At 36.1% G+C, this 72089-nt stretch overlaps 4 protein-coding genes across 6 annotated transcripts in view; 1 reads left to right on the top strand and 3 right to left on the bottom strand.

Annotated features, from left to right (window-relative positions):
• Positions 1–2540: 2540 nt before the first annotated feature.
• On the bottom strand, positions 2541–3888 carry LOC140857779 (homeobox protein knotted-1-like 1). The gene is made up of 3 exons (XM_073256968.1): positions 3298–3888; positions 3104–3214; positions 2541–2961 (listed from the first exon to the last, which is right to left on the bottom strand). The coding sequence occupies exons 1-3, from the start codon at positions 3541–3543 to the stop codon at positions 2731–2733; spliced, it is 588 nt and encodes a 195-aa protein (XP_073113069.1). The 5' UTR covers positions 3544–3888; the 3' UTR covers positions 2541–2730.
• Positions 3889–32507: 28619 nt separating this feature from the next.
• Positions 32508–39114, bottom strand: LOC140858104 (cytochrome c oxidase subunit 5C). 3 transcript variants are annotated; one of them, XM_073257650.1, is made up of 3 exons: positions 38958–39048; positions 33277–33320; positions 32508–33041 (listed from the first exon to the last, which is right to left on the bottom strand). In XM_073257650.1, the coding sequence occupies exon 3, from the start codon at positions 33010–33012 to the stop codon at positions 32821–32823; it is 192 nt and encodes a 63-aa protein (XP_073113751.1). In that variant the 5' UTR covers positions 33013–33041; positions 33277–33320; positions 38958–39048; the 3' UTR covers positions 32508–32820. The 3 variants fall into 3 exon arrangements, with proteins under 3 accessions (XP_073113751.1, XP_073113752.1, XP_073113750.1); XM_073257651.1 differs by lacking the exon at positions 38958–39048 and adding an exon at positions 33452–33564; XM_073257649.1 differs by lacking the exon at positions 33277–33320 and having other exon boundaries at positions 38958–39114.
• Positions 39115–40149: 1035 nt separating this feature from the next.
• On the top strand, positions 40150–43581 carry LOC140857778 (protein trichome birefringence-like 6). Its single transcript, XM_073256967.1, has 5 exons — positions 40150–41108; positions 41227–41419; positions 41494–41684; positions 42779–42937; positions 43039–43581. Exons 1-5 carry the CDS (start codon positions 40246–40248, stop codon positions 43373–43375), a joined length of 1743 nt encoding a protein of 580 aa, XP_073113068.1. The 5' UTR covers positions 40150–40245; the 3' UTR covers positions 43376–43581.
• Positions 43582–65699: 22118 nt separating this feature from the next.
• LOC105045117 (ATP-dependent Clp protease proteolytic subunit 5, chloroplastic) overlaps positions 65700–72089 on the bottom strand; it is a 9267-nt gene continuing 2877 nt past the window's right edge. The window contains exons 5-9 of the mRNA XM_073257648.1: positions 70444–70489; positions 70277–70349; positions 66700–66734; positions 66506–66594; positions 65700–66132 (exon numbers count right to left, since the gene is read on the bottom strand). Coding sequence (XP_073113749.1) covers positions 65932–66132; positions 66506–66594; positions 66700–66734; positions 70277–70349; positions 70444–70489 — 444 coding nt within the window. The 3' untranslated portion in view covers positions 65700–65931. The remainder of the gene's footprint in view (positions 66133–66505; positions 66595–66699; positions 66735–70276; positions 70350–70443; positions 70490–72089) is intronic.

Raw genomic sequence — 72089 nt, 5'->3', positions numbered from 1 at the left:
GTAAGTTCAACATATTAACACAAACTGCACATGATACATTAATAGGAGAATTCAATAAATGGAGAAGCTCCAACAGGAGATAATCCCTTTTAGAATTGGAGAGTAGAACTCTCAACCTTGCATGGAAAAAAATGTTCTAAACAAGTGTAGTACGCAAAATGGCATTATCATATGACTCACGAAAACAAAACATGTGCAATAACAGAAAGTAGAGTAGCATTCTAAAACATTGCTAATGACATCTCCAAGAAAATCATATAACAACGAGCTCCTGCATCGCAACTTACTATGACTCTTCAAAGCTTTTCATCCCTTAACATGTATCTAACTGAGTTATCTTATCTTTCTCCTTTCCTTAACAATGTAGCTTCAACATTTAGTTGAGAAAAAAAAATACTTGAAAATATTTATGTACCCTGAATCCAATATCAATCCACATGGGGTTGCTTCATCCAACCATTGCATACATGCAAGACTTAGAACATCTCCGAACAGGGAGTTTGACTAACTTCTTGGCTTACACTTAGCTCACATATAAAACTGAAATAAACTGTCCAAACCCAAGCACTACAAGAGAACATGATCTGCATAAATCAACCTTCATCAGAATCCAACTTGTAATTGAAGTTGCAATAAGAGAAAATGCAAAGCCTTAGCAGACAAATAATTGAGCAAAACAAGACAATCTGTCTGCACATGCAATCCAACCACGTATGGATCTCAGACTTTCATTAATAATTTACATTTATCTTATGAAGACATGATAACTATCAATTAAACTTGCAGCCTAAGCCAATATCATGTGGTATCATACGCCAACACCAAAGCTAAATCATGGAAGAATGAATAAGCAAACCGAAAAATATAAAGAAAGATGATACAACCTCCATAAACAAAGAAAAGCAGCATGGTAATTTGACAAACTTTTGAAGAGATGATAAGAAGGAAAAAGCAATGAAAACCAGCAGTCAAAATAACAATAACAAAGAAGATTTTGAGAAACCAAGTGATTAATCAATAAAAAAAAGCACGTTTACCATAAGCTAGGTTTGAAGAAATCATAAAGCAATGATCAAAACAAATCTTAGCAGCAGAAGCAAGTTTCATGGTGTGCTAGGTTGTGACCATTGAATTACATCCATATTTAACTTAGGGTTGCCTAATGATTTGACATAATTTTTGTATTTTGTGCAAGACAAATCCATATGGTAAATCAATTGCCATATAAAGCTTCCATATGAGGTTTGTTCGGAAAGGAAGGAACAAATACTGCCAAGAACTGTATCATTTATTTCGTCTAAAATTGCAGCTCACTCCACTTTCATTCATTCAACCTACATAAAAAAAATGTTTAATCAATTCCATGAATTACAAGTAAGAACATATGTGGCTTACAATATTTAACTAAGAGTTCATGGCAATATATAGGCAATGGGTAAACAAGGTTTTGTAAGATTCGCCTACCAAAACCATGATGTATGAAAACAAAGTAGTGCAGTTAGGACACAAGGTATTAATCTCACAAATTTTACCCATGGTGGTTTACTGTAAGGGACAAGATGAATGCAAGAGAGCATGAGAAGGATTAAACATGGAACTAGACATGGGTCTCTTATACCATTTTTTTATCAAATATGGTAAATCAGTATTTCTGCATGGCTAATTCTACTACCTCACATGCAGTATATTGGGTTGCATAAAGAAATTAATGGATTTGGGGCCTTTCAAAGCACTGTATTCAACTAATCAAGCTAAAGATACTGCTTACGTGTACTAACATAAACAATACCTCATAATTATCGTATTTCTCCACCATAATCAAGAACATAAAAAGTCGCAGCAAAACAAATATTACCCGGTATTGCATGCTGTAAAATAAATGAAATCAAAAGAGCCACGATATTCCAGATCTCAATGCAAGCAACGGTAACCTGAGAGATGTACCGTTTAAATACATCCCTAAATTCACCAAAAGGCAGATCTCAGGCCAACTAACGATGGTGTAAAGAATATTATTACAAGTTTCATAATATTACTGATACTAGCACGCAATCTGAGATCGGAGACGTACTTCAGTCACCATACTATTTCTAGGTGTCTCCCTGCATAACTATCGAAGAAGTCCCTGGAACATTTACAAAATTTTCCCTAACACAAAACAATAAAAACGAGAAACACTAATGAAGAGACTAACCAGAATATTAGTCAGACCTTTAGATGGAAAACCTATCATAAATTCCCCAAAACACTTGATACATAGACCGGATATGATTTCCATTAATGGGACTTAAGGCCAGTCCATAAATCATTTATGTCTCAGTACAATGAAGAATTATATTCTCACAAGTTGAAGGCCACGTTCCATCTCATCATCCTTTAATGGACAGTTATTCTCCTCACCTTCCCCCCCCCAAAACCCTAGAAAAAAGGAAAAAGAAAAATGAAAACAACTCTCCCACAGGAGAGAGAGGAGAGGAGGAGAGGATACTATTCTCTTTTCTGACCAAGGAAAGACAGCATCTAGAGATGTCTTTCTTATGCTGTAAAGAGAGAAAGAAAGCAAAACAATGAACTACACACACACGGTTCCAACGTTGGACACAACCCTACGCAGTCCGCTCTGACACGCCTGCACCCCATTTGCATGGACAAGATTTGACGGCTCGAAAACCCCATCACTCCCACTACTTCCCTTTCTCTCCCACTCTCAACTCCGGCACCGTGTGATCATTATACTAAACGGTTCAGATTCTCCTTCATCAAACGAAGGCGATGTATTCGTTTAGCTGTAGCTTTACCGGAAGGCGAGTTGCCGGTGGCGGCGGTGGTGGAGGAGGAGGTGGTTCGTCCTTTGCACAGGTTGCTCAGCTGCATCTCGATGCTGTTGAGGAACGACGCTGCCTCGTTGAACGGCTTTGAAAGCTCCTCCTTGTACCGCTGCAGAACCCGGCAGTAGGATTCCTGGAAATAGAAAGCCAAAGTTTGGCTCAATGATAACGACTTAAAAGCCAACGAACGAACTCAGGACCACTAAACCACTACTTCTACTACTAGTAAGTAATATTTTGTTGTCTTGGAAGTCACGTTAGTTCTTAATTCATACCATGAACTCGTCCAGCTCCGGATCCGCTCCGATCTCCCCGCATCCCGCGCTCGTGTACCTCTCCCGCCCTATCTCTTCCAACAGCGATGCCATCTCCGGCGGCGCCCCCACCTTCGCCACCAAAAACCAATCAAAAAGAACCAACAAAGAATGATCGAATTCCTCCTCTTTTGCGTGAGTCTAATCTTATTTACCTTTCTGCATTCGATGTAGGCTGCCACGAGAGAAGGGTAGCGAGGATGGTTGGCGATTTGGGCCTTGATCAGATCGGTGAGATCCGATCCGCCGCCGCCGCCGCCGGCCGAGATATCCGAGGCTTCGGCGGTTTCGCCGCCCTGCGATCGGTCGGCCTCTAAGTAGGCGAAGCTGGACGCCGATCCGACCGCCGCTACCTCTCCACCCCGCGAGATTACCGGATGGATACTGTACAGATCTTCCATCCTTCCTCCCTCCTTTCCTTCCTTCCCCAAATAGAGATGAGATGGAGAAACAAAAGAAATAGATAACGAGACCTGATCGCTCGCTTTCCAGAATAGAAGAGATGGAAGGCTACTGGAAGGATCCGGTGTAGACTTGCTGCTTTAATTTATGAATGAAGACTAGGCATAGCGTTAGCAGAGAAGGGTTCTCCTACTGCTACTAAAAAGGGAGTGGAAGAAGGGAAGGGAAGGGAAAAAGCCTGAGCGAATCGTCCACCCTCCCAGAATCGCTGGCAGATGAATAGCAGCAGACGCAGCCACTGCGGCTCCTTCCATTTCCCCAGCCCTGCAGACCAAAACCCAAAGAAAAAGCCAGCCATTATTTCTCTCCCTCTTTTTTTTTTTTTTTTTTTCCTTCGTTTCTCCTAAAACGATAATCTTATTATTAAAAAAAAAAGAAGTTAATGAATTAATTGAAGCTATTTTTTAATACAAAATAGTAGAAGGGTAGGAGCGGGAGAGGAGGCGCACGTGGTGAGAACAGTGACGGCCACCCGATTTCGCGAGGGAAGGGGGGGCCGCCCGTATCTATAGCCGTCCCATCATCATTAAGGGCGACATGACATTCTGCCACGTGTCATATGACGATCGGCTGTTGCTCTGGGGAGGCGTGATCCAGTGCTCGGGGCAAGTACTCATGTACCACTCCCCCCACCTCCTTTTGCTGCTTTCCTTTCTTTCGCTTTTTTTTTTCTTTTTGAATAAAAAAAATTTCTTAGCCTGGTTTTTACTGGCTTGGGAACTATTCCCCGTAAAGAACGGCGAGAACGGGGGCGAATCGGTTCTGGTGCCCCCCAGGTTTGGCCGGAAGCTCTGTAGACTGCGGTCTTCTTGGGAGTAAAAATTTGTGTGCTTCTGGTACGGACTGTGGAATTAAAATGTTCGCGAGGCGCATCTGAAACGGGAGGTGAGCTGCATCTGTGTGGGAGAAGGCACGGTTTAGCTTCCCGGGTTATTGTAATCTAACTCCGTCTGGAAGTAGACTTCGCTGTTTCCCGTAACGGTACTTTCTGCGCTCCTATCGAAAAAAATAAAATAATTAATAAAGTAAAATAGAAAATCTTTTTATTTAGCACCATTCTTTCCTGGAATTACATAGAAGCCATCGTCTGGTCTATAATTTTTATAACAGTCCCCCTGATGGCTCCTGTACTTGTACTAATGGATTTGACGTGGTTTTTAATGTAAATCCAACATAGATAAGGCCAGTTTGTAAACAAATTATAATGATAATTATTAGCCCTTACGGAACTGGAGTTTCGCTAAAGGAAGCAAATGTCAATAACTTAGGTATTTGCCTAATTTAACACAAGATTTTAGAAATAGATTGACTTTCTAACACTTCAATGATGATAATACTTTAAAAATCAACACTTCAAATCAGCTCTGCATGTTTTTACCCAAAAAAAAAAAAAACAGCTCTGCATGAGATAAAATGGTTGCTCAAGAATTATTAATTTTTTTTCAAAAATTTTATTTGTAAGAAAAATTGACTTATATATATTAAGATTTTAAATTTCACAGGATATTAAGATTTATATAAGATAAATTTTTTCAATGAGATGAGATAAGCTGCTGTCTTATCTCGTCTCGATATTTAGAATAAAGAATATATTGTTATGTTCGGTTGATGATAGGATAATTTTATCTCGATATATGGATGATTCTATTATTCCACGGCATTCCGTCAGAATTTGAATCCTGACTACAAACATTCATAAATATGAGAACAGATTAATAGATTTGTCTCCGTGACTTTAGTCAAGACGTTGTTCAAAGAATTTCTTTCATGCAATTCCAAATGTCAAGGGCTTTGGATGCCGAAGTGTGAAATCCAAGAGGACTCAGGCCTATTCGCTGGTCCGGCAGAACATGCTACACGAGTTGACTGCCGCTGCTCGACCAGCCATCACCCCGCAGAGAGACCACACGGTTTGTTCTGCAGGCCCGGTGGGCCGATAGGAGAACCAACTGAGACTGTGACAGAAACTGAGACGCTGCAATCGCCCTCCCCCTCCTTTCCATCCCCCATTCCTCCGAGTGCGTACTCTCTTCGTCTGGTCAACGTTTCAACGCCTTGCACCACGGCATATTTGCGCTCCAACGCTAGCTATATAAGCCAAGCCCCCTCCTGTTATCTAGGGTAGGGAGTACGGCCACCGCCTTTCCCTCAGGTGGCGACGATGACCTCCTAGGCTTCACACTCTGGTCTTCCCTCCATCGCCATCAGCGGCGATGGATGGTGACCACACGCCTGCCCCACCGTACCTCCCCAACCCGAGCGGGGGTCCTCTGACTCAAGTCTGTCTTCTTCTCGTTTGTTTCTTGCCGCGTCCGCTCTTATTCCCCCTATCCTCGTCGTCTGGCACGGGAGACACAGCAACATGCCTCTTTCTTTCTCTCTCCCGACTCCGAAATCTGGATCCAATGCAGGAGTCACCGCCTCACCCAGTGGTGAGGCGAGCGGGGATGGGTGCTCGTGTAGAGCTAGCTTTAGGGCTGGAGGAGACCGAGGTTTTACTACACTGCTTTCTTTTCACTGTATCTGCTACTCTTGGTTGGTACTGCAGATAGCTGGCCCAGCAAATAAAAAGAGAGCACTTGGCTTGAATGAGAGAAAGATTTCGTCAATCTAACTCCAGAGGCAGGGTATACTGTTCATTCTATCACCTATTCTGTGACACGTTCATTACTTACATATTGAGACGGATGCACAAAAGTTGTACCAGGGTTGGTCTGCAGTTAAAAGGTGCTGTTGGCTTTAATTGTATGATCCTTTGAATAAATGCTACAGTATACTTGGGGAGCATAGAGATCATAGCACCTGCCTCGCTCTTGACTGCAGTCAAAGGTTATTTGTAGCATCCATTTATAAGAAGGTTGACGAATGCACCTGGCGGGCAACAGAAGTGCATGTGGTGCATGCTCATTTAACTCGCCACATATTCCTTCAAAAGAAGATTGGCGCAAGTCTGACCGTGGAGAAATTCTTGGATTCCCACACTTCCCCCTCTCATGCCTCCTCGTCTCTCTCTCTCTCTCTCATATACGTCCGCATGTCCGCACGAACAAAGAGAGCTGCATATGTGAATCTTCAAGATTCATACCAGCGCGCATGTACACCGAGGGAAAAGGTAACTCTTATGAAAGCTTTCTGTTTGTGTGACCGGAGGAGTTGCTTCCAGTTGCTTATAAACAAGAAACATGCATGGAGGCGGCGGGAATGACGGATGACAAGGCTGCTGCGCATTCTCCATTGACGACTTATGAAGGGTCAAAATTAATTAATTTAAATTCGTTGCACAAGGTGATGATTGAAGTTGTTGGCGTGGCTACGCCTGTGCAGTATCATTACTTACCCTATTGGCAAGGTTTTTTCCAAGAATATCGCTAGAACAATTTACTAAAAGAACGGTATTATTTAGTAGCATATATGAACTTATAATTTAAAATTTATAGAATATTTTTTTGCCAGATTTGATGATTTTAATATTGTGGAACTAGAAAACTAAATAATTTGTAACGATATATAATAAACACGTGCCCTGTTCCTTACTTTTTCATTAGAAAATCTGGTTCCATGCACCTATTATGCAAAACTAAAGTTCTAATTTTAGAGAGCAAAGGTTAATTAATATATTTTCCTTGTTCAATCATGAGACCTATAACAGGAGATAGTTTTGCTAATTAATTAAGAAAAGCACTAGGGCAACTAACCGACTAAATCAAAATTCTACCTCTTTCAATTCCTAAGAACCCATATTTCTTTAAGTTCATACTGCATCCTTGCTATTGGAAATACTTTCTTATTTAATACTATAGTTTTATTTTTAATATTTAATCAATAGTTTTCTACATATAATAAATAAATAAATAAAAATTTAATATTATTTGGCTCGAGGCATGTTTTGAAAGTTGCTTCTTTAAGAGTAGAGTTCATCATGTCCAAATGCAAATAATTGATGGCAATTTACTCATAAGATACGATGAACCATTTATATTTTAAAAAGAGGAGAATTGGAATCGAATCCGAACTAGCCAAATCCAGATGTATCGAAAATCAGTAATCATGATTGAAATAATTTTTCTCAATCATCTTTTATATAGACACAATTCTATTCTTAAATTTTTAATGGGTGCACTTGGGTTCACTCAATTATCTCTCCTACATGGAAAAGAATATTATTCTAATTGATGGAAAATATGATTCTTTTTCTATTTATAGATGTGAAAGGATGAGTATGATTGAATACTTTGACAAACATCATTCACATACTCCATCCATTCATCAAAGGTTATATCCCTTAGAATTATCATCAAATCAGATGTATCTTTTCGTTATAATGCATCTCTTGCATCCATTTGGGATATCCTTTGAGAAGAGAAAATGACTCAACATGAGAAACAATTAGAAATATATCCATAGAATTCTATAGAATTTTAAGAGAATAAAGAGAAATAAAGATAAAATATTGAATCTTATCTGTTTAGAAAACTTAGATCTTATCTATTTAGAAAATTAAGTTATTCGGAGTCTAAGATAAGGTTTTATATTTAAATAGGTTTATATGTATGAAATTCTAAAATCTTAAAACTTTGATTTAAATATTTTGTTAATGAACCAGCTTCTATCCTTAATAGCAAGCCCTTTGTTCCATCACTAGCTAAAGTTCCACCTATGTAGCCTATTCTATCATCTCCAATAGTGTTGATGGCTAGGGAAGAAATTTTCTACCGTCTCAGACCATCAGCTTTAGTAGCCAAGCACATGCAATTGATCCCATGCCCAGCATTCTATCAATCTCATCTCGAGGCTTGAGTTGGGGTTTCTACCTTCAATTTGATCTGGTAGGCTCGTATAGGCAACCAAGATCTCATTCTCAGGGTTTCAAAGAGAATTATTCTTTTCTGAGGACTTGAGATGAGGAAGCTTGGATTTTCAAAGTCAAAAAAAGCTCTTTTTTTACCAAAAAAAAAAAGGTCAAAAGGAGCTTGGATCATCTCAAATCTTTCAATGGATTTCTTAGAGTTGCAAAAACTTCTCAAAACTCACATACTTGGTTATTCGCAAAGTCCACTTTGTGTGGAAGCATTTCCAACCCAAAGTTCACCGTGGGTTATGCTTCTTTCATAAAGAAATCTATTTTCGTTTGTAGTTTGATATGAAAAATTAGTTCTCTAAGCTGATTTTCTTTTTTGATGTGTTTGATCTCAAAAATTTATTAAAGAACGAGCTTTCGAACTGAAATGATGGTAAAAACTTTTCCACTAAGATTTTTCTTAGTTATTATTGGATTTTTGAGCCTTTATTTAAGCAATCAAATATATAATACTGTTAGAAGTGTAGTCTTCCCATATAAGATTTGGACATGTCTTCTGTCCCTTTTTCCTTATTTCTAGTATGCTCACCTTTAAGCTCCCTATCTTGTTATTGAATCTAATATGTTTGTTTTTGCATGGTCAATGTTTTGCCTTCATGTGCTATGCAAGCTGCTTGTTTTCCTCATGAATTTTACCCTTAAGGTTTTTAAACTTTATTCAAATCTAACAAAATCTATATTCATATCGATGCCTTTTTTGTTAAGGGATAGCAATAGGATAGCAAGCTTGATGACTAGGTTGAGCAATTGTATGGGCAAGCCATTAATATTAGATTAGACAGAAAGGAAATAGAAGGAGGATAATGATAGTATTACTGGTCCATATGCCTCAACATTCAAAAATTTTACTACCATAATACTGTTGTTTGGAAGAGTAAAGGATAGGATGTAATCAGAGCTATGAAGCATTCTCCTACTACTACTATGGATAAATTGGAATCCTACTAAAAAAAAACTAAAGCATAAAATTCGAAGATAAAAACAAGGATAATTTTAAAGATAAAGATGAAGAAAATTTGATTTTGATTGATTAGTCAAAAGGATCATTTCCTTCAATTATATTCTATTATTTATACAAAAATATAAATGATATAATAATTGCTCACTTCCCATAGCAACAATCCGTGTCTAGCCTTGACCTCGTTTAATTGTTCTGGCAACGGGTATCATCCTTCACTACTCACATTATTATAACAGTCAAATTCTATATCATCTGTCAAACTAATTGTCATATGCTCAACCGATCTCTAACAATTAGTCTTCACTCTACTTGCCTATATTGTTCATCTTAGCCATCCCTCTTTTTACTTGGCTTATAATACAATGAGTCATGCAAAGGTACCTTCAAGCCGATGTGTTATGCTATTTAGATTATCTAATTTTTTAACTATTTGATGTATAATCTAGGAAGCTTCAAATCATATGATTTTTATGTAAAAATTTTTTTAATTATGAACTACTATTATTTATTTATTTATTTTATTTTATTTTATTAAAAATAGACTGATTATATGATCCTGATTGATGGACATGCATGTAAGCCCAATGTTACTAGTGATCCTTGTGTTTTGGGCTATGCGGGCCTTATATTGGATGGTGTGGTTGGGACGGCATAGTGTAGGTCTGAATCCGATTTGAGCTTGTAATAGAAGGGCTTGTTAGGATTAACTTTAGATGGCTAAGTCCCTTCTTTACTTCTATAAATATCATGAGATTAGTTTTCGGACTTGTTCCATCAAATAGCCACTTGGTGAGAAGAAGCTGGAGAGAAGGACTTGGCTGTCGATGTTCGTCTGAGCATTTGAGATTGATCTATTATTCAAAATCTATATGGCAAACACAGGTATGCATCCTAGATTTTGGTTTATGAATTTCTTACTCGCAGAAATCTGTTATTGAATGATAATTTTATGTTCTAATCTTCTGAATAAGATTTATGAAAAAATTTCAACATTTTGGTATATAAATAGTTTAGATCTAATAAATCATATCTAATGACTTGGATGATTGATATGAATTTCAATCATTCGATATAAATGTGACTAGAATTGAGTGGAAAACTATTCGGGTGATTGCATATCTTCTAGAAGAGAGATTTAGTACATATTTGGATTCTTCAAAATAGATGAAACATGATGGTAGGTAGATGCACATGCCTTTTTTTTTAATAAAAAAGAGAAAAGTAACTTAGGATATGACTTTGATGCCACATGATCTATAGTATTAATAGTGTTATTTTTGCCAAGCATTAATCCTGAACTTTCGTTCCTATAGTACAGTCCCCTTTGATGAGAGGCGGGATTTAATCTCACAAGATTTTGTTATTTCCACCCTTCGTCATACTAGATCTTGATTTTATGGGCGCTTAGCTTGTCTAAAAACTTAGGACTTCAGCCTAGAGGAGTGAGGTGGATATAGAGTAGAGGTGAGGGGAGAAGGCCTTATCAGGAGGGATGGAGGGAGAGAGAGGAAGAGCCCAAGCATCACTCCTACGATCAAATTCATGACCTCTATATGTTTTGCTCTCTGGTATACTTTCTAAAAACAACCAAGCGACAGCTAGTGGTGGGACAGTTGGTGCTGAGGATAAAATTAATCGGCTCTTATTTTTAATTCATGAGCAGAATTTTCACCACTTTCCGAGTTTCCTCTAGATATTGTAGCTAACTAAGCCGTACGTGGCTTTTGGAACTTGTTCACCTTACATATTATTATATTCATGTAAAAATAAATAAGTAAATAGAAAATGCAGACATCATGCAATAATATAAACATCATTAATAAATGTAAACATCATTTTCATATCTTTATTCTCTATTATCAGCAAATAAAATATGATGAGAATGCCGAGTTTGAACATGAAGCCTCTGTCCAAGACATCGTGAAGATCTAAAGAGAGAGGTCTGCCACCCTCTAAAGATTATTTTAGCTCAATGACTCTTAAAGTTCCAAGACTTCAATAAAAAAATTAATGGATGGGGGAGGATGTGTATGTAATTATAATTGAAGACCAATGAGAATGGATGCCTCAAAGGCTTGCTGGTGGTTGCTTGTATGGCGTGTTTGGTAGCCGCATGCACATATTCACATATAAACAGTAAGCGCATGAGGAGAAATTATTACCTGCGTTTAGTCTGGTAGCTCGGCTGTTGATTGGGCCTATAAATGTCTGCCACGGGAACTTAGATTTCTATTCAATATCATACCACTCAGCTTAAAAAATAAAAAGAGGGAAAACAGCGCCACTTCATTCCGACCTCTCATCTGCCAACACGAGGGCTTGGTTGCAAGCCTCCGAGTAGAGGACAAACTGCAGTTTGTTCTCTAAAGAAAATCTTTGGCAGTGGATATTGCTACAATTTGATTGGAGTAGGATATAAATGCGGATATCCAACGAGGGGAAACTGCAATAAAGAGCTATAATTTCATGATATGACATGGCTACCGATGCGTACAAATGATTTAAAATAGATCACAAGGATGAGTGATTATAATTCTATAGCATGTATTGGATTGAATTCATTCACCAAATGTGTTATATGGCAGGAGTATCCCATAAATGATGGACTAAACTAAAATATAAGATTATAAATAAAAATAATAAAAAAATAGTAAAGATATATATAAATATAAAATTTTATAATAATTCGATGCCAAACTTAGTATCTGTTTTATCCTCAAAGTATATTCTTGAGAATTCTACTATAATCTCCCTAAAATTACATCTCAATTAATTTTTGAAGCTCATGATTAAAATCTAATTGATTTTTTCAATGTAAATTAACCAAAACTACTTCTCTAAGCCACTCTTAGGCTTGTTCAAATATACACTTCAATTTAAGACTTAAATTGACTTTTCTTCTTTAAAATATTATTAAGAAAGCCTAATAATAGATGCTTTTTTTTTTCTTCTTCTTCTTCTTCTTGAAACCCTCTAAAATTTTAAGAGTTTGGTGGTTAAGAATTGGTTACTTTCTTTTGAATGAACTCTTAAAGTATCTTAGGTTTTCTCTTTATTTTTTTGCTTCTCTATCTTTTTCAATATATTTGGTTGGCATTTAAAGCTCTCAGAAGGTTCAAAAATAAATTTTTGCCCATTAGAAACACAGAACTAGCCATTAGGAGCTTCCACATGTTTCTGTAACTTCGCTAAAACTAGCTATTAGAGATGTTAGAGCCGACTCGGGCTCAGATCTATTTTAACACCTTTCTGTCTTATCTGAGAGAATTGACTCAACTAGTTAGAGATCAACTCGAAATAACTTGAAGTTGATTTAAGATCTAGACTGAGAAATGTAACTCTCTATCTAATTTGAAAGAGTTGACTCATACAATCTGTTGGAAATATGTAATATAACTTCGTTTTCTATGACAACTGATTATGATTCAATCGAACTAACAATTGAAATCTATTATCAAATTAATATTAAATTAAATTAAAAAATTATAGAAAATTAATGAAGATAACTTATTCAGAAACGTGCTGTGCACTATCATAAAATGATTTCCGACTCTCATGAGGGATCAATCTCGAGAACTTTATCTTAAGATACAACTGAAGACCTCCTCCATAGGCACGACCATGGAAGGATGATAGAGCTTCAACCTAATGGTTAAAAATAATAAAAAATAAAAAAATAAATTAAAAAAACTTGACAGAAGAGATTTAGGAGAGAATAGAAAAGTTCAGGAAAAGCAAGAGCAAGATTTTTCTTGCTTTTCCAATCCCTACCAAAGGCCCAATTCGTAGGTCCAAGAACTAGTCATTTTGGGCTAATCCAACATTAAATAGGAATATTTAATTGGTTAATAGATAAAAAATTATTGAGAAAAAAATATTAATTGGGTGATTAACGTTAAGCAACATTAATCATATTAATCCCCCCCAAAAATATGAAAAACGGTCATGTTCATCAAAGAAAAAAATAAATAGAGAAAACTAAAATGTGGGCTCTATCATACTACAGTCACGGGCATAGTGTGATCTCGTGCGTGTGAGCCAAATCAGATCACGTGTGTATGTGTGTGCTGTGGCCTAAAATTTCTAGATTTTTGACAAAACCCAAGAGAAGGGTTTTCATTATAAACCCTTTCTCAAGTTTTCTCCTATTCAATATGGGACTAAACAAATTCAAGGTTGGGAATTGATTGGTGGAGGAAATTTTGAGTTTTCTAATTTCCTCCATAATATAAACAATTCCCCTCAAAACTCAAAATTGCCGAAACAATTAAAATTAAAAAATTTAACAATATGAAATAATTTTTCACTGGATATATATAATATGTAAAAGGTGAAATATCTTTCATAATTTAACTTCACTTAGTACTAACAGTATCAATTTGAAGGAAGCGGAGTAAATCAGATCTTGAATTATATTTTTTTTACTCAGATTTTTACTATTACATACATAATATAGAAACTCATATTGCAGATTTGCACATTGATGGCCTTATGCAAGTATCTTGATTATTTCATAAAAATTTTTAAATATTGCCTATGTATTTAGTCACAGCCAGATACAGATATTTTCACATAGGTAAGCCCCTTCAGAGATGTGTATAGTATCGCATCTTGAGAATACCTCTTGAATCTAATTTAGAGATAGACTCTTTTTAATTATTATATAGAAGCACTAATCACTATAAAGATGGGATGGAGTCTATGACTCCTCTATCAGATAAACTACATATACTCTCTGACTAATCAGACAGCTTATTATTATCATATTAAACCCTCTTCTAAAGTATCTCCTATCACAGAGTAATAGAATTTCAAAAAATTTTAAATTTTTACCGATAGAATTCTAGAGATTCTTCCAATCTTCTATATTTATCTACATAACTTGCCATGATTACTTGGACAATCTGAACAGCTCTATCATGAATTGATTTATAGAATTTGATAAAAATTCTAAAGATTCTTTAAACTTTTCATATTTATTAGAATACTTTCCATATTTATTTGATCAAGTTAGGTAGCTTTATCATGGATAGATCTACGAAACTTGATAGAATTCAAAAGATTCATTTATAAAATTTATATATATGCTGAATTGATTTTATAAACATGCTAAATTTGTATAAGTGATATATATACCTTATTGATATGCTCAATAAAATTGGATCATTCTAATCTATCTTTTCTTCATGGTATAAGAGCATTAGGTTCCTAAGTCTGCATATCTCTTCATATTTTATCTTCAAAATTTTTTTTCTCTCTATCCTATCATATGGCCTCACCTATGTCAACAATGAAATCTGTACCTCTTCTTCATACTACCTGCATTCATTTGATAATCTAGGTGTAGCCTTAGGATCTTATTTATTTGATGGTGATAACCACTCCAGTTGAAAAAGAGTCATAAAAAATGTCCTTCTTGCCAAAAATAAGTACTGCTTTTTTTATGGATCTTTGTCAAAATCGTTCGTCCTTCTCTTCAATGTTCAAGCATGAAAAAAAATGCAATTCTATGGTTGTTTTATGAATTTTTAATTCTTTATCAAGAGACCTCCACCAGAGTGTTGCATATGTTGATTTGACGCAAGAAATGTGGAAGAATCTTGAAGAATGATTCTCTCAAAGAAATGAGATCTATATTTATCAACTTCGTTGTGACATTGTCTTGCATGAACAAAGACAACAATTTGTCATGACATACTTTATGACTTTTAAAGATTATTGGGATCAGCTTGGAATCTACACGGCTATCCCAACCTATAAGTATGGAGCATCAAAGGAGCTAATTATTATGATCGAGCAGAAGAAAGTTCATCAATTTTTAATAGGCTTGAATGATAATTTTGCCACCATTAATACACAAATATTAGTAATGGATCCTCTTCCTAATATCAATAGAGCTTACTCCTTAATCTGTCAACAAGAGAAACAACAAGCATTGGCTTCTCTTCATATGCCTCGTATTGAAGCAGTGGCACTCATTGCCAAAGGAGGTCAATCTAATGGTGAGAAAAATATGAGCAAAGATAAAAGAAAAATTATATATACTCATTATGGGCTATCCAATCATGTAAAAGAGACTTGCTATAAACTTGTTGGCTATCCTCCAAATTGGGCACCATGAAGCTGTGGTTCAAATAAGATCGGATAAAATATCAAGCATTAAGAAAATGGGCCACTAATGATGTCTCTTGCATTATTAGTGAGGATGCTGAAGTTTTTCTCATGCTTAGGTTAACTGTTAGTCAATACAAATAACTCATAAGTCTCCTCAACCAAGACAAACAATCAACTTAAGCCAATCTTGCTGGTAAGCGATGTTGCAATCATATTTTTCTTGAATCTGATGATTATATTATAGATAGTGGGGCTTCAGACCATATGACACCCAATCTCTCTAATATGACAAATATCATTGAGTGCCTGGACACTAAGCCTATTAAGCTATCCAATGGTACTTGTGTTCTGATCTTTCATACTAGTAAAGTCCATTTATCACTTGATATGCCTCTACAGATGTTTTGTATATTCTAAATTTCTACTTCAATTTGTTATCAGTGAATAAACTAATCAATGTCTTGAATTGTGTTGTTCTATTTTTTTTAATATTTTATGTTATTCAGAACTTCATCTCAAAGAAGCTGATTGGTGTAGGATAGATTCATGATGGTGTGTATCATTTTATTCAGCCATCTGCTAGAAGAACATCATCGACAATATTTAATCTTTCTTCTTTGGGCACTTATGCCTTGGTCATCCTTAGTCTGTTTATCTTTCTTTTCTGATAGTCTTTCTAAAATTTCTCTTGATAGTAATTTTTATTGTGAAACTTGTCATTTGTCATGATAAATTCGAAATCTATTTCCATTAAGTAATAATAAAAGTGAATGTTGCTTTGCTTTAATTCATTATGATATTTGGGATGGATATCGCACGCCTTTATATACTGGTGCACATTATTTTCTTACTATTGTAGATGATTATTTCAGATGTACTTAGATTTATTTAATGAAACATAGATCCGAAGCTTGCATCTTTCTTAAGATATTTTGTGCTATGGTTAAAAATCAATTTAATTATTCAGTTAAGATCATTAGAACTGATAATAGTCGGGAGTTCACATCCATGCATGCTTATTTTCATGAAAATGGTATAATCCATTAATTGATATGTGTGGATACATCCCAACAAAATGAGGTAGCTGAATACTAACATCATCACCTTTTGGAAGTTGCTCGTGCCTTACTTTTTGAAGCTCATTTATCTTTATCTTTCTGGGATAAATGCATCATCATTACAGCATATTTGATTAATCATCTTCCTTCACCAGTCTTATCTGGAAAGACACCTCATGAAGTGTTATTAAAAAGCCCACCGGACTATATATCACCAATTTGTGTCTTTGATTGTCTTTGTTATGCACATAATCATACCCATAATTATTATAAATTTGCTCCACGGGCTACTTGGTACATTTTTATAGGTTATCCTTTGGGTCAAAAGAGTTACAGGGTTTATGATCTTGAAATCTATCAAATTTTTATTTTACATGATGTTAAGTTTTATGAAACAATCTTTCCTTTTAAAGATAAATCCGACTTACATTCAGGACCTGTAGTTTCCTTGCCTACCTTTGATTATAAAGATGACCATGTTGTGACCATAACTTATACTTCAACTGATGATGTTCATGACCAACCTACAAAATAAATCCAATCTCCAAATAGTATTTTACGATGTTCTAGTCAAACTCATAATCATCCTTCATATCTCAAAGATTATGTTTGTTCAGTCTTTCGTGATACCCACCACATCTCTTCGCAACCAATAGCAAATTCACGTATGACTTGTCCTATCTCCTCTTATATTACTTATTCTCATTTTTTCTCCTTATATTTTGCTTGTCTCTCGACCATTTCCTCCAATGATGAGTCTACTAGTTATTCATAGATTGTTAAAAACACTCGCTGGCGAGAAGCCATGGCATTCAAACTAGAAGCATGAGAGAAAAATAAGACATGATTTTTAATATCTCTTCTTCCAGGCAAAATTTTCATTGGAAGCAAATAGGTTTATAAAATCAAATATAAATATGATTGCATTATTGAGCGATATAAAGCTTGCCTTATTGCTAAGAGCTATACACAAACAAAAGGTATCGATTATCATAAAATATTTACACTAGTTGCCAAATTAGTCACAGTACGCTGTCTTCTTGCTGTTGCATCCATCCTTGGCTGGTTCTTATATCAACTTGATGTCAATAATGCATTTCTATATGGTGATTTACATGAAGATGTATATATGCGTTTACCATCAGATTTGGCATGACAGGGGGAGCATCGTATTTGCAAGCTGCATAAGTCTATCCATGGCCTGAAATAAGCCTCATGGAATTGGTTTGAGAAGTTTATCTCTATTATCAAAGTTGCAAGTTAGAAGCAATCCAATGCAGATTACTCACTTTTTATACTTAATACTGATTCAGGCTTCACATCAGGCCTTGTATATGTTAACGACATTATTGTGACCAATAGTGATCCTCAACAAATTATCATACTCAAATAATTCTTAAACACTCATTTTCACATCAAGGATCTTGGCTCCCTTAAATTTTTTGTTGGTATTGAAGTGGCACATTCTTCCAAAGGCATTTTTCTCAATCAAAGAAACTATATATTGGACATTCTTTCTGGGACTGGATTGTTAGGTGCTAAACCATGTGATTTTTCTATGGAATAGAAGTTGAGACTCATTGATGATGGTGTTACCCTAAAAGATCTTTCTTCTTATAGGTAGCTGATTGGTCGCTTAATTTATTTGACAATCATCAGGTCAGAAATTGTGTATTCGGTTCACATCCTCAGTCAATTTATGCAAAATCTAAAAAAGCAATACTATGATGCTGCCATCCATGTATTGCACTATTTAAAATCATCTCTTGGTAAATGATTACTTCTTCCATCCTCTGGTGATCTCACTTTGCATACTTATGCTGATTTAGATTAGGCTACTTGTCCAATAACTCGACGATCTACAATAGGCTGTTTCACTCTATTAGGATCTTCTCCTATTTCATGAAAGACAAAGAAACAACCCACAATTTTTTGCTCTTTTGCAGAGGTTGAATATAGATCTATCGCAGCTGCCACATATGAATTATTATGACTTAAGTCCTTGTTATCTGATCTGGATGCTGTACATATCTAGCCTGATGTTATATTGTGATAATCAAGCTGCATTTCACATTGCTGCTAATCCAATATTTCACAGATGCACTAAGTGCATCGAAATTGATTGCCACATAGTTCATGAACTCATTCAAATGGGTGATATCTCCACCACATATGTTCCTAGTAATCGTCAATTAGTCGATATCTTCATCAAGGCACTAGGACGTGATTAGTTTCTCGTTCTTGATGGTAAGCTGGGTGTTACGGATCTCCACACTCTAACTTAAAAGGGAGTGATAGAATCCTAAAGATTTTCAAACTTTTCATTGATGGAATTCTAGAGATTCTTCCAACCTTTTATATTTACCTACATAACTTACCTTGATTACTTGAACAATCTGGGCAGCTCCATCATGAATGGATTTATAGAATTTGATAAGAATCCTAAAGATTCTTCAAACTTTCCACATTTATCAAGATACTTTCCATATTTATTTGATCAAGTTAGGCAGCTTTGTCATAGACAGATCTACGAGATTTGATAGAATCCAAAAGATTAATTTATGAGATTTGTATATGTGCTGAATTGATTTTGTAAACACTGAATTTGTACAAGTGATGTATATACATACCTCATTGATATGCTCAATAAAATCAGATTATTTTAATCTATCTTTTCTTCACAAAGATTAGGTTCCTACTACTGGAAGATCCTTTATAGGCTAAGTCCTATCATCCTAATGACTCTAGGACCTTAGTCCTGTTTAAGCCTTTTGTAAGATAATTAATAAGATTAGTTGCAATATTATTCAAAAAATAATTTAATTTTTTTTTTCTTTTTATAGATTATTGTATTAGTTTAATATGTCTATTTTTTTTAGTATTCATTAGCTTCTTTTTATAAAAATCTATTACTGCTCTTGAATTATAATAAATAGATATTAAAGGAATAGGAGAAAATATTAAATGAATCTCTGATAAAAGTTTTTTTAGCTATTCAGCTCTAAAATAAATAGAATCAAGGGCAACAAGTTCTGCTTCCATAGTACTTCTAGCTAAAATAATTTATTTAGAAGATTGTCGAGAAACAACACTACCATCATAAAGAAAAAATATAGTCAGAGTTAATTTAATATCTTGTGTATCAAAAATCTAATTAGAATTATTATATCCTTCACGTACATCTGGATAACCCATAAAATATAGAGAATAATCAATAGTACCTTTAAAATATCGAAATATTCTTTCCAAAGCAATCCAATGAATTATACCAGGATTACTAGTATATAAAGGTGTCTTACATTTAGATTAGCACTATCTATAAAGTTAATAGGGTATGGATCTAATCCGATTCTATTTATATCTCGGCATCTCTATGTTAGTGAGATATGTTACCTTTTATGGCTTGAGTACTTTTCTAAGATTTTTTATCTTGTACTCTGCAAGCTCTAGGATTGAAGATAGTGAAAAATCTCCATCCATATCTGCCCATGATTTTTTCTTTTGATTTAAAGGGTTTTTCATGTAAATCTTATATTTACATTGATCTTTATTTCTTCGATTTCTCTTTTATTGACATCTTGTTACAACATAGTGTATCTATCGAGTCTAGAAATGACATAAGCAATATTACATCTAGTTTGATCAAATAGATATATTAAAGAATAAATGATTTGAGCATACCCCTCTTGGTTCATAGATTTTTCTATGTTCTTCAAGAGATGAATGGATGAATCATAAGAAGTAGGCATAGAAGAGTAATCATAAAATCCAAATTTATCAATAACCATTTGAATATAGTGAGATAGGGATAAACAGATGAAATCAAAAATATGACTGATCTACATACCAAGAATTAGATCAATTTCATTTAAATCTTTTATATCAGAATGATGTGATAGAAAATTATTGATATAATTGATTAAATCAAGATTAGGAACAAGAATCAAAATATCATCAATATAGAGGCAAACAAGAATAAATTGATCATCAAATCGTTTATGATAAAGGCAATTATCTGATTTACTGACTCAAAATTTATAGAAAAAATCAAATTTTTTATGCCATTACTTAGGAGATTACTTCAACCCATAGAAGGATCAAACAAGCCTACAGACTTTATGCTTCTGGCATGACTAGACAGCGCTCATACGGCAGTGGTTTTTAAAATCGCTGTCGTAGAACCCCCATGGTAGCAGTTATAATAACTGCTACCGTAGGTGCCATAAAATTCTTACGACAGCAGTTATGGATAACCGCTGCCATAGATGGACCTACTGTTGAAAAATATGTCCCAAAAGTTAATCGTCAAACTGTTGACGATTGAGCAATCAAGTATTGTAATTGATTTATTAATAAATAAAATATATTTTTGATATTTTCATCATAAACTTTCATCTTCTAATGAACTCCATTGTTACGATGAAGTCCTTAGGACTATTTAAGTTCGATAAAGAGAGGATTTATCGATTAGTCCTTAAAACTAGTTACGACTAAATGATAAGCTGTTAATAAGGACGACAGCTTCTATCAAGCATAGGTCACTGTAGGCCATATGGGTTGGTTGTTCTCTTAACCAAGGAGTGTGGAGACACTGGTATGACATACAGGTGAGATGTAAAGGTACATCATCATTGAACATGACCAACTCCAGAGCATTCTACTGTCGAGAATGTCTCTGATGAGATATAGGTATAAGTGTCCCTTAGACCTGAGATCGCCTCAGTGACTTGCAAGCAACTCATTGTGCTTTGGTACTGGACTAACTGAATTTCTAATTCAGTGATGGAAGGCTTCTGGGCATAGTCAAGTACTTGCGAAGTCAGAGTGTGATCGAGATGGAATTGACCACTCCAAGAGTTGGAGAAGAATGAGTCACTGTATTTCAATTTAGCAAAATCTTGGTCAGGATAATCCATCAGATGGATTTGATATTTTGAAATACAATGTGGATAATCTGATTAGAGTTGACAGTTGAACTCTGAGGTGTCCTATGATCATTTTGATCAAGGAGATGAATTATATGAAAACTATATCCATATGGGTTCTAAGGATGTTGTTCTGCACATTCGACCTATCCGATCGTCGGATATCATTGCTAGATGGTCACTTCGATTGGTATAAAAATTTATTCTTGTGCTACCGACTTATGTTCGGACCTATGAGGTCATACACATTAGAGTTCAAATCCGATCAGATGGTTGATCAATGATTAAGAATCATTCTAAGGTTAAATGATCAATACGATTGACATTTAACCTAGTGAAAGTGTTGCAGGAGGATCGATTAGCAATTGATTGCTAATTGGCTTAATTTGATTAAGCCAATGGGCTGAGATTAAGTCTAATTGAATATAATTTAATTAAATTTGATTTAGACTTGATTGAATCAAGTCTAATTGATTTATTGGATAAGCCAAGTGCAAGGAAAAAACTAGTCCTGGTTCAATTAGGACTTGGGTCAACCTAATTTTTAATTTTATTAAAAAATTAAATTAAATTTAAATCTAATTTAATCTGATTAAATTAAATTTTTAATTGAATTAAGATCTATTTTAATTGGGTTGATCTAATTTTGGTTTGATTTGATTTGAGAAACAAAATTAAAACAAGTCATAAGATAGAATCCTAGTAAGACTAGGATTCCACCTTGCACCACATAAGCCCCCCATGCCCTCTCTCTTATTCCACGCCAATCCCCTCTTGTTTTGTGCGACAAAAGCCCTCTCCCAAGTCTTTCCCACATCCAAAAAGCTTCCTCTCTTCTTTCATACATGGAAAGTAGTTGTAGATCAAATCAAAGTAGAAATAAGTTTGGATTTCAAATTCTATGAGATAGAGTTTTAGAAATCCAAAACTCTTTTCTTTTTATACCAAATTTATCTATTTTTTTTTAAAAATTTTTGTGACTTTTAGGGCACATATTGTGCACCCTTTGCTGGTGGTCCATGCACAAAAATAAGGAGGAGGAACCCAAGAGTTTGGCGTCCCTTATCTTGCCATGTTTGGATAAGCCTTAACTAGGTATTTGACCTAGACAAGGACTCTATCATATCTCTCTCTATAAAATATCATCCTCAAGCCCGGATCAGCAATGTTAGAACGTCTAACTTGTAAGGTAATAGATCTGATCTATTGTTTAATACATACATTAGATGTAGTATAGAAACATGTTGATATGATCAACATGTAGTTCATGCTCTATATATTTTAATTTTTGATTTAATACTATGTAATAATCATGTAATAGAATCTTAGATCTAGGGATTCTCTGATTTTAGAAAATAAATTTTAATTTATTTTAGTCTTCCGCTGCGAAAAAGTTTCAAGATCTAATCCTGAAACCCTAGATCTGGTTCCTTCACCTACAGTAGTGGTTACTGTAACCATTGTCGTAGGTTTTATCTATCGTAGTGGTTACAAAAAACTACTGCCGTAGGTTGAATCTACGACAGCGGTTATTGTAACCGCTGTGGTAGGCATAACCTATGGTAACCGTAAGTCGGACCTATAGTAGCGGTTACTATAACCACTACCGTAGGTTATACCTACCGCAGAGGTTATGAGTAACCACTGCCATAGGTCACCTACGACAGTGGTTATTTATAACCGCTATGGTAGGTCGGACCTTCGGCAGTGGTTATTATAACCGTTGTCGTAGGTAAAAACTTTATTATTCCATAATTTTTGATCCAGAGAGCGGATTTCAGCGAATTTTTTTATGATTTCATATAACTTTTCGAGATCTACATGGCTTAAATGATGATTTTACGAAAAACATCATTTTACCCCTCAAACTGGAGTATTAAAGAAATTTAATCGATACTTATAAATAATTTTGGATGATTACGCAACTTGTAATAGTGAAATCGAATTTCAAATACATCTTCACCATTCATTATCTAAATAATTATCGTTAGAGTATCCTTACAAAAAACTATCTCGATCTGATAGCCCTAACTTTGTCGATCATTAAATTGATTTCGACGATGATAAACGACTATACGATAATCTAATAGATAGAGACTATCGATAGATTCAAAATTTTAAGACAATAATTTTGATAATATTTATAGTATATTATCAAAATTTTACTTCAATCAGATATCATTAGCATGGTCAATTTAGCATAAAAATATTTTAACCGTTAAATAAAAAATGAGTGATCACAAGGCCAATTGACATCTGATTGAGGTGATTTTAAATGATATTTGTTAGTACATAGTAATTATAAAATTCAAATCATATATATATATATTGGAATCCACTTGAGCATATCTTACAAAAGTACAAGTATAATTACTTAAAAAATTTAAAAATGAGTAGCAAGCGACATATAGTTTTAGATCATTCATATACGTGCGTGAATTTTACGATCATCATCATACAAATGATCAAAATAGTAGTAAAAATTATTTATCTAAAAAATTATCTTATAATTAGATGCTATTTGGCCTTTTCATCACTCATTTTTTATTTAACAATCTAAATCATCTCGTACTAAATTAACCATAGTAATGATGTCTGATTAAAGTAAAATTTTGATAGTATAATACAAATATCACCGAGATCATTATTATAAATTTTTAGACCCATCGATGGTCTCTATCTATCAGATCATCATGCGGTCGTTCATGATGGTCAAAATTAAATTTTAATGATCGACATATCTAGGACTGTCGGATTGAGACGATCTTTTGTGATGATACTTTAATAATAATTATTTAGATAATAAATGATGAAGATAAACTTTAAATTTTAAAATTATATCATATTTAAAAAAAATAAAAAAAATTATATTCTGCTTCTATAACAGCAGTTGCATAATAACCGCTGCTATAGGTCTATGGCAACGGTTTACTAGCTGCTGCCATATCTACTTATAGTAGCGGTTAGGCATAATCACTACCATATCTCTACCTATGGCAGCAGTTATCGCTAACTGTTGCCATAAATTGGACCTACGGCAGCGGTTACCAATAACCGCTCTTAGAGGTCACCTATGGAAGTGGTTATCTATAACCGCTACTATAGGTTCAATATATGGTTGATTGTGATAGTCCCACATCGGTTGTGGAAGAAATAAATGACCTGTATATAATGACTTAAATGGTCAACCAGCAACAATAAAAGATTGAGTATTTCGTGATCTCTCTCTATCCGAGCCCCGCCACTGTCGCCCCCGACCATCGTAGCCTTGATCGGCCCGCCTGCCACCCGCCACTGCCATCGCCCCATCGCTTGCTGCCCCGTTGGGCCCACCGCCATCGACTGTCGGCCGCCCTCATCCGCTGCCTGCCGTCGGCTGCCCCGATGGGCCCACCACCGTCGGCTGCCCTGATGGGCCCACTGCCATCGTCATTGACCGCCCCCTCCCGTTGATCGGCCACTGTTCATTATCTACCGGCCATTTTGATCGATCAAAAGCTGTGACAGTGGTTTGGCAACTGCTGCCATAGTATTTATGGCAGTGATTGGCATAATCATTGCGGTAGCTTAGCTACGGCAGCGGTTGGACAACCACTGTTTTAACTGTACAGCAGTGGTTGGACAACCGCTGCCATAGCCTCTATGACAGCGGTTGCAAAACTGCTACCATATCTTTCTATGGCAGCAGTTGACACAATCACTACTGTATCCCAAAAAATCGCTGTCACCAGCCTATGGCGATGGTCACAGTGGCAGTAGTTGTCTAACTGCTGTCGTAGGCTATGGTAGTAATTTTTTGGGCTACGATAGTGATTTCAATCGCTACCATAGCTCTATTTGGTAGTAGTGTGGCCCGACACAAAAAATCCTCAAGCTGCTACATGTAGATCTTTTTTTTAAGATATTCATGCAAAAAGGCAGACTTAATATCCATTTGATAAACAATAAGTTTGTGAATGAAAACTAAAGCAAATAGGACTCTGATAGTCATAATATGAGTCATAGATGAATAGATATCGAAGAAATTAATATCAGCTTTTTGTCCAAAACTTTGAGCAACAAGCTTTGCTTTGAATTTTTTTACTATGCCATCAATCTTCATCTTCTTTTTGAAGATCCACTTGTACCCTAAAAGTTTATTTTTAGGAGGTCAATCAATGAGAATCCTATTGTTTTCAATAATACATTCCATTGCATTATTTATTGTCTCCTTCCAGAATAAGGCATCAAGGGAGTTCATAGCTTCTTAATAAGATGTAGGAGTATTTTCTATCAAGAAAGTAAAGAAGTCTTTTTTTCAACTCTAGCTTTTTTGTTTCTCCTAAGCTCAAGTTTAGGAGTTAATTTTACTGAAGTAGGAACAGATGATGATGGTAAATCTGAAGATGATGGATGATCAATGATTGATCTAGAAATTTGACTTATAAAAAGAAAGATATTTTCAAAAAATATTACATCTTAAGATTTAATAAGGATATTGTTTGATATAGTAGGGATTTCAGAATTGATAATAATAAATTTATAGGTGTTACTATCAAGGGAGTAACCAACAAAATGGTATCAATAATTTTAGATCCTATTTTAATTCTCTTTGGTTCAGAAATTCTAACTTTAGCCAAGCACCCCCAAGCTCGGAAGTAACTAAGCCTAGGTGGATATCTTTTTCAAAGTTCATAAGGTATATTTTCTCTATCCTTAGGTGAAATTCTATTTAGGATATAGCAGGTTGATAGAAGAGCTTCTCCTCATAAGTTATAAGGTATATCAAAATTTATAATCATGACATTGACCATGTCCAGTAGGATTTAATTTCTTTCATTCAGCCACACTATTTGATTAAGATAAATAGGGAGTAGGGACTTCATGAAGTATCTCATTTTTTTCATAGAATAAGATCAATTCATTTAAAGTATATTCACTTCCTCGATCAGACCTTAGGATTTTGATCTTTTTTTCAAGTTGATTTTTAGCTTTTGCTTTATAAACCTTAAATTTATTAAGGACTTCATCCTTAGTCTTCAAAAGATGGGTATAGCAAAACTTAGAGAAGTCATTAACAAAAGTTACAAATTAATGTCCATATCTATAGGTTGATCCTTTATTGGAATCACAGATATTACTATAAATAAGTATAAAAATTTGAGTATCTCTGAAAGCTACAAGCTTAAAAGATTTTCTAGTCTGCTTAGATTGAATACAAATTTACTTCACACTTAGAATCGTGTTCGATATTGAATTTTATGATCAAATTAAGATTAAATATTTTCTTAATTGATCTAAGATTAATATGACTTAATCTTTCATGTCATGCTTCATGAGATTTAGAATTTAACATAAGAAATGTAGAAGAATTAACTGAATTTTCATTAAGTTTGGAAGGAATAATTATATTCAATTTGAATAGTTCATTAGACACAAATTCTTTTTCAATAAATACATCTTTTCTAGAAATTATAATTTTATTGGACTCTAACATAACTTTAAAATCTAGCTGAACAAGTAAAGAATCACTTAACAAGTTTCTTCTTATAGTAGATGCATGCAATATATTTCAAAAAGTTAATATTTTTTCTGAAGTAAACTTCAGATTAACTTTCTCTTCCTAGTATGTACTTTGATAGCTGTCCCATCATCTATAGTCACACTTCCTCTACTTGATCTCTAGTATGAGAAAAACTAAGATCTATCACTGCAAATATGGATGTTGGCTCCGATATTTAACCACCATTCTAAATCTAGATAGATTAAACTGATAGGAGTAAAAGAAACTGACATAAAGAAAGATGGTTCTCCTTCAACTATGTTAACTTGAGATCTAGATTAGTTTTGGTTCTTCATAACATTTTTTTTTTTGTGGATAGTTTTCTATCTTTTTTTCAAGAAACGTTGAGATATAAGATGATTGTCTCGACCATAGACTAAGCAAACCTCTCATCATGCTGTTTTTTAGGTCTTTGGACTTGATTATTAAGTTTAAGCTTTTGGTTTTGGTGCCTGAGTTTACCCTTTCATTTAAAATCCTTGCCTTTGGATTTGAAATTTGGATTTTGACCTCTAAAGTTCTGGTCCTTAGGATTTGGTCTTGAGTTTTAAGATTCAATAAGATTGACCTTGACTTTGAGCTAGTTTTTTTTGAATTTCTTGAAATCTGAATTGATCCTCTACCCTAATAGATTGAATAATAGACCTAAGAATGAGAGAAGACCAGAATCTTCTAAGGTCATGTACAAACTGAGATCAAGAGGATGAAAGTTTGTCTATCAAGCATGATAGTTGATACGTTTCATCAAGAGTAGATCCCCTTTTATGGATCTTTTGGACTAAATTTGAGAACTGGTGAATGTGGTCATTGATGGGTATGTTGTCCACTATTTTGAAATTGTTGAAGTTTGAAATGATGAACCTCATAGCCCTCTCATTATCTCGGGTATAGGTTTCTTTTAAAGCCTGTCAGAGTTCTTTTGAGATTTTATATTTCCTATATATTTCATATAATTCATCTGGTTGGCAACCGAGTATTATAAATCTATAATGGCAATCAATTTCTTCAAGAGATTAAAAAGTCAACCCCGAAGAAAATGATTTGAAAGGAAGCAATTTTTCTAGAGTAGAAATCAAACCAAGAGAGATTAACCAGGCTTCTAATTATTCTTGCCATATAAGAAATCATTTTTCATTGAATCGATCAAATTTGAGACTAAATAAATCCTCTAAATCCATAGGAAGGTATCGAAAGAAAAAATTAAAGAATAAGATTAAGAGAGATAAGAGCTGCACAAAGAATACATAGAATTCTTTTAGTGATTCTATATTTTACAGATCTACTGGTAAACTTTTTTATTCAATCTTGCTGATTTGTTTTTTTCTATTATTTTTAATAAAACATCATAAATTTAATTCAAGGGCCAATGTCTGGTTCTATTGATATAAAATAGAAAATTAAGTTTTTTTCTTTTTTTTGAAAAATAAATTTAAGTGTACAATATACTGAAAACTTCAAAATAACTACTATAATTATCATAATTAATTGTATAAGAATTAAATGAAACAAATAACATACAATTCTTGTTGAACTATGATGTTATAATTTTATATATTATTATTACTTTAATCACAATCGAAAAGGGTTTTGTCTTTGATTGTGGGAATACGTAATATAAATTTATTTTTCATGACAATCGATTATGATTCAATCAAACTAACAACGAGAATCTATTGTCAAATTAATATCAAATTGAATGAAAAACTTACAGAAAATTAGCGAAGATAAGTTATCTGAAGGCATGCGGTGCACTATCCTAAGATGATTCTTGACCCTTGTACGGGATCAATTTAAAAAACTTCACCTCGAGATATAATTAGAGACTGTCCTTGTGGGCATAACCATGGAGAGGATGATAGAGTTTCAACCCAACAGTTAAAAGTGATGAAAAACAATGAAATAGATCAAAAAAGAACTTGGCAAAAAAGATTTAAGAGAGAATAGAAGCACTTGAGAGAAGAGAGAGCAAGATTTTTCTTGGCTTTTTTCAATCCCTACCAAAGGCCTAATTGTAGGTATAAAAACTAGTCATTTGGGCTAATCCAATTTTAAATGTAAATTTTTTAATCGGCTAAAATGCAAAAATATTAATTGGATGATTAACATTAAGCAACATTAATTGTATTAATCCCTGAATAAATAAGGAAAATGATCATATTCAGTAAAGAAAAAAAGTAAACAAAGAAATATAAAATATGGGCAAAAACATTGATTGGGTGATTAACGAAGTTAATCATATTAATCCCTAAATAAATGAAGAAAACAATCATGATCATTAAATGAAAGAAATAATAAGAGAAACTTAAAATATGGGCCCTGCCATGCCAGGGTGCACTGCACGTGTATGTTATGACTCAAAACTTTTAAATTTTTTGACAAAGCCTAAAAGAAGGATTTTTATTGTAACCCCTTCTCAAGTTTTTATCTATCCAATATAGATTTAAACAAATTCAAGGTTCCAAGTTCGTTGGAGAAAATTTTAAAATTTTCAATTTTCTCCAAAACATCAACAACAACTTAGGGTCTTCTTGTAGTTTTGTGCTACTTAAATTTTGCATGCCAGAGTTGTCTTTTTAAATTTGGAGATCGACTTTTGGTTTCTACCTTTATATTTTTATAATATAATTTTTCAATATTATTTTCTATAATTTTCAACTTCAATAATTGCTCAGACATTCTTAAAATAATTTTAGCTTTTTGAAACTTTCTCAACATATACTTCAACAAACTATTAATACCATCGTATATTCAAATATTTTGTATTCATCAAAATTATTTTTTACATCCACAATGATTATATTTTTATATTTTTTCAGATATTCAAAATATTTACAAATGATTATTAATCTGTCAACTAGATTTTTTCTATTTGAATTGCTTGCCACCTTTTTTTGAAAGGAAAAAAAAAAAAAAAAAAGAGAGAATGCATACTGTATATTAAAAGGAAGAAAAGTTTCATGGACGGTTCAATTCTAGTCAGTTAATTATCTACACTTATAATTTAGAGGTTTGCAATTATTTAAAAGGTGTGTGCATGAGACTCTTGTCACATGCAAATAGCTTCATCAGAGGCTATCGCATCATAAACTTGTATTAGAGAGCACCACTTCAACGATTAAATAGCATGTGATATGATGCTTTTGTCGGTAGCTTCTCTAGAACTTTCCTACTTCAACGTTCGCACCGGTAGCTCCTGTAGCACTTTCCTACTTAGCGTTGATCACTTATTATTTTCTATGTTTTTAATAAAATAAAAACTTAGGCCTTTACATTAAGAAAGCATAGCATATACAAGAAGATTCTTTCAATATAACCTTTGAATCATGTAGTAGCTAACCAAAATTTATACAGACATTTCCAAAAATTATATCATTATGAATATTTAAAATAGAGATACATTAATTAGCATTTGAATATTTTAAGATATCTAAAAACTTCAAATTTATTGTATGTAACGAAAATATTTTGGGTCGTACATGTCGAGTCTAGAACTTCTTTATCTTTTTTACCATTTTGTTATTGGAAGGACCATGCTTGCACCGAGAGAGAGATCGACTCCTTGTCTGCCTACTTCTTAGGATGGCACCAGCACGTGCTAATTGCTAGAATACAATTGTTTATTGCGGAGTTCAACATGAGAAATTTAATGTCAAATTCTTTAAATTGCAGAAGAAATCAGATTAATTGGTACGGTACACCACAAATATTACATGTAGGGTGCATTTGGTTGGCAAACATAATTGGAGCCGGAAGGGTAATCAAAATGACCATCTTTAGTATATTTGGTTCGTGACGGAAATTAAAATTAAAATTAAAAATAAAATAATTAATAAAAATATTTTTGAAATTAAATTAAATAAAAAAAATATTTTTTTAAAATATTTTTTTGAAATAAATTTGCTAAAATTAAATGTGAATATCAAGCGGAGAGGGGGAGATTGGATTTTAAGAGATTGGGGTATTATCAGTGGGCCATTTTACACATCTAAACCGTGCACCTAAATCTAATTTTCAAAGCCACCAGTTAAAATCATGATTCCAACCTTGCAGCTCATCACTCAATTGCCCCTTGTCCCGTAAAAGATCGCCTTATGCGACACGGAAAATTTCTGGCGTGCATGGAACGGGCATATGATAGCATCACACTTGCCTAATTCTTGCATAAAATACAAGACAGAGAAAAATCCCAAGGAATAAAACGACAGTTTCTGAGAAGGAATGAGAGCTTAGTTCAGAAGGAATCATCGATAAAGGAGCTGAAAATAACGCAGGATTAGTAGAGACGGGTTAGGCCTTGGAAAACATTATTGAAACGGGGCACAGGAGCTTGGTTCGTTCACACGGTGTGGTAACTGGCCCGGGATTAGAGATGCAAACGAGCCAGGTCTGTGCCAGATTCCAAATCCCATAGAATTTCTCCCAAATGCCAAATATAAACCGAACGCTATGTCTAACACCGAAGAGCAAACAAATCCAACGTAAATGGACGTCCAGCTAATTTGTATTTCTAACTCAGGTCTAAGAGGCTGTGAGTGGGAAGCAGTCTGCAGTCTCAGGAACAGGGATAATGGTGAGCATACTTGCAGAATAATCCAAGTTTTGGGAAAGAAACATGGCAAGGATCGCATCAAGGCACTGCAGCAAGTGACACAGAGATCTTACCAAAAAAATTCATATCTGCTCTTGGAAATATTTGGAGGGATTTCAGTTCCAAAGGCCAGAGAAGATCTTACTAGAGTTGAACATTTAGCTGATCATTTGTTCTATCAAGCAGGAAAAAACTGCTGAACATTAATAAGAAACTTTTATCATACATACTCGAAGAAAACATATGAACATCTAGGCAAATAAGCTTGCGTGGCCACACTTGAAAAACCGATGCCCAGAAGACTGAAAGATGTAGATAATAAAAATCAATCAACATACTGATCTCAAAGCAAAACATGTAGATTATACTTTCCTGCCAATACAAGCACTTAATAAGGGGAATGCGAAATATTAGTAATAGTTCCGTAGGATATTCCAAGTTGAATCTGAGTATGTTGTTTAGATAGACCAACAGAGTTAATGAAAGAGAAATGGGCCATATCAGATATGACCAGCTTGGGGACCTAACTTGGAAGTCCGTTGCATGATGAACATGGTGGTACCAATCAGTTAATAGGTAACAAAGATACAGAAGAAAATGCTAAACTAAGACAGGAAAATACACTCAGATATGAACAAAGCATGCAAGGTAGAGGACTTGTTAATGCACCAAGGCAAAAGCTTGAGACAGGCGTTTAGCTTAGGAAATTTCAAAACTATGGTAATGATATTGATGCATGCTAGTCCATCTCCAGATCTAGGTAGATGCCCTTCCTGAAAACAGATCAAAAAACAAAAATAAAGAAACACCAAAGAGAAACAAACTACTGGTATATGTGAATTGAGTACACAGGCACATAAAAAAGTGGCACAATGCCGAATATCAGAATAAAGTGCGGGGAGTGTGGCTGCAAGTTCATCCCATTTTCCTACGTAAAATAAGATGTTACACCTGATTCCAAAATATAGGGATGGTAATACACAACTACAGAAGATTTCTGAAAGACATGAATAGTGTTTTGCATCAGAAAAGACACGAATAGCGCTGTCAACTCTCAGTAACTGAGCTTATTAACATGAACTGATAGCAGTGCCAGCTAACTCAAACCATGTTCTTACATTGTTCAAGATACCAAAGCAAGAATCACTGCACACAGAACAACTGAAGCAGCTACTCTTCAACGACAACACTGATCTCACCCTTCTCTAGCATGTCATAAAATGCTCTTGTCTTCCTCTGCTCGTTCCAGTGATGCATCTTCCACAGACTTCCAGCAAAGAGACCCAGTGTAATGCCTATGAAGATCTCCTTGACCACACTGGGTCCTCTCAAGGTGGCGTGCGCAATTTTATGTGCAGCCATTTCAGCTGGAATGCCACAAGCAGCAAAATCTAATATGTAAATAAAGCACGAGAAGGGTTAGTCCAGCAGATCCATATGAAATGACATTTCCCCAACTAATTATTAAAAATATTACCAACACAAGTTGTTCTGGGAGACAGAAGAAAATTACCACAGACACCAATTCAATCCAGATAGAACTCAAGCTACATTTCACCTTTCATGATTTCATATTTTATAACATTCATAAAATATCGAGAACTAAACTTAGCAGGTTTTGCATACCCAAAACAAAAAGGTCACTTTTACTGGTTCCAGCCTGCAAGCAGCTGATGCAGGAAAGGAATCAGGAAGCAGCATTTAAAGAGTATAGCATGCAGTCAAACATCAGATGCTCCATTATAAAAAAAAAAAAAAAAAAAAAAATGTGCATTGGTACAAGGTAAACAGCACAAATCACCTAGCACATAATTATGATGAGCGAGCTCTTAAGTCTGTTCTTCCAATACGTAGTCATGCATTATCATTGGATGGTCGCACTTTTAGCAATCAACCAGCAAGCCACATTCATACAAATGGGGACACTTTGTTATCTCTGTCTACAAAGCCCGGATGGATGGCCTAAACTGGAATACATGGATAGAGCATTTAACAGTTAACACATCCCAGGCTACAAAATAATCCAATAACCCTGATATCATTTTTAATCAAACTAAAACCAATCAATGGAAAAGGTCCTTCTCATCTTTATACCTATCAATCAGATAGGAGAGAGAAAGCTCTACTGCCTCCAAAATTTTGAGAAAAATGCTAGAAAATTCATAAAAACATCCCATTAAGAACCCCTAAAAAATCATAGAAAAATCTTGTTAAAAACCACCCTAGAAAAATCATAGAAAAATCCTGTTAGTTTTGTTTTTTTTAAAAAGTTCAAAACTGACTGGACTTAGCTTAGAAAACATAGAAAAATCCTCTTAACAACCCCTTTATTCTGTATTTGTTTCAAGTTGGAAACAGACTGAACTTTTCATTGCTGATTATTTACAAAGTTTTGAAAGGAAAATTACTTGAACACACCCCCCCCACTTTGAGTTAGGATCAATTTCCACTTAGTACCTCTAGAGTTTTGAAAGTTACAATCTGGTCCATGAAGTTACTTAAGTGGTTCAATGTGGTCCCAAGCCCTATTCAGTGCTCAACGGCTAATGCCATTAACATGTCATCATAAAGGACACTTTACCTTTGACTTTATTTTGTATTTTTGGGCTTTCTTTAGTTTCTTTACTATGACTGATTTTGTTGCCATGCTCTGGCATCGTGCTGCACTTCCTGCTACTGCCCCCCAAACTCCGGGAGCCCAAGAACAGCCAAACCCTACACCCTCCTCTAGTGCGAAACAGGGGTTTGCCCCTGTTTTGCTTTTTTTTTTTTTTTTTGGTATTATCGCACGAAGTCGGTGAAGTCCGACTTCAATCGAAATTAAAAAAAATAAAATATGCTAGGTTGCCGACTTCGTGCGATAAAATCCAAAAAAAGAACACGAAACAGGGACGGACCCCTATTTCGCACTGAAAGAGGGCGTAGGCCCTCTCCAGCATCGCCGCCCCCAGGCCTCTCGACACGAGCTTGGACGGCCTCTGCCAGCCTCTCTCTTCATCTCCCTCTCCTCTCCCCCCTCCTCTCTCTTCCTTTCTTTCTTCTTCTTCTCTCCAAGATGATTGTTGTGCCGTTTTGTATGTCGGAATCGCACCGGCTTTCCATCAGTATGGCTCAGGTCTACAAGGTTTGTCCATGTTTCACATTTCTTTTGGATTTTACCACGTGAAGTCGGCAAAATCCGACTTCAACCAAAATTAAAAAAAAAATAAAATATGGTGAAGTCGGTAACCCAATTGCCGACTTCACGCGATAAAACCAAAAAAAGAAGCAAAACAAGGGTGAACCCTTATTTCGCTTCACCCTTGTTTCGCACTGAAGAACACCCTTGTTTCGCACTGGAGAAGGGCTAGGCCCTCCTCCGGCCTCGATCGTCTTCACGCCTCTCGATGCAGGCTTGGACGGCCTCTGTCGGCCTCCAATGGCTGCTCTCTTCATCTCCCTCTCCTTCTCTCTCCCCTCCTCTCCCTTCCTCTCTTTCTTCTCTTTCCCTCTGGGACGGTCACTATGCCGTTCTATATGCCAGAATCGGACCGGCTTTTCGCTTGTACGGTTCGACACAACCTAAACCATCCGATTCGGGATGGTTTGACGAATGGTGCTAGCTTCTACTATGGGCTCATGCCTCTATGCTTGACATACTTCCACTTTGACTAGTGTTAGGATTTGACGCCTCGAGATTCAGCTCACATTGAGCCCACAGCGAGGTTCGCGGCGAAAAACGGAGTCCAACGAGACCAAGATCACCTGAATCGGAGCTCGGATGGAGGAGATACGAGCTTTTGAAGTCGGCACGAGAATCGAGGCGGCGGAGGACCGCCGGCGACCGGCGGCGGGCGGCAGCGCCGCGGCTGTAGGCGGCGGCGCGTGGGACGCGCGTCCCAGGCCCGCGTGGGACGCGGGACCCAGGCCCGCGCGGGACGCGCGACCCAGGCCTGCGCGGGACGCGCGTCCCAGGCCCAGGCCCGCGCGGGACGCGCGACCCAGGCCCAGGCCCGTGCGGGACGCGCGACCCAGCAGCCTGCTGGCCCATCCCCGGTCCACCGTGGACCGGGTGGTCCACGGCGCGGCCTGTGGACCGCGTGGACGTTTCCCACTCGATTCTCGCGGTCCACGGCCCTATTCCGTGGACCGGAGCGCGATCTAAGGGTCCAGAGAGCTCCCGGTGTTGATCGGACGGCTTGGGACGTGATTTGGCTTGATTAAGGATTCCTAATCCTTCTCTAATCAAATTTAAACCAGGTTTAAGCCTTTAAAAGACCTGAGACGAACAGAGAAGCATGGGGTTTGGTTTCTCGCCGCCGTACGAACCGAGGAGAGAGAGAGGCGTGAGGCGCTGTGAGAGAAGGAGCAGGAGGCTCCTGGACAGCGGTCGCCAGGCTCTTCAGGGGTTCAGGGGGTCTCCAAGAGAGAGAGAGCTTTTGTGAGGGGAACTTCATGTGAGAGAGAATTGGGTGTACAAGGGTTGAGGGTGAGGTCTCCTCTTGTAAAATTTTCTTTTCATAGTGAAGTTTGCATGCCCCGTGGAGGCGAGCCCTTTTGTGGCTGATCCACGTATTTTGATTGTTTTTCCTTTTGTTTTGTTTCTTCTTTCTTCCTGCTGCATCGCGTGGTACTGAAAGGATCTTGGGAGGTGGTGTCCTGGCCAGACATCCCCCCAACAACTAGGCAGGGTGAAAATTTGTAGATGTGCCCATCTTCTCAATGTGAGAGCCCTCCTTCCTCCACTATGCGATAATGGAGTGACACACAGCATTCATGGACATCTAGATCGTGATGATGCTCATGGACATGATGCTGGGAGCAGGGTTCCCATGGAATTGGACCAATGGAAGGTGATGCACCTCAAGGTGCTCCTCTGTTACACCACCTCAAAGGTCAAGATGTGCTAGTTCAAGGTCCTTGGCCTCAACCCCATCCATGCTATCAATACTTAGGAGGATGGAAGTTGGACTTTAGTCCTTGTAGCCCTCAACGTGTTGTCAATGGAGCATGCCCTCAACTGGATTGAGTTGGCCTATAGTTGTGTGGAGATGGTGCCAATCTACCTCATGAGTGATGCATCATCACTTGTTGTCAGTAGGGAACCTGGACTTCAACATCATCCACCCTGGGGTAAATGGAGAGGAAGAACCACTACGCCTACATCAGGGTGGGGACCCCATGCCCAAGATGTCTGAAGTGGTCATGTTGGACTTTGATAAAGCCAACTAGGGCACCATTGCGCCATGATGCAGTCCCTTGGTTGGCTTTGCCGAAATCCAGCTTGACCACTCTAGAGATCTTACGCTTGGGGTCCCCATCCTGAGGTAGGTTGTAGTAGTTCTTCCTCCCTATACAGGCTGAGTGGATGGCTCTGAACTTCATGTTCTCTATTGACAGCAGGGTTCACGAAGCTGCATCACTCGTGAGGTTGACCAGCACTATCTCGACACAGTTATAGACTAGCTCCCTCTAGTCGAGGGCGTGCTCCATCGATAGCAATTTGTGGGCCATTGACTAGGTACGGCTTCCATACTTCTCCTAGGCATTGACGACATAGATGCAGTTAAGGCCTGATACATTGATCTAGTGGATCTCAACCTTCAAAGGTAGTGTAGTGGAGTAGCACCACAAGGTGCGTCACCTTTCCCCGATCTCATCCCATGGGGCCTCACCGCTTAGCACGATGTCCATGGTTTCTTCATGATCTACATGTTTAGGAACATCATATGTTGCTCTATCACCATAAAGTGAAGGAGGGCTCTCGTACCAAGAAGATGGGCACATTTGCCAGCTTGCGCCTTGGCCGGTCAAAACGAAGTAGGCCAACAAGGGCGGCATGGGCCTGTGGCGAAAACTTGCACCCCATGCGCCACCACTTTTGGGCAACATCACTGGCTCCTAGGAAGCCACCAAAGATGCTCAAGTATATTTAGATAGGAGTGGAGAAAGGAGTTTAAGAGCCTCTTTTGGTTTTTCTCCAATATCAAAATTTTAAATAGTAAAATAATCAGCAAAGAAGACTCCAATTTGTTTCAAATTTATTTTTTTTAAAAAAATGTAGGGGTTGTTAACTAGATTTTCTATGTTTTTTAAGCTAAGAAGAGTCCAATCAATATTGAACTTGAAACAAAAGCAAAACTAACAGGACTTTTCAATAATTTTTCTAGGGGTGGTTGTTAATAGGATTTTTCTATGATTTTTTTAGGGATTCTTAATGGGATTTTTCAATGACTTTTCTATCATTCTTCCTGAATTCTAGAGGTAAAGCTTTCTCCATCCTCTCTGTTTAATAGGTATAAAGATGCTCACCTATTTATTTGATAATAAACTGTATGTATATCCATTCCATCATGTTCTCCTCTTTGTGCCAGTTTAAATCTACCAAAGCAATCAAATAGCATTGGTTTTTGTTCCATTGGGCAAAATGTTTTTATTTCTTTCTCAGCTGAATTCTTATTAGTCATCTTCATAGAGCTAAGTAATCTCTTTGTAGTTTTAGAATAGATTAAAACTTGAATTTACCTCCCTTCTTAGAAATGAATATGTGAGCTATAAACTTTTGAAAGCAATCATATTATCAGTCTTCTCCTATCTAAAATAACCCCCAGTGAGCTATTCTAGGAAGCCACAACATTGTGGTCTAGACAGGCAAACATCTAGGCTCCTACTATGTACTCAACTCTAATCTGATGATGACATTATTGGCCTTCGAATCATCCTTATCTCGGAGAGATTATCAGTTCTTCAAACTATCTTTTACTCAAAATCAAAGTCAGAGGTTTCAGATATACACCATTAACAATATATCAAACATGCAAATGTCTATATAAAACACCTGGAAATTATTCGAGCAGGCCAAAACAAAAATATTAGCTTGACCCCCTTTCAGATTCAAATTTTTATCAAACCAACACCAAAACAGGTCACTTTCCAACTGCATCTCAACCTGTTTTTTTTCATATTTAAACTTCATCAGCGTCTCTGCTCAAAAAGATTACCAGCCAATCATAAAAAGACTCCTTTATACATCTCAAAAACAGAGAAAAATGGAATAACCCCATTTCAGATCCCAACCCAAAGAGCCAACTTTGAGAAAAAGATGGAGACAGAAGAAGAAAAATTACAAAGAAAGAAGGAGTGGATTCAGTGCAACATTTGAAGATAAACAGATCCAATCAGAATCCCCCACACAAGGAAACAAAAGGAAAACAAAATGTTGATCGAATAAGGAAAAATTTAAGGGCCGAACAAACTGGAAATCAAAAAGAGCGGGCGATCTAATTATAAAAAGAAATAGAGAATATTTAGCAGGAAAACAAGCTCACCGGATACTCGGGAAGGAGCGGGGAAGAACACGATGCCCTTGCCCTCCACGCAGCCGAAGAAGGTACGAGTGCGAGACAGGAGTCTTCTAGTGGTCGACATAAAATCATCAAAAGACCTCGAAGGATCGCGGTCTCATAAACTTATCTCTACCGTCCAATTAGTGTGCCACTTGATCACAAGGAAACTTGGTTGGACTAAAATTGACGGTTCAGATAAAATATTTCACATGATCCTTGGTAACCTCGCATCACAACCGTTGAGAAATAACAGCACATTAATTCAGCTATTCCTTGGGTCCGCGCTCCTTGGATTTGCTGGAAGTTCTACCAAGCCTAATCGGACCTCTGCGGGGGTGACGATCTGTGGCCCCATAAATTCTTTGCACGCTGTCCACGGTGGAAAAAAAATGCATTATTTTATCAGATTATACCACGTATTGAATTAACAGGGAGAAGGCACTCGATGCTGCTGAATTTTTTTTTTCAATTTATTTTGATCAAAATATTATAAAAATTAATAAAATATTAAAATAATATATATTATGATATTTTTTACCTCTTATAAATAACTATCAAGATGTCAAAAATATTAATAAAATATTATAATAATATTATGATATCTTATTATAATTTTATAATATTTTATTATATTTTATAAATAATTATTATATTATTATAAAAATTAACACAACATCGTAATAATATTATGATAATTTATTTACATTCTACAATAATTTATTACATTCTATAAATAATTATCAGAATATTATAAAAATTAATAGAATATTATTATAATATTATAATATTTTATTATATTTTATAAATAATTAATAATATTAAAAAAATATTTAATAAAAAAATATTTAAATAAAAAAATAAATTATGTTAAATGTCTATCCTTTTATCAGTTATGATATCTGATGCAATCTGATCACGACGTGGTATATTTTTTCTCCATCGGACACAATGGGCAGAGAATTAGTATGGCTCCAACGTCACCACCGATTAATGTAAATCTGACCCGGTCCAATTAATATGGGCCAGCATTTCAAATTGGAGCCGAGTTGAGGCCACTTTTGACAATCCCAGTGCTAATGTTCTTACGTGACAAACCACATCCCGCTAATTGAGACCACTTGCTCCACGTCACCTGTACCATGTTTGTCCCCGCTCTTCTTCTCCTTCTTCACTGACCTTTGTCACACAAAGCATGCGTCCTCCGGTCTGAAAAGGGCTTTGAGACGCGGTCTCTCTCCTTTTAGAGGCCTTATTCCCATGAGCAGCAGCAATGCAGAGGCTAAGGAGTTTCTCCATCAAGACCACGAGGATCCTGGTTTTCTCATTCACCATCCCCTCCTCTCTCCTCTTCTGCTTCCTTTTCTCTTTCTGGGTCCTCAACACCACCCCCTCTGGCTTGACAGAATCTTATCCCCATCTCAGTGGAGACCCCGGAACCATAAAAGCTAAGGCCTTTGCTGATTCCGGCGTCACTCTCTTTGTTAATGGGTCTAAAGATGGTATTTTGGGAGGAACCCCGTTCAAGGAAGCTGGCAATTTCTCTGTGGAAGCTCTGGATTTAGGAAAGGAGGGAGAAAGCGGGATTTTGGTGGATGCCCCAGTGGGAGAAGCTGGTGGTTCTTCTGGAGAAGCACTAGATTCAATTGACGACGGGAAAGTTGCCATTTTTAATGATGTCCATTGGAAAGGAATCATTAATTCCTCTGACGAAGCTCTACATTCAGTTAACGAGAGGAAGAACAGCGATCTGGCTGTTGTCGACCTAAGGAAAAGCTCTCAAGTTTCTCAGGAAGGCCTAGATTCAGGTGCTCCGAGGGCTGATGGAAAAAGCAACGAGTTTGATGCTCAAAGGGTAAAAAATGAGAAATTTTTGGCGAAAAATTTGATCAGAGATGCGAAATCTTATAATGCCTCTGGGGAAAAAACATCTTCAGTGGGGGAGACAATAGAGGGTGAGGGTGCAAACACCTGTGATGTTTCCCATGGAAGATGGGTTTTTGATGAGAGTTATCCTCTCTACACAAGCAGCTCTTGCCCCTTTATAGATGAAGGATTTAACTGTGAGGCTAATGGGAGAATGGATAAAGACTACATGAACTGGAGGTGGCAGCCATATAATTGCAACATCTCAAGGTACCTAGTCTCCCTTTGTTGCCTTCCTCTTAAATTTCCAAACATTAGCTTCTAAAATTTGATCTGTATAATTAGTACTTGATTGGTTTGGGATATTGGGTTGTTGGATTATATTTAGGTTAAACCCCATAAAAATGCTGGAGTTGATTAGAGGAAAGAGACTGGTATTTGTGGGAGATTCTATTAACAGGAACCAGTGGGAATCCATGCTTTGTTTGTTACAAGGTGCTCTATCAGATCCTAGGCGAGTTTATGAAGCTCATAGGCGGAGGATCACGAAAGATAGGGGAATTTATCAATTCAAATTTCCGGTATACCTATAAAACAAGTCTTTTAGCTTAATTAAGCTTTGCAGTGCACTGATTTTTTGAGAATGTTGTTGCAGGACTACCAATGCAGTGTTGAATACTACGTAACTCATTTCTTGGTTCATGAGAGTAAGGCAAGAGTACGACAAAGGCGGGTGAAAACCCTACGAATTGATACCATAGACAGGAGTTCGTCAAAATGGAGAGGAGCTGATATCCTTGTATTTAATACTGCCCATTGGTGGTCACACCACAAAACAAAAGCTGGGTGAGTGCATTTTTTGAGCTGTTATGCGGAATGTATCCAATGTAAACATGCTCTTGATTATTTTTTTTTATGCTTCTTGAAGGTTTGAACTTTTGATTTAATAGAATCAAGATGAAAAGGATAATTCTCTGACAATGGATTCGAGATTTCACTAAACAACACCAAAATTCATTGCTTGAATATTGATTTTTCCCCTCCTGATTGGGTAATCAGTTTCTTCTTGGAGAAGTCACTCGATGGCTTAAGTTTGCATGCAATATACTGCAGATCATTCTTAACTGGTATTACTGCAGTAACAAGAATTCTATTACTCTGGTTACAAAATCTTTGAGTGTCATAACTGAATCTCAGATTAGGGTTGATTTGACTATGAATCCTTCTTCAGCTTTTGTTCTTACCGAAGGATTAATTGGAATGCACTAACATATTGGGAGATTCAATATCAGTGTTCATTTAGGCCTGATTCTCAGTTTTTACTTTTCCTGTTTCTACTTGTCAACCTTTGCCCCTCCACCTTTCCCAATCCTTGTTTGCATGGGTGTTATGTGTGCATACTATGATGCATAAAATTTCTTTCATGGGATTTAGGTCTTGCATACTGTTTAGTTGTGCTTAAAACTTAGTTGGTGTTTGGTTATAAGATAGCTTTTACTGGGTTTTGAGTAGAATTGGGGCCTCAGTTCAGTTACCTCCTATGGTGAACTGTTTGGAAAGCAGTGTAGTTGTTCAGAGAAAATTTTTGATGGCTTTACGTGTTGAAGAACCCCAACCATCAAATTAACCATTCTGCGAGTCATGTATGAATAGTAATTTTCACGAGGTGAAATCCTTGAAGTCTGACATTTCTGTTTTCTCTGAGATGACATTGTTTTCCTGTATAAGGTGATATATAAAAATATGGAAAAAGGATCCAACGTCAATTCACCCTAATATAGTTAGATCCTTTTATTCTGTAAGTATGAATAAGAGGAAGTATGACAAAGATGTATATTAAGGACACAACATCATGAGAACATATAAGTTGGCAGCATTTTATATCTGTTGTTTTCTGGAGCACTGAGGACATCTATCAACTTCTTTTACTTCCTCAACAGAGTAAATTACTACCAGGAAGGAGACCAGGTTCTTCCCCACCTTGATGTGTCCACTGCTTTCAGAAAAACTTTGATGACTTGGGCATCCTGGGTTGACCAACATGTTGCTCCGGGGAAAACTCGAGTTTTCTTCAGAACTTCAGCACCATCACATTTCAGGTTAGCTATTTCTGTTGCTCAAGGCTAAAAACATTCAGTTCAGAAGGAAATTTAGGATCTTTTGCTCATGATGCTTTCACCACAATTCTTTGTTCCAACAGTGGTGGTGAATGGAATTCTGGGGGACACTGCAGAGAAAGTACCCAGCCCCTAAATGACACCTCTGGCAGACAAATTTCAGAAAAGAACATGATCTTGGAGCAGGTTGTAAAGCAAATGAAAACCCCAGTAACTATCCTGAACATAACTAACCTATCTGGACTTCGAATAGATGGTCATCCATCTATATATGGGAGAAAACCTGAGAGTGGATCCCCAACAGGCATTCAGGACTGCAGCCATTGGTGCCTTCCTGGAGTTCCAGATACATGGAATGAGCTGCTATATTTCCATCTACTATCTAGACAAATACCAGTGTCTACAAGTCAGCAATTATAGTCTGCCAACTTTCAATTCCTCCTATGCCTTGAACTGTTCACGAATTCTTTTTATAGCACCCCACTTTATACAACAATTGCCTGTAGTACTTGCTTATATATTGATTGGAACAGTTGGCATGTGACGGTGAAACTTACATAAGAAAGAAAAGCAAGAATTTTTTGGGGTCAGCCTGCTGTACCGTATATCTGCTCTGCTGTATTTCATGTACAAAATTAAGTTAATCAAATTGTTTTGTAATCTATGATTGTTGTAATCCCAATATTGTTTATTCAATGATTGACATTAGCCCACTTATTTATAATTTCTAATATAGCACCCTTAACTTCCTTTTGTTCAAGACCCTGTGCCAGAGAGAACAGTAGGTAGCACCTAACTAGTTGCTGGATTGGTATACATGGTTGTCAAAGATAAGGCTCGGAATGACTCAGAAATTTCATCACGATTAGATTAAAAACAGAGATTTGCTTTTTAGGTCAGGTTTGAGTAGTTCTTCCACAGAACTCAAGGCTCTTGAACATGCTTTTCCAATAGTCAGATCCAAGGCTAAAATCGCTATTCCACCATTGGGAAGATTTAGATTCAACCCTATAGGATACCTTGTAAGATATTCTGCACCTAAATTCTAAATTCCAATTATTTCACTTCAGTTTACAGATGGTTGTTAAGCTTTCAGCTTAATGGAGAACCCTTTCCACAGTGTTTGTCCTGCTTGACTACCGCTTAACAAATTAGGAGCTTGTGCCCAGTGACAACTTCAATCCTCAGATTAATGAATCTGAGCACCTAACATAATAGTCAAAAAGAAATCTAAAATCTCTCTTCATAACTGGTTTCAAATGAGAGGAGATGAGTAAAAAATAATAGCAATTTTCAGAGTCATTCAGTCACATCTAATGGTAGCGATATAGCCTTAAGGCAGCTTCAAATGGTGGTCTTCTGATGGATATGCGGGCTAAAAAAAGTCTTTCAGTCCATTGAAAGAATTGTTATAAACACAACAATTTTCTAGGGGGATAAAAAACCACCCAAAGCTTTCAACAATACATACCGCATACGACCAAGTCAAGTCATTGAAGTACAATGTTACAATCTAGGATTTCATTCAAAAAAACTAGTTAGACCGATTTATTTGGGTTTATTAGCTTTGTATAAGTACCCAAACTTTTTTAATGAATAATCGATTTAGGACTAAACATATGTCCATTCAAATGAAAAACTTGGGTATAAGAATGGTATAAGAAAGCAATTAGCAACATAGCAGATGGTTGATGGTCAAGTTGGTGGAAACAAAGAATTTCACTCAGCTATTACCTGATCATTCAAGTCAAAAAGAAAGGAAAGTTGGCACATTATGGATCTTTCCATGCTTATCTGCTTCTTCATGCGACATCAATTAGACAGTGTATCATCCAAGAAAATCATTTCTGTTCAGAGGGTTCTAACATCATACCAAACAGAAGCATTTAAGCACGATGCCAGGCATGGTGCAAATGAGACATTCAAGTTTACTTGCCTCTCTAGAGGGGCTCTCCATCCGGCAACATCAGACCTTCCCAACAAAATCTGAAGAGATGTTAAGAAGAGTGAGAAGTAACAAATCCTATCCCAAATAATTACAGTGCATTAAGAATCATACGCTAATATTTTAACTAGTGGACTCACTTTGTGCTATTCCTAAGGAGTTTCACGCACAGAGAAGAATTTATCGTCCTTTTCAAGGTTTGTCAAATGTGTTATGAATTTTATTTCAAATGTGTTTGTCCAATTTCTTTCAAATATTTAATCTTTCGCAAATATTCTTTTATATATTCTTAAAATCTGACAAAGTACTGGCCGGGTCTGGCTCAAGCCTAACTAATTTTAGTTGTATCTTTGGCCGTTAGGCAAATCAACTCCATCTCTTTAAAGCTTTTAGTTAATCAAAACAAGAAAGAAAGCGCATACAAAGGTCCAATGACATGGTTCACATATGCATATAATCCACAATAATAAAAGAAAATGGATATAAGAGGAAAAAAAAAGCCTTCTGATAAATTGCAAGTTGGGTCCTCTCTTGGTTCGCAGGATTTGCTAAAATTTGGTTCTCTCTTGGTTCATCACCCTCCCAAACTTGCCTCCTACAAGGTAATGGTTTATCCAATTGCTAAGCAGCACTCATTCATCTCGATCCTCAAGGCCTGGCTAATGGTTAGCACCATGATGTTGGTGGAGAGAAACTGGCATTGCATCTCAAGGCTTTTGCTTCCAGGCACATAAATGGAGCTATTGCAAGAGAAATCCACCGACCAAGACTAATCCTCTATTAAGATGCGTCCAAGATGATGTGATGAGTTTACACCAGTTGTGAACCATAGGACTACGAAATCAACCAGCCACGTGGGTGAAGTCTGCGCCTGCCATCCATGATTAATAACCTCGATTCAAAAAAGGGTGAAGAATATTCCTCTTAATAAAAGGTTATAATATGATCTAACGGCCTACAGAGTTAGGCTTAATAAACTCACAGACTCTGATTAATAGCCTACGGACTCAACCTTCAAATAAAAAAGATATAAATGGAATCTCACATAAGCAAGTAAGAATACTCAAACACTAGAGAAAAGCTCTCGATCTGTTCTTCCGATTCTCGCTATCTTTTCTTTTTGCTATTTGTGAAGCTTCGGCTAACTTAAGCATCAAAAAATCTGAAAGAGTTAATGCCCTGCAAGCCAATCTCATGGTATATGTAAAAGGGATTAATCTGCTTTATCTTCTATACTCATATAATTGACATATTTTATTGTGAATAAAATTGAGGTATTTTTGTTTCATCATATATTGTATATTATTTTATTAAATTATGATGAACCCTATAGACCTAAAATCCTATAGACCTAATAAATTGAGGCATTCTTGTTTCATCATGCTAGTGAGACCTAAAATCTTAAAATCCTAATCTAAAATTTTTTCAATCATAGGATCATTGAGTCAGAGATCAATGATATCAGATAAACTGGTACATCCTATGTACGCTCAATGAAGAGGGTGATTGATCTCACAATCACTTGTGTAGGGACACTAATATAAGGATATGGGTGCTCATTAGAGGATAAGTTCACTGAAGTGATCTGTCATGAGAATTACATCTTATGAAAGTCTTACTTATATGTCAAGAGATAGTTCTCTTAGTGAGAGTAGTGCATGTGGTCCCTTGACCTGAGACTATCTCATTACCTTATATATATAGATCTATATTTTGGTTCATTTTCTATCATGACTTTCTAAGATATGTGTGGAGTGTTCTAGATACGGTGAATTATATATATGGAGGTAGTGAGTAAGTCAATAAAAAATCGATCACTCCCAGTAAAGGGAGATATCATCCTAAATAATCTCATCGATTGATGACTCAGAAAATCTTTGATTAAAGCAATATAAAATTTAAAAATAATTTTTAATATTTTATAAGTTGAGTCATCATTAGTGAATTGAGATTCATTCGAATAAGTATTAGGGTTTGATATTTGTTCATATCCATTACTTATTCGGGAAGAAAGATGATCGAAGGATTGAATTGTATGGTTACTTATTGCTGAAGGATATTTTTGGTATTTCTACCAAAATATTCCACATCTTCTAGATAAGCATGACATATTGCTAGATGTCAATGATGTTTTGTAAGTTTTTATGAATTAAAGAGATTATTTTATGAGTCAATTAGAAAAGATTCTAATTTGACAACTCGGGTCTATATGGGTTTGACCTAAATCGATTAGATGGAGTCCAATTAAATCAGATCAACATGTATCTGAACCTACTACTGATTAGGTGTGGAGCTCAATGGGTCACACACATTAAAGAATTGATCAAAAATTTTATTTGAATTAATTAATGGGTCATTAGATCCTAATTAGGTGTCTAAATAATAATCTAGCACTTGTAGGCTGACCCTAGCTCCTATTTTGATCAATTTCAGTTTGAATCTGATTTAATTTGTAAACCAAATTAATTGAGCATTAATTTGGATTCTCCTCAGATATGGGCAGCTATTAGATGGTGCCACATGACCCAAATTGACGTGAAATAGATAGAGTCCAAAGTGGAATGGACTCTATCTCATCTTGGCGCAAATAATGGTGGGCAGCAGCAAATTTTGGGGTGGAGGGGCTTGGAGAGTTCTTAGATGGGTTTAAGACCCATGTGAATCCTTATCCAACAACCACCCATCAGCCTAGCACATGTTTTATGGCATGTGTTGGCAAATTATGGTGTGGAAGAAGGAGATTGCGAGGTGTATGCGTGCAGAACTCACAAAGAGTCGCCTAAGAGTCTTTCTGCTTTAAGGCAGGAGGCTCATCTCAAACTGATTTTGGGCATTTATTTACATCAAATAAGCTCTAAAAAAACCTCCATTTACATGTGGCAAAACTAGAGGTTTTCTGATGCCATAGGCTTCTTTTCTCAGATGCATGTGTAAGAGGTTGTGAAATGACATATGTGTTCCCAAAGAGACTTTATCGTATAAGTCTCTTGAATTTTAATACGCCAATTGATGTGGTAGTTGGAACACATGGAGACATGCTTCACAAGCCCCCTCTTCAAATATAAATAAGGGTCAGTAGATGGGAGGAGGGCATTTGAATCAATATAGCCTTCTTGTTCTTTTAAGACAAGAAACTCTCTCCCTTTCTCTCTTACACCCCTAGCTCTTTAGGACAAGCCCTTCTAGCCCAATCTAAGCCTATTTAGATTTAATACAAAGCTTTAGAAGAGTCTTAAAAGGACTAGCCAAGTTGTCAAGAAGCCAAGAAGAGGTCATAGTCAGGTTCGGGAAGTGGTTCGACAAAACTAAGTCAGGGTGCACTCGGATCCGACATTCGGGTTCAAGAAAGAGCATCTCTTTGAACCAATTCCTGTATGGATCACCAGTTGGAGGGTATACACTTATGTACCTATGAAAATATTGAAAATAGCGGTTGAGATATTTATATGATTATATACTTCATTGCATTATAGTTTATTAATTTGATTGAATACATCAGGGGTATCTTAGGGTTTAGAGTTTCAGGTGTTTTTGAATTTCATAAATAATTTTAAAATCTAACCTTCCGCTGCTTGATCTGAACCCAACAAAATCTCTCATAAGAGCATCCCAACGAATGGGGAGGTATTCCGACATCTCAAATCTCATCCGACATCTAGCTCCAGCAATATTAGTACCTTCTTGGAGCTTTGAGACAGCAGGTGCAATTAGGAGCAAACCTACTCTTCACCAACAAAAAAAAAAGGATAAATTATATCCCTTGTCCTTAAACTATATCAGATTTTTTTAAATAGTCTCTAAACTATAAAAATCTAAGCTTTAGTCCTCAAACTTTTTGAACCCTTTTAATATTGCCCTTTCGATGATTTTCGATGACTTTCTCTCATCGGTTTACTTCTTTCGTTCTAAACCGATGCTTACGTAGACAATCAAGCTCGATCGACGTCCTGCATGAATCGCAAAGCATAAAAAAAAATGAAGAAGACTCCTGTAAGGAGTCTTTTCCTTCCTTTTGACCGATCCCTTCGACCGCACCCCCGCTCACCCGATGCAACCCACACACCCCCCCCCCGCCCTGGCTCCCGCCTCACTGCACCCCCTTCGGCAGCACCCCCACCCACCCGACGCAACCCACACACCCCCCCACCCTGGCGCCCGCCTCGCTGCACCCTCTTCGACCGCACCCCCACCCGCCTCGGCATCGGTGGGTTGTACATTGGTTGCCCCACCCCACCCCACCCTTACGTGCCCCTGTGGTTCCCACTGCCACCCCCCTTTGACGTTGGTGGATTGTATATCGCTCCCCTGCCCTACACCTCATCACCGTCATGAAGAGAAGTGTGGTGGGTGATATGCATACATTTTCAAAAATTTTATAGCAGAATATATATAGATTAAAAAAATTAATCTATAATGCATGCATAGATCAAATCTAAATCACCATACAGAATCTATGACGTAAACTAATATGCATGTATACATATCTGAAATCTAAAATTCAGCAAGTACAGAACATATCTAAGTGTAATTAGATCATATCTAAAATATATCTAAAAATTAATTGAGATCAAAATCTCACACCTAAGTATGGGTAGTAGATTACCTCATTTGAAATTCGTGAAGATGGTTCTTGATAATGCTTGGCAGCCGCACATGCATCCGGCCTCTACAGGTATCCACACGAAGCCCTTGTACTGATCGATCTCTCCGAGAGTGCTAGCTCGCAAGGACACCATCCTTTAGTTGATTTGAGAGGAACATGATAAAATTGAAGAATAAGGAGACTCTCTCTTTTTTATTTCTGAATCCATGCATCTGATCTCTATAATAGAGATCAAAAGAAGAACCCTTTCTTCTTAATTTTCACGCATAAGAGAGAACATTTCTCTCTTCCTTTCATGCCTTTGAGAAGAATTTTTCTTCTTTGATTCTCCATGATGAAAATAAGATCTAATCTGATTTTTCATGCTGAAAATCATGTAAAATCTTGAGATTTAAAAAAATCTAAAAGAGAGATCCAAGAGAAGAACCGTTCTTCTCTCTTCTTCTTCCTTTCTTTCTTGATCTAGAACTTTAAAGATCCCCAAACATCCAATCAGATTTTTTTAGTATTTTTTCTCTAAATTTTTATATTAAAAATTAGATCTAATCTAAATTTTATCTTAAAAAAAATAAAAAAAAATTTGAAAGAAGAACTCCTTTTTCTTCAAGGCTGCACACAAGAAAGAAGATCCATCTTCTTCCTTGATCTAAAACTTCAAGAAGCTCCAAACCCCAACCAAATTTTTTTTGATATTTTTTTTCTAAATCTACATATTAAAATCAGATCTAATTTAATTTTTATCTTAAAAAAATTTGAAATTTTTTTTTCTTTTTCAAAGATGCGCACAAGAAAGAAGATCCATCTTCTTCCTTATCTTTCTCTCGTTGGAAAGAATTTTTTTTCTTCAATTTTCTGCTGTAAAACCAGCAAAGAAGCCTCCTTTTGATGTCCAAAAACTAGTAAGAAAGGATTTCAAAAATATACCAAGATGGGAAGGAGAGGAGGGGTTGGAGTCTGGATATTGGGGCATCCAACTCTTGGACGCCCCCTCCTTGTTTTGGTGACCAGAAAAGAAGGGGAGACTCCCTTCTTTCTCACGAAAGAAATAAAGAGGTGCACACCTCTTTTGGGGTATGGGATCTCACGTTAAAAGGATTTGAGGCATGGAGAATTAATAGCACATGGATTGGTTCCAAGTTAGTTAAGTCCTATTCCAAATAAGATTCAAGATCTTGATCAAATTCTAACTAATTCTTGGATCCAATCCTAACTAACTTAAAAATTAGCTATAACAAACTAACTAATTAGATCCTGGCTCAATTATTAGGCCACAATTAAATTTGTAATTAGTTAGATTAAAACCCCATGGATTTAGGGATTGATTCTAAATGGAGATTTGGTGCTTCATTTGATATTAGGGCTTGATCCAATCAAGCCTATTATTCCATAGGGTTAGATCCAATCCAAGCCTATATAAAACTAATTGAATTATATTCAATTTAGAATAATTTTAAATTTATGCATCCTTGAGATCAATTGGAATAAGCCCTGTTATTCAATAGGGCTGCATCCAATTGATCCAAAGCCAATCTAATTGAATCTAATTCAATTAGATCTAATCCAATCTCCATTACTCAATCCAATTGAGCCAATTAATAATCATATTATTAATTAATTATTTTTTTAATTTACTAACTATCAGTAAATAATTTATTACAACCTTTGCATAGGATTAATCATCAATAAAATTGATAATTAAATCTTTCAATGATTCATAATCGTCGATCAGCCATTTGATCAGATAGGTACTTCTATGTGTGTGGACCTATAGATTCGAACCTAAATCGATAGCACAAGAATAATTTCTGTACTAATCGATGTAACCATCTAACAATGGGTTCCGACATCCGGATAGGCCGAATGTATGTCCAGCAACACTCTAGAACCCATGTAGATATAATTATCGTATAATTCATCTCTTTGACACTCGATGCTCAAAGATGACTTTGGGTTAACTGTCAACCCAATAAAAGTGGTCTATATTGTGTCTCAATCTCAAAAATCTTGTGACTCCTTACTAGGACTATTTTAGTCAAATTTTGCTGAATTGAAACACAATGATGCATCATCTCTAATTTTATTTGGAGTGGTCAATCCCATCTTAACTCGCACTCAGACTTCACAAGTATTTGACTGTACCCATAAATCTTTTGTCATCGAATTAAAAATTCAGATAGTCCGGCATCAAAGCACAGTGAGTTGCTTGCAAGTCACCGAGACAGCCTCAGGTCCGAGGGATATATATATCCATATCCCATCAGAACAATCTTTGACAGTAGAGTACTCTAGAAGTGATCACGCTCAGTGAAATGTACTCCTACATATCATCCATATATCATACCCATGTTACCACACGTCTTGATTAAGAGGACAATTAACTAATATGACATACAACGATCTATACTCGATACAATTATCGTCCTTATGATCATTGTATTATTTGATCGTGAGCAGGATTTAAGAACCACATGATAAATCCTCCTTTATCATTTTGGAAGTAGTTCTAAGGACTTCATCATAACATATGAGTTCTATTTTAGAAGATATATTCCTTATGATGAATCTGCCAGATAACATTTATCATTTTATAATTCATATACTTATATGGAGCATAATCATCTATAACCTCGATGATTAGCTTTAGAACACATTTTCCAATAACTCCCACTTGGACTAAAGCCAATCAGATTGGTATCAAATATCCATCTTCTATTTTAGATCATCGAACTCATTAGATCCGGTTGCACTAGTCAATGGATCGGTCAAGTTCTCCTTTCAGTCGATCTTCCTAAGGTCGACTTTATTTCGATCTTATCGAACAAGTTGATTGCAATGCAGAAAATATTTGATTCTTAGATGGAACATCAATTCTTCAGCTTGAGCTATGCTCCAGTATTACTGTCAATATAGAAAGACTGGACCATCAATGGAAGGTGCGACTCCATGCTTGTTGATGAACTTTCATAACCAAACAACTTCTTTACCAGCATCAAATACTGTAAAGAACTCCGTATCGCAAATAAAATTGGCTACTAACTATTACATGGAACCTTTCCAGTATGTCGCTCATCTTTTTAGGATAAAACACAATCTGACACAACTTTGTTATTCCCATCCGACTAAAAATTGAAATCAGTATTCCATAGGTTTTAAGTCAGATTCTCCATAAACAAGTCATTGGTCCTTAATATTTCATAAATATTTAAAATAATTTTCATAACCTTTCAAATCTTTATAGAGAACAGAGATGACAACCAAATTTTTATTCTCTGTAATGTAGGGATGTCATTCTCGATTAAGAAAATTTTATCCAAATAGCATAAAGAATGATTTTACAGAACTATTAGTCCATTTGTACATACAGAATTCTGCTTCATTCTTAATGAAGTCATATATTTAAAATATATATTCTAACTCTAAGAAGCTTGATTCAATCTGAATGGACTTGAGGATTGCCACAAGAAAATCATCTCGTCATAGTTAACATTATAACTTTGATGAAATTCTTTGGCAATCAGACAGAATTAATAAGTCTCTATCTTTCCATTTGCACCTCTTATCCATCTAAAATCCACTCACACCTTATGGGTCTTAACCCTTCAGGTAAACCAACGAATGTCTATACATTGTTCATCTTTATGGACTTCATTTCAGATTTAATGACTTCAAGCCATTTCTCAATGTTAGATCCTGTATTGCATCCATATGGGAGATCAAATCTCTATATCAGATCTAGAAATCGAAGTATCTGTTCAGCTGATATGGTACTCTACTATATCTATTCAAGGATGCCGTTACATCGGATTTCGGATTTAATTTAATCAACTCCGATTCGATTAGTTTGTGTCAGAGTTGGTTCTTCTACCTATCAAGTTTCACCAAGCTTTCTCTTAATGATATCAGTTCCTTCACCAAGAAACTTTTTTTTCAAAAAGAATGTTTAAGATACATGAACATCTCATATCCATCAGAAAGGTAGAAGAAATATCCTTAAATAATATTTATCAGACTAAGATCCAAGCTAATCGATTTATGAATATTTACATAAATTCGATACCCCAAACTCTAAGATAAGAGAGTATTGAATTACCCAAGTTCATATCTCATATGGAGTTTTGGTGATCGATTTGCTCGGAACGTTCTCGAGCACATATCAAGTAGTCTTTAAAACATGACCTCAGACAGACCAGCAAACCCATAGTGGATCGAACCATATCTAACAAGATTCAATTCTTTTTTTTAGACATCTTTTTAAATAGTGATCTCTTAGGAGAGGTCCATTAAGAGAAAATTTAATTTTCTCCAAGACATATTAAAACTTACTGTAAAGTTATTCACTTCATCAGTCAAATCGATAAATTCTAATACTCTATGCAGTTTATTTTCCTACCTCATTATAGAATTATTTAAACATTTTAATTGATTCGGATTTATACTTCATAAACAAGACACACCCATACTAAGATAGGTCGTCAGAGATTTAATGAAGTAGTAAAGCCCTCTTTTGGCACTAATATTTATGAGTGTAAATGCATCAATATATAAACCCAGAATATCGCTGGCTCATTCACCTTTTTCAATAAATGGTGACTAAGTCAACTATGCCAAAAGCAGGTTTTAGTGACATTATCTAATCTAGGTTGCTAGTCAGATATGTACACTACACTAACAGGCTATGGTACTGAGTTTATGTCATTTTCAATTGTCTACTCATTATTGTAGTATCATTCATAATGATATTACAATAATCATACTTATTGATACCATCAATAAAATTGGATAAAAGTGATAATCACTTAAAATGATATTTTTAGGGTTGAAAACAAGTTCGATGATTCTTAATGTTAAGACTGGAACAGACTTCATGTCTTGCATTCAGGAGTCTCTTACCATTTTCAAACCTTCTACTATCTTGAAGTCTTTTGTAACTATTTACAAATATGACTTATATTGTCGGTATCTTATATCCCAATAGTAGGATTATCAATAGAGAAACTTCAAAGAATTATCATATAACTATTTTGACCAGCAACCATTTGCTGATTTTTTTTAAGCCTGTTTGGATTAGCCTAAGATTTTTTGATTAATTTACTCAAAAACTATATTTAACTTCTGATACTGCTATTGAAGTTAGGCTGATAACATTTTCACTATCTAGCAGTGAAGAGAGCGATTATTTTTCAGCCATTTCTAAAAATAGAACAATTGACCTATCAGTATATGAATTATTTTAAGCCTAAAAATTTGAATTTTAGTCTATAAGTTCTCTCACTATTTTATACAAATTGGTAGTCTCTACCTCCAATCCAAAAAATTACTTTAATTCTTTAGTGGGTGCTAGAATCCACACAAACTGCATTCAGGCCCGAGTGTGGCTTGGCCAATCCTAATGCATCCATGGTAGGTTCATAACCAATTATTTTTTTAAATAATTTTTAGCAATCAGATTTTATCCCAAGCATCCCTTCAGCAGGCGTGTGGCCCTCCACTGAAAATCCTGGTTAGGTCTAACCATTAATATAACAACATCAAGTGCATCCAACAAAATGAATATCTGGATCCGAGTGTGGCTTGGTTAACCTGAGTATTGATCTAAAGGTATAATAAGGTGGTCATATGATGGATGATAATTTCAATACGTAATAGACACCAGACGTGTAGCGCCTCCAATACCTATTTGGAATATTGGACTCATTATCATGCACCTTAATGGGAGCTATGGACCTAATAATTTAGAAGATTTGATTAATTTATTTTATAAAATATTAGTCAACCTACAAGTCATAAATCTTTCTACTGACTTCATAAGTCATGAAAAAGACTAGTGACTAGTGGGTCCAATCAGTATATCGTAAATCCTCCCACCGACTTCATCAAGTCATGAGAAGGACTAGAGACGAGTTGGTTCTGGGGTACCTAAATCAGTCATACTGATTAACCTTAACAACATGGGTCAACTCGAGTCACCAAATGATCTAATCAGTCTAATGACTCGGGCTCAATCTTTGAGCTTGAATTAAGGTCCATTTGATTTAATCAAAGATATAGACTCAATCAATTACAACTATTGTTTTTGATCTAGAGTATCCTATTCTAATCTAAATCAACTATTGGTTAGATTGGATCAATTACTCTTTTTAGTCTATTAAGTCTTTGATTCTAACCTTAAATCTAATCCAATTAAAAATACCTGATTTGAGCTAACCCATGCCTATATTTTATGTAATGTCATTAGATTTTTAATCATAATTCTGGATCTAAAATACATCTCTTAATTCTCAATTAAGTATAGTATCAACATAGGTTAAGATTATGAAATAATTTTTATGTAAATCTTTTACATTAAATCATAAAATCTTTTAGATCAAATCTAAATTTTCATGATTTTCAATCAAAATAATTTTGATTAATCAAGATTAGATGTAACTAGTTTTTTCGCAACTTGTATCACATACATCAACACCTAGGGTTTCAAGATTTAAGGTTTTGCAAGAAAGTAAGTTTTCTCCTTTCGCTTTCTTTTTCACGAAACCTCACAGTGGCACCCCTACACGCCATGAAGAGCACCCCATTGAATGGAAAGAGAGGGTCATGTAACCGTACTTGCTCCTATGACCGGATGGCTTGGTGATTATCCAATCCGAGTACTTTGCTACTCAAAACATCTAATCTAATTCACATATCATGTATGCAAAAATTTAGATCAAATCTCAATTATATTAGATCTGATTTTACATTAGATTATAACACATCTCATACATTGCTAAATCTAGATTTTAATTCTACATGCATATATGTTCATGTCATAATGAACCTTCGCTCTGATACCATTTGAAGGAAGTGTGGTGGGTGATATGCATGCATTTTTAAAAATTTTACAGTGAAATATACATAAATTAAATAATTTAATCTATAATGCATGCATAGATCAAATCTAAGTCACCATATAGGATCTATGACATAAACTAATATGCATGTATACATATTTGAAATCTAAAATTCAGCAAGTACAGAATATATCTAAGTATAATTAGATCATATCTAATTCATATCTAAATTACATCTAAAAATTAATTGAGATCAAAATCTCATACCCGAGTGCGGATAGCAGATCACCTCATCCGAAATTTATGAAGATGTATTCTTGATGATGCTTGGCAGCCGCACACGTATCTGGCCTCTACAGGTATCCACACGAAGTCTTTGTGCTGATCGATCTCCCTGGGAGTGCTAGCTCGTAAGGACACCATCCTTTGACTGATCTGAGAGGAACATGATAAAATTGAAGAATAAGGAGACTCTCTCTTTTTCTTCTTGAATTCATGCGTCTGATCTCTATAATAGAGATCAAGAGAAGAACCATTTCTTCTCAATTTTCAGACATAAGAGAGAACCTTTCTCTCTTCCTTTCATGTCTTTGAGAAGAATTTTTCTTCTCTGATTCTTCATAATGAAAATCAGATCTAATCTGATTTTTTATACTAAAATCATGTGAAATCTTGAGATCTAAAAAAATTCAGAAGAGGATCCAAGAAAAGAACCGTTCTTTCTCTTCTTCTTCCTTTTCTTCTTGATCTAGAACTCTAGAGATCTTCAAACATCCAATCAAATTTTTTTGATATTTTTTTTTAATTTTTTATATTAAAAATTAGATCTAATCTAAATTTTATCTTGAAAAAAAATAAAAAAAATATGGAAGAAGAACTCCTTCCAAGGCTGCGCACAAGAAAGAAGATCCATCTTCTTCTTTGATCTAAAACTTCAAGAAGCCCCAAACCCCAATCAAATTTTTTCTGATATTTTCTTCTAAATCTATATATTAAAATTAGATTTAATCTAATTTTTATTTAAAAAAAATAAAAAAAAATCTGGAAGAAGAACTCCTTCTTCTTCAAGATTGCACATAAGAAAGAAGACCCATCTTTTTCCTTGTCTTTTTTTTGTTGGGAAGAACTTTTCTTCTCCAATTTTTTACAGCAGAGAAGCCTCTTTTTGATACCCAAAAATGAGCAAGAAAGGATCTTAAAAACATACCAAGATGGGAAGGAGAGAAGGGGTTGGCGTGTGGATATTGGGTTGGATGCCCCCTCTTTGTTTTGGCGACCAGGAAAGAAGAGGAGACTCCCTTCTTTCTCATGGAAGAAATAAGGAGGCGCACACCTCTTTTGGGGCATGGGATCTCACGTTAAAATGATTTGAGGTGTGGAGAATTAATAGTATATGGATTTGTTCCAAGTTGGTTAAGTCTTATTCCAAATAGGATTCAAGATCTTGATCAAATTCTAACTAATTCTTGAGCCAATCCTAACTAACTTAGGAATTAGTTATAACAAACTAACTAATTAGATCCCAGCCCAATTATTAGGCTCCAATTAAATTTATAATTAGTTAGATTAAAACCTCATTGATCTAGGAATTGATTCTAAATAGAGATCAGGTGCTTCATTTGATATTAGGACTTGGTTCAATCAAGCCTATTATTTCATAGGTTAGATCCAATCCAAGCCTATATAAAATAATTAAATTATATTTAATTTAAAATAATTTTAAATTAATGCATCCCTGAGATCAATTGGAATAAGACTTGTTATTCAATAGGGCTGCATCCAATTGATCCAAAGCCAATCTAATTGAATCCAATTAAATTAGATCTAATTCAATCTCCATTACTCAATCAAATTAAGTCAATTAACAATCATATTGTTAATTAATTATTCTTCTAATTTACTAACTATTAGTAAATAATTTATTATAATTTTTGCATAAAATTAATCATGAATAAAATTGATAATAAATCCTTCAACGATTCATAATCATCGATCAACCATTTGATCAGACAGGTACTTCCATATGTGTGACCCCATAGGTTCGAATCTAAATTGGTAGTACAAGAATAATTTCTATACTAATTGATGTAACCATCTAGCAATGGGATCTGACGTTCGGATAGGCCGAATATATGTCAAGCAATACTCTAGAACCCATGTGGATATAGTTATCGTATAATTCATCCCTTTGACACTCGATGCTCAAAGACGACTTTGGGTTAAACTGTCAACCCAATAAAAGTGGTCCACATTGTGTCTCAACCTCAAAAATTCTGTGACTCCTTACTAGGACTACTTTGACCAAAGTTTTGATGAATTGAAATACAATGATGCATCATCTCCAATTTTACTTGGAGCGGTCAATCTCATCTTGACTCGCACTCAGACTTCACAAGTATTTGACTGTACCCAGAAACCTTCTGTCATCGAATTAAAAATTCGAGTAGTTCGGCATCAAAGTACAGTGAGTTGTTTGTAAGTTACCGAGACAGCCTCAGATCCGAAGGACACATATATCCATATCCCATCAGAGCAACCCTTGATCCAGAGTGCTCCAAAAGTGGTCATACTCAGTGAAATGTATTCTTACATATCATTCGTATGTCATACCCATGTCACCACATGTCTTGGTTAAGAGGACAACCAACTAATATGGCATACAATGATCTATACTCGATACAATTATCGTCCTTGTGACAATTGTATTATTTGATCACCAGTAGGATTTAAGAACCATATGATAAATCTTTTTTTATCATTTTGAAAGTAATTCCAAGGGCTTCATCATAATATATGAGTTCTATTTTAGAAGCTATATTCTTTATGATAAATCTGCCAAATAACATTTATCATTTTATAATTCATATATTTATATGGAGCACAATCATCTATAACCTCGATGATTGGCTTTAGGATACATTTTCCAACACGTCGGTGAGTTCTGCGCCCCCCCCCAGGCTCAACAAGATGGGAGGTTTGGAGTGACGGAACAGGGGCAGCCAATCTGGAGGTTCTGAAGTGCATCGATGGCCAATCCTTCGCCATCAGCATCCACTCTAGCTCCGTGTGCGCTTGTAGTTCCCACCGTCACCTCTCGGACTTCCATCTTCAACTATGGGGGCACACGGTGAGGGACTGGACGGGGCCAGGGGGACGCCAGCGCACAATCCACCGGCACCGGAGTGGACGGGGGTGAGCTGGGGTGGAGCACAAGCCCTGGGCATCGGAGGGGCGTCGGAGAGGCGGGCTGGTGGGGGGAGGAGGGGCGAGGGCAGAGAGAAGAAGAAGAATGAAAAAAAAATCGATTTCAGTCAGCACCAATGCCACCTATACAAATGAACAGAGCCACATAAGCACCGATGACTGTCACATAGGATTTTCGGTATGAAAAAGTCATCGAAAATGAACAAAAGGTAACATTAAAACAGTTCAGAAAGTTTGAAGACTAAAACTTAGGTTTTTATAATTTAGAAACTATTTAAAAAAATTTGATATAGTTTAAAGATTAGGAACATAATTTATCAAATAAAAAAAAAAAAGAAAAAGAAAAGAAGGGAGGAAGGAGAAACTAATGTCAGGGAACCGAACAAAGAAGCCAAAAGCCAACCTTCATTCTCATGCAGCTAAATACGCTGTAAAGTCTATATCATTCATAAAGAGAATGAGGGGCTTTAAACCAAAAAGAATCTATGGATATATTACATCGGTTGTCTCAGTGGGCGGACGGGCTCCGTTGTCACTACGGCCGTCTCAAAGGAAACGTTCTCCCATCCGTTGCTTTGGTGTGCCAAGTCTGACCTCAGTCAACATCTGATGGCGAAGACAACGAGACCCCTTCTGAGTTGAAGAAGAGGGATGGGTCCAGGTTTCTAATTGAGCCTCGCCAAGATCATGGAGTCGATACTGTGGACTCGCACCTCCGGTTTATCTGCTGTGTCCATTGCTGAGCCACCCTTCCAACGGAGTGTGATCAAGGTGATGTTTCTCGAATTCCTCATAGAAAAAAAAGAAATGAATTGGATGGAGAAAAGGAAGGCCAAAGTGTTTCTCTGAGAAATTTGGATGGTGATTGGGTTGGTGGAGGATGGACAAGGTTGGTGAGGCTTTTATAGGACATCAATGCGCCATTAGAGTGAATCCAATAGGAGATTTGGATTTCAAATCTGGAAGATATCGCAGGAGGATGTTGAAGGCAAGTTCATAAAACATTTCTGAGTAGAATATATAAGAGGCAGTTTTACAATTACATTCCCAAAACAGTAAAAGAGTTTCATGAACTGAATCTTTCAGGATATTGGTCGGATTGATGCGATCTTATGACTATAGACACAAATATCAGATTCATTGGAACCTTCTTAAAACATTTGAAATAGTGGAGACTGGTGAATAATCAGTGAATGGGGATACAGAATGGTATGGTAGATTCTGGTGAATAATTAGCGAATCCGAGGGAGTTACAGAACGAGATATCGCAGAGTCCGCTGAATGGTTAAGTGAATCCAAGGGGGATCCCGGAGGCAAAAGGTCATGATAGCATTCTTACAACAATAACAGAAGTTCATGAACCAAATCTTCTATGGCATTTTGTAGGTTGACGGAATCTAGTACCATATACAGAAATGTACAGTTCATTATTACACTTACAATATCATCCAATTAGCAGGGGAATATGAATTGTCCAAATTTATAAGCATGATTCTAAGGGTGAAAATGGGTTGGATAATATTTATCCAGATTTATTTTCATATCCGAATAGATGAGATAATAATATATATATAATATTTAGTATAATAATATATATATATATATTATATATATATATATATATATATATATCCGTCGAAGAAAAATAAATATGCATATGTACAAGCAACTATCTTATTATTATCCAAATAAAAGATTCTACTTGTAACCCTATTTAGTTTTATATTGCATTCATGAATTTTTAAAAAAAATATGTAACCATATTAACATACTATTAACTTGATTTATTATTTATTTAATAATATCTTAAATTTTATGATCATAAAGTTATCCAACTTATATTTATATTTATATCCACACTTCTAGTATTTGATTCTGTTAATATCTATTTTGTTATGTCAAGGCTCCGAGTTGATATGGCGAAGGAGGTGCATTCGGTCTGCGAGAGACCTACAAGAGAAGTCCACTCACACAGGAGGGATTGCTCCAGCGGGGGATCCTTTGATGTTTAAGTCAGTCGGAGCTTGAGTACAGTATAAGAGAGAGAAAATATGGAAGCTTGGTGTAGTTTAGTTTAGAGATCCCATTATTACTTTTATATAGAGAGGTGCCGGAATTTGTTGTGCTTGAATCCATAGGTTGTTAGAATAGGAAATCCGTCCAGTAATTAAGTTGTTAGTCGTGGGTATTTGTCACGTGAAGTGGTATATTCCGAGAGTTTATTGGAGATTTCAACTAATTACTCACATGGTGTAACTGATCGATGGACTGAGATCAATCCACGATCGAGATGCCATCTTGATCAGATCTACTTCAAGGCAAATTGTGAGACCTTGTCCTTTGTTGTCAGTGGGATCCTAACTTGGAGGTCGATGGGTCCATATTGATCATAGGTCATAGGGCTTCATTCTTATCATTGGTGAGATATCAATCCTTTGTCGGTGGTACGCCAAGCTAAGGATCGGATGGAAGTCGATGAGATTGCTTCATTTGACACTCCACGATGGATTTGATGCTGCTACTGTCAAGGTCCATATCGTTGTTTCCGCCAGTAGGATTTTTGAAGATGAGTCCCAAGAGCATCAACTGAGGAGGCATGACCCCATAATATATTTAAAATAAATATATATAATTTTTGCATATGACTAATCTCTATATTCGTATTTGTATCTGTCAAATAAAATAAATATAGGTATGAATATAATAGCAGTTAATCCGGTTTCAGCCCTACATGAACCTAATTTTCTATGGAATATTGATTACATTAATGAATTCTAGTCCCACATACAAAAATATATAGTTCGTTATTATATTTATAAAATCATCAAATGAGGAGGAGACTGTGATGGTCTAGATTTACATGCATGCCCATAACGGATATAGTAACATGCCATGCACGGTAGAGGATCTGCACTTGAAAAATAGATGAATAGTTCTCATCATCTCTTACATTTCTAATTAGAGATGCAAATGAGTTGAACTGCTCGTAGACTATTCGAGTTTGATTCGACTTGGCTATTATCGAGCTTGAGTAGAAAGATATTCGACTCGAAAGCTGATAAACCTATTCGAGTTTTATATAGTTTTAATAATATTATCTATTTATTTATTTCATATATATATATATAATATAATATATATATATATATATATGTATATATTATATAGTAGGTTGAGATTTGAATTCGAGTTCGAATATGGTTCAGTTGATATCCAAATCGAGCCGTATCGATCTCGAGTATTATTTTTTTTTATTAAACTGAACTTGAGTGTAAGATATTAAAGTTTGATCGATCATAAGTTTCAAATCCAAATATTTTGAATCGAATTAAGCTCATGCATTTAACTACTCGATTTGATTTGGCTCAACTTGATTGCACCTTTATTTCAATCACAACAATTCAAACCCTGTCTCTCCTCTATTAGCTGAAGAAATAACCATCCACCAACTTTACAAGACACCTAGACTGCATGACTGTCTGAATCTGTAGGCTACTTGACAATCCACTCAAATATTATTTCTCAAAATTGAAGATTATAGCCGAGTGGGGATCCTTTGCGGTACACTTTTGTACCGCAATGGATTTGTACTGCCCTAGATAGCTACAACATCATCATCTATCTCGACGACAGATCCTCGTTGAGGGAATCCAAGCAATTGTGCTCGATGCCATTTGCAGCCGGCATCCCAGAGAAGTGATAGCCATCCATCATGGAGATGGTACGCAGCTACTCAATGTAGTGCACTATCATGCGGTAGGGGATCCAGGTCCGGTTGTACCCTCCATCAAAAGGTAGGGGTGAGACCTGGTAGGCATATTATAGTATTTTGTTTGATGCTTTCTTAGAGGATGAGCTTTGGATGATACACAAATTGTATTCACCTTGGAGCAAAATAGTTCTGGTTGGTGATACATGCTCACGTAAATTGTACGTGAATGCGGCTGGAAACCTCTCAACCAAGAGCAAGTTAATGATTTTTTCTTTCCTTCTTCTTCTTCTTCTTCTTTTTGAGATTAGAAAGGGTTAATATCCATCTTTTCTATCCCATATCCATATCACCTCTGAAGGTTCAAAAGGCAAGCTCAGTGACTCAATTCTATGATCCCTTGAAATAACTTCCTGGTTAGATTATCAGAATCTCATCATAATGGCTAGATATCTGTCGTCGCTGCGCCATTCCACAAATGACCAAATTAGTTTTCCTCAAAAAAAGACAAGAAAAAAGGGACTAAATAAATTGAGTCCATGGACCCGATTTACACCGTGCCATCGTAGTCGACTAGCTAATATCTTGCTATTTTTGCCTTCAGTGGAGTGTTCCATTATTTCTATTTCGTTTATTTTTTCCCATTTATTTTCTTTCAAATTTTGCCGGTGACAATGAAGAGACCATTCAATAAGTTGGTCCACTTAGGTGACAGACTGAGATATAGGTTGGGATGTCCGATTCACAACTTGAAGTTGGTTTTAGCAATAATTATGATAATATGCATAGTGATAGCAATTGTTTTTTTTTTTTCTTTTGATATGAAGCTCAAAATTTATTCACTGAAAGAGGTACAGATTATACAACCTGTAAATAGAGCCAGAGCCAACAAACACAAAAGCAGGCTCGGTTTGAGAGAACAAAGAAAAAGACTGTACCAATATATAGAAAAACATAATTACATGAAATTAAGAAAAGCAAAATATTATATTTGTGCAGGCACTTAGCGATGATGTAAAGTATGTAGAACCAGAAGTCAGCAAAGATATGCAACCAATGAAAGAAATGAATATGTCAGTGAAAGAACTGTCATTAACGTTGTAGTCAGAGCATCTGAAATATATCAAGAGAGGAAAAATGAAATTCCACAGCCACAGTAAAGTATCCAGCAGAACATATTATCCCAGGTAAACTATAGCAGTCTTGTATTTGTAGCCCACAAAGATCAGCCAAAAAGTAATGTGTGAGGAAACTGGAAGCATGTGCTAGGAAACTGGACCCATCAGGCATGATTAAGATTCTGTAGGCTGAGGTAGAGCAATAACTCCATCCATGGACAAAATAATGCTGTAAGGTAAAATAAAAAGAACCCATAACCCCCAAGTGAGGCAGTATGATAGAGAATTGCTTGAAAACACAGCAGCCTCAATCGATGCATAAAAGAGCTCAGCAGCAAGAAGCACCTACGAACATGCAAGAGGAGCCTATGACCAAAAACCCAACCAGCAAACAGAGATCTAATAAAGTCATCCCATTCTTTGACAAGCAGTTCCATAAGCATCAGCATCACGTATTTGAAGGGCATGAGTATCAAGCCCAGTAGCAATTGTTGATAGCCACATCCACAGCCACATGAGGGACAGGATCATGTAATGGTGATCTTATAATATGGAACATTGCACACCGTATCTTAATTATTTTGTTTCTTTAAATGTAGCTGGCTGGCAACTCAAATATTTTTGTTCAAAAATTTTCCTTTTCTTTAACAAACAAACATTCAGAAATAGAGCCAATTCTTCTTCAGTGAGAAATTAAATACCAGGACTATGTTGTTGTGCTCAAAATGTTATTTCTCATAGTGAAAATCTTTCCTTTTAAAATGGAATGAGGTTTTTTTTGCATTGGCTACCACTGCAGTAAGTATATGGTTGGTTTAACTAAAATTAATTCATTACATATACTTAAATATGTCACATGCCACGCTTGTAGGCGATAAACCATGGAGCAGAAACGCTTCACCAGTTCACTCCCTCCAGGGTCAGCAAATTAGAAACCCCCAATCACAAATGGAAAAGGGAGCAGCAAGACCATGATTGAGACAGAAGCGAAGACCAATAATCTTTCTGCTTTGGTTCGGTTTTTATAGAATTGTCCCATCAAAGGCATGACAATCTGTATAATCTGGCTAGGCTCCCCATCTCATTATACTCAAACAAACAAGGGAACAAAATCTGTATAATCAATAATGTCTATTGTCCACATGAAGGCCGTATCAAACAATAATCCTGATCAAAAGAAAAGGAAAGATACATCTTTCATATTTACAATGACGGACGAAGACAGTCAACATAAAATTGATTCATGACATTAAGGCAGAGAACATTCAGTTAAAGATGCATTAAGGCAGAGAACATTCAGTTAAAGATGCATTTAAGCAGATCGAGAACTTTTGAAGCTACTTGTAAGGCTGATATCTATAATTTCAATATAACAGTACAGAAGTTGTTCGAAAAACTGACAGGACACGTTGCTTCCTAAACTAAAAGCTTGGTAAATGCAAACTTTCTGCAATACAAAGAAGAAAGTTCTCCTTACGTGCATGATAAGTCAGTGACAAACATTCCATCCAAGTAATGGCTACACGCACATCATGACAACATGGATTCATTGCACCGATACAGCTGGTCTTTACAGGTCAGAAGCTGCTAGTGGCTGAAGAGCTTTTAAAGGATTCGTGATCACACCATCAATTAGACCATACTCCTTAGCTTCTTTTGCACTCATGAAAAAGTCCCGGTCAGTATCTTGGTTGATCTTTTCCAAGCTTTGGCCGGTATGGTATGCTAGATACCCATTCAAATTAGCTTTGTGATGCAGCATCTCATTTGCCTGAAAAACAGTACAAGAGTGTTCGTGAGAATCAAGAGTTAGCCCAGCTATGAGTCAAATTTTCTTTTACCTTTTAAGAAAGCACAAAAATAAATAAAAAAGAAATTCCTAAAAAACAGAACTTTCTCTCCCCAAAGGCAGTAGATGTTTTATAAACAATAAGAATTTGACATTGAAGGATAATGCATGAGGCACTTTTTCACTATGTTATGCCTAATGGCTAAATGATTAATCAAAATGGGAAAGTGGGACCCCAACCCCAACTAACAGCACTGTGGGACTTTCCAATGGAGGTGTTCTCTGCCGACTACAAGGAGTCAACCAAACATCTACAAACTTGAGTCACAGGTACAACATCAAATTCAGACATTACCTGGATGTCAATATCAGTTTGTCCACCTTGAGCTCCTCCTAGAGGTTGATGAATCATTATCCTGGAGTTTGGTAAACTATACCGTTTCCCTGGTTTGCAGAAGACAAGGGTGTAATTTAAGAAACAATATACTCAAATTATATGAAAGGCCAGAACTTGGAATGTGTAGTCATAGAAAAATTCAGAAGAATTACCCCTGGTGCCAGAACTGAGAATAAAAGCACCCATGCTGTTTTTGAAAGACCAAGCAACATTGACAACAAAAGTCAGTGACCTTAATGTGCATTTAAAATAATCCAGCATCTAACATAGAACAGAAAAGATATACAAACACTGAGGACTATTTGGACCAAGGGATGGAAGAAGCATTGTGAGTAACATGAAGCCATGATCAGGAGGGTTCATGTATAAGATCATCACTGAGGAACTGAAGCACAGGTAAAAATGAACTGCCATAACTACTAAAGTAGATGAAGAGCACATTCAAAGACAGATATTCAAGTTATCCTCCAGCAGTTATTGCAAAGTATTTAAATAGAATATATTTCATCGCTTATTTTTTAAAATAAATTCTAAATGATGAGACAAGTTGTAATTACAAGTCTCATGTATATAAATAAGTCATATTCTTATATTCCATGCAAAAAGGCCATGGCATGAAGGTTGCATGCCCGCTGTCCCATTTGAACCACAGAAGGTGTTCCCTGAATTATTTACTACATGTGGTTCTTCCATTATATCTATGAAATGATTTAGTAGTATTCCCACCAATTATTCTTAAAAATTAGCTGTCTTTCAGATCTTTGGTGTTAGGAGTGGGAGCAAAGTTAGGAATGAGATAAGGGAGAGCTGATTTTTGTTGGCAGACTGTTCAAAGTAGCACAATGGAAGACTGCTTAACTACAATTTGGAAAGGGTTTGACGGCATATTTGGTGGTCCTTACTTCTAAGGTACGTGTACATTTTTTTTCCAAAGAATCTGTACTGAAAGGCAATGCAGAGCACATTTAACAAATATTAAAAGCATAACCAATGTGAAAGTGATCTGACTTTATGCCTTTTTCCCCTCAACAAAAGGAAAAAAAAAACAATAACCAACAAAATCATCCCATCTAATTTGTGTGTTCAGTGTTGTGTGAGAACCTCTGGCCAATGAGACCGGAACAAATGTCACTTCCCGATGGTTAACAATTCGTTGCATGGTTGAAATGTAGCTCCAGAAAGTACATGGATACATAATGAACATAAGCAATATATTTTATGATGGTGCTAAACTGTTGACACAAGGTGAAACAAGGGCAAAGCTGCACATGAGAACATTACATTGTGTATTAGAACCCCTATGACCGCTAACAATCTTCTTGAATTTTGTCCAGCAGTGAAGGCTTTGAGCAAGCAGTTACTTCTCTCTTTCCATCCCTCCCAAATGACAGGAGTAGATGGAATGCCCTAAAATTTCCATTTAGCCACACCAGGCGTAATCCCTATCAACCAACTTCAAATAGTCACACGCGAACGAGAAGCCTCCTTGACTTCTACATGTAAAGCCCACCATATGAAAAAGCAAGTTGCATTCAGGGAAGAGAACCTAAGTAGCATTGGAGTAAGCATAAAATCACTACCCAGCAAAAACAACTGAATTTTGAACATATAGCAAAACTGACCTAGCTTGTATTTGACATTATACTCTAGCAAAAAAGTCCACCTGGAATCACGTACCATATCATATGACCTTATATCCATAAACTTGCTAGGAATCCCCATTTTTCTTATCATAAAACTGTCATTAATTCTCAAATAAGCTATCTCAATCAATAAAACTTTTCACTTTCCTATAAGACTCTTCTTTGATACCAAGGTTTGACTGTTGATACATTAATTCTTTTAATACATTATATTCTTTACTTTCTGATAACATTTAGCTTCACTATCCATATGTCATTTTTTTTATTTTGTTCGATCCAAAGGGTATCAGATAAAGAGAATCACCTTTCATAGTATATATGCTCTCCAAGATCAGCATTATAAGTTAATTTCATTCAGTCCATCTCTACTTCATTCATAATTATGGACTCATACCATGCTCCTTTCAAAACATGCATTAGAATCATTAAATTGCAGTTCACTTGTTTCCCTCACACTCTCTTTACCTTATTTATATGAATCAGGGATAACTATCTATACACATCTACTACATCTTTAGTGACCTGGGATATGTAGAATAAGAGACAGGTATATGTTAAAAAAAAAATAGATCTAAGAAAGGCAGAATCAAGAAGATGAAGGAAAATCTTCAAAAATATCAAGTTATTCTTATCATTGAAAACAAATAGAGGTTGAGTTCCTTCTTGCCTACATGGTGTTGGAAAGGCCACTTACCTAATATTTCTTGGCGGAATTAAAAATAGTACTCTTCTTATTTTAGAATACTCAGAGCATATAGTTTAGGCATGACCATTTATCATCTCAGTCAAGAAAATTGCAGAGAAATGAGTTATCTTTGTTTGATGAGTAGAAGGACAAAACCATGATAGGTTCCAGTCATGAAAACCAGGAAAAAGACATCCCAAGCATACGATCAACCTCTACATTTCACTTGACTAGGAGATGGATAAAGCAGCACATAGATTTTGGTCAAGCCCAAACATTAATAAGAACATTTGTCCCTTTTCTTGAACAGGGCTGGATGATTATGGTTATGGCACTTGAAAGTATGGTTTTCTTGGATGCACCCATACCAGACTGGTATGAACAACCATTTTAGCCAAAAAAAAAAGGTATCATTTTCTTTACATCAATCATCAGATGCATTTCAGATTGAGTATAAAAACAAAACTTACCTTTAGCATTTCAACAATAATCTTCTGCCGATGCTTAGCTTTCAAAATTTCTTCTTTACATGTATACCATGCAATTTTTCAAAAAAATCTCCTGCTTCTGCAACCCCTTCCTTTCATCTTGCAAAAGCCTCTAAAACTATCAAGGTGATGTCATTCACCATCCATCAAGATGAGATATAAGAAATTGTTCTATGGTCTCTCAGTTATATCATGAAATATAAAATTTACATGAATTTTTTTGGTGTTCTGAAAAGACACATGACAAAGTCGAATAGAAATTCAGTGTATAGAAATTCAGTGCAGAGAAATTTAGTGCAGACAACCACACTACCTACCACTGAAGGCGAAGACACAAGACAAAGTCAAAGAGAAAAGCAGGGCAGATAGAAAGGATGTTATTGTGAATGACAATACGGTTTATGGTATAACATATGGGTTCCTACACAATGTAATCTGACCATGAAAACTTTTTGATGCAGTATGGTGACCAAGTTTAGTGTGTCCCATTTCCTCACCCTTTTAATTCATGAGAAGTATAGTGCCAATCATAGTGCAACAAAATGCACCGGCCATTGATTATACTAAAAATATTACATGCTCACCACTGCAATTGCTTGATTAGCCCAAAAGAATTTCAAGGGTCCAAAGTATTTCATCATAAATTTGTGTTTCCTTAATCATGGCATGTCATTGTCACCAATTAACCATAACATGACACAAAATTCATGAGCAACTGCATTAGACATTCATGAATATGTAAAAATAAAAACATGGTAATAATTAAATAACTGCAGTATATATTAAAAACAAGAGTGCTTGGTGAAAAGGAAAAATAGGTTGGTAGAACTAGTTCTAAACTAATTTAACAGCAAACACAGTTTCAATTGTTTAACCAAATGACAAAAGCTGATAAACTATTAAATGTTGTTACCTAGCTGCAAGCCCAACACAAACAGTAGAGACATCAGGCCTGATGTGCCTCATTGTATCAAAAATTGCCATGCCTAAAAGGAAGCACAGAATCCAACTGCCTCAGTAACAAATATGCCTGATAATGGTACAAGAAATGCTGAAAAAATTAGAAAGACAAGGTATTACCAGCTGTAACTGATCCTCCTGGAGAATTCACATACATGACAATATCCTATCAGGAATATCAGGTGACAAATTAAGTTTTGAGTCTGAGAATTCACATAAATGATAAATAGCTATAAATTGTAAACTAAGTTAACAATCTTATTTAAAGGAAATAGACTCTTATTAACTGCAACAAAGTTCTCATGAATACATATGAGTAGAAAGGGAAGAAGAAATGTTTGATAATCTATAAAACAATGGCCCATGTGAAAAGAATAGTTCAAAGTTTGACCTAGGTCACTGCATCTTATACTCCCACTTGCAAACTTTCATGAAAGCAAAAAAAATTCAGTAGCAGTTTGACAAGACCTAATAATATCCTCGTTCAATTTGTTTCTGCCCAATCAAAAATGAAAAATCAGTGTACTTATTATACCTTGAATCATGACAAATGAAGCCACACAACTTGTTCAAACCATCCATGAATGGCAACTAAAAAGAGAGCCTGCCAGCCTGGACTATCTGGTTTTGTCGCGTATTCCCAATGCTTGAATGTATTTTTTTAGCTTTAGTTCTTTAAAACCTGCCATGCATTACCAAGTGGACTGCACCGCACATCCATTCCTTAGGCATTTTCATGTTTATTCTTCTCATTTGAAGAAAGCCAATATGTCTAGTCACGGTAACAATGTCATGTAATGATATGACACTGCTTCTCATTCTAACAAACTCCAAGGTAACTTCATTAATTCAATCTCTTCTCAAGACTGTCCAATGTCAATAATAAGACATTCAGGCAGTCAAAGATCAGAGCACCAGCTTAACATCCTAATGTTGTATGGGTTCAAAAGCTATGGTTATTTACAGCTCAATACAAGAAGTTGGATGCATGATAAGAACATGGTCAATAGCTTTTTGTATCAAGATTCACCGAACCGGCCCGAATCGAGCGGTTCAGGGCATGCCGAACTGTACCAGCGGCTAACCGGTATGATTATGACGTTCGATTCAGAACACCAACAAAAATAGAGCGAGAGAGAAGGAAAGAGAGGAAGAGGGAGAGAGGAGGGAAGGGAAGGGATAGAGAGGGGAAGGACGGAGGTGGCCGCTAGGGACTTCCGGGCTCTACGGTCCTCCGTGAGATAGGAAAAGAGAGAGGGAGGGAGGGGTAAGAGAAAGGAGAGTGAAACCAACAAACCCATTGCCAGCTTCAGTATTTATCATCTTTTTAGAAAAGCCGATGAAGCAGGGGCATCACCCCTGTTTCAAACCTGCGGCGATGTAGGGCATTTTTGGGCCATCCAGTGGCCACGACGACCACCCGGTGGCCTCCCCGCCGCCTTCCCCTCCTCCCTCTTCCCTCCCTTCCCTTCTCTCTCTATTTCTCTCTGCTCTCATTTTCTCTCGTAGAGGACCGTAAAGTCAGGGAAGCCTCGGTAGCCTCTACAGCCCTCCAGTGGCCATCGCAGCATCCCTTTCCCTCCCTCCCCCCTCTCTCTTTCTCTCTCTTTTTCTCTTCGGTTCATTCCTCGTTTCCATGTCGGTTTGGACCTGGCATGATCCGATATGGGGACGTACCGACTTATACCACCGGCCAACTGACCGACACGAGATCTGGTTCTGAATCGGCGATCCTTATTTTGTACGCTCATACATATTAGTGTTTA

The sequence above is a fragment of the Elaeis guineensis genome, chromosome 5 (assembly GCF_000442705.2).
Source record: "Elaeis guineensis isolate ETL-2024a chromosome 5, EG11, whole genome shotgun sequence".
Taxonomy (NCBI): Eukaryota; Viridiplantae; Streptophyta; class Magnoliopsida; order Arecales; family Arecaceae; genus Elaeis; species Elaeis guineensis.
The sequence above is the reverse complement of the archived record's forward strand: the minus strand, read 5'-3'. Positions and strand labels throughout refer to the sequence as shown.

Bases quoted from the DNA above. Each gene is read 5' to 3' on its own strand.
- LOC140857778 (XM_073256967.1), top strand. From the start codon at position 40,246: ATGCAGAGGCTAAGGAGTTTCTCCATCAAGACCACGAGGATCCTGGTT. The intron at 41,109-41,226 runs GTACCTAGTCTC...GATTATATTTAG, and splicing joins TATAATTGCAACATCTCAAG to GTTAAACCCCATAAAAATGC. The intron at 42,938-43,038 runs GTTAGCTATTTC...TTGTTCCAACAG, and splicing joins TCAGCACCATCACATTTCAG to TGGTGGTGAATGGAATTCTG.
- LOC140857779 (XM_073256968.1), bottom strand. From the start codon at position 3,543: ATGGAAGATCTGTACAGTATCCATCCGGTAATCTCGCGGGGTGGAGAG. The intron at 3,215-3,297 runs GTAAATAAGATT...TTGGTGGCGAAG, and splicing joins CCTACATCGAATGCAGAAAG to GTGGGGGCGCCGCCGGAGAT. The intron at 2,962-3,103 runs GTATGAATTAAG...TTCTATTTCCAG, and splicing joins CGGAGCTGGACGAGTTCATG to GAATCCTACTGCCGGGTTCT.
- LOC140858104 (XM_073257649.1), bottom strand. From the start codon at position 39,057: ATGTCGACCACTAGAAGACTCCTGTCTCGCACTCGTACCTTCTTCGGC. The intron at 33,042-38,957 runs GTGAGCTTGTTT...TTTACATATTAG, and splicing joins CGCTCCTTCCCGAGTATCCG to ATTTTGCTGCTTGTGGCATT.